This window comes from Mustela erminea, chromosome 13 (assembly GCF_009829155.1).
Source record: "Mustela erminea isolate mMusErm1 chromosome 13, mMusErm1.Pri, whole genome shotgun sequence".
In the NCBI taxonomy this organism is placed as follows: domain Eukaryota; kingdom Metazoa; phylum Chordata; class Mammalia; order Carnivora; family Mustelidae; genus Mustela; species Mustela erminea.
The window spans coordinates 42,730,920-42,803,008 of NC_045626.1; the positions used below are offsets into that span (position 1 = coordinate 42,730,920).

The window sequence follows — 72,089 nt, forward strand, 5'->3', positions numbered from 1 at the left end:
TTGAAGAAAATAAATCATGCCAGATTTATTTGCTTTTATTATATTTACTATTTTCATTGAAATATGAGTTCCTAAAGTAATGTCATCTCACTTTGCTATTTTGTTTGCTTTAATTTCAACCACCTTCAGTACTAATTGTGTATTTCACAAAATGACAGCTTTAAGAAAAAATAGACTTACATGATGATTTTTACCAACAATTAGGTCAAAAATGGCTTTAATTCTCAATATATCTTGCCTTTTCTATCCTGAAATATTATTCTTTCAAAAATGTTCTTTAACTGGGATGACAAAAAATATTAATAATGGAATATGAAAGACATAAATTTGAATTAATTTGAATTGCATTCTATGGTTTTACTAGTAATACCTTAAATTATTTTATGCCAATTCTTATTACTCAAACTGAATATATATATAACAGGTATGTATAATACATATAATATATAAAGCATATATATGATACTGATAACAGAAACATCAGCAAAACCAAGTAAGTTATGAATATAATTTGAAATCCCACAATCAGATAAAACTCCTATAAGCTTTCTCCAGGCAAAACTATGAGCCATTACACACAGAGCTCTAAAAACATGCAGAGCTATATTATTGCAACCTCTATAATCTCAGGACCAAGACAGAATTTGAAGTGGGGGGTCATCATATATGCTGAAATTTCTCTTCATCAAGTTTTCCCCATCCACTGACCTATCCTCAGTTGTTGATAACTTGGAGTTAAAAAGTATTTCATTAATAGCTCAGTGTGTTTTATATAGATACATAGATAGATAGATTGTTATACACATATATGTGTATTATAATGTATATAAGTACATATTATATCTGTATTATATGTATAATGCATATTTAAAAATAACATATTGGAACCCTTTTAAATTCGTCCCTAGATCAGGTGACAACTATAGTAAACTAGATCACTATTAAGAGAATACTGACTTCACCTACCCACCCTTCCTCATAGTCCTTTGCTTCTTGCCTTAAGATTGGGCTATGACAGTTGTTTCAGCCCATAAAATATTAGCAAAATTGAAATGACCTCACATGTTTGAGCCTGTATCCTTGCATTTTTGCCATCCCTGTTAAAAAAAAAATATATATATATATACTATATATATATATATGTATATATATATATATATATATAAATCTATTGCATAGCCGAAATGCCAAGCAGTCAAGGCCCAGCCAGATCTGCTGAATCATAGCGAACCTCCAGACTGGTGAGTGTGAAATAAATATTGTGTTCCATATACCACAGAGGCTTTTACCATTGTTTATTATGCAGCAATAGCTGTTTAATACAAAAAACATTTGGGAAAAGGTGACCGAATCATACATTTCAAAGGAGAAGAATATAGGCAAAAATTATTACCACTGATCTTCTAGGGTCAGAAATTTTCTTTCACGTTACCCATTATGAATGCTTTTGTTTCTCAGACGTGTCACTGCCTCTACAAAGCAGAGTAATGTCATTACATATGCTCTCTCTAATCCTCACAAAAATGCTTCACAGGAGATGGCATGACTTCCATTCTGTAGAGGCTCAGAAACATTAAAGGAATTGTCCTCGTCCATGCAGGTGGCACGACAACAGCAACCCAAAGGGATCGGAACTCAGGGGAAATGCATGTCAAGAAGTTAAAAAGAGAGCTCTAAGTAATTTAGGACTATCAAGAGAGAAGAGCACTTCCGGATAATAATTGTAAAACAGCGCAGACCAGACAAGCATTTGTAATCTGGCATTTATCGTTCAGTCTAAGATGACAAATGAGAATATTTGTTCAAACCTCTTTAGCGTTCATCACGCCATCATTGTTCATGATATTCTCCATATGATATGTCGGTTTCATGGAAATGAGAGTCCTGCCCTGTACAATGAGAAAAAATGAGATTATTGCAAAGATACATTAGGTGCAGAGAGCCATGAACACATAAGGCAGTTCTAGAATCCCCTATTCTCACGGTCTTGTTCTAAGTGTGCATCTGTCTTCTATCTGAAGTTTCAGTCCTTGTTCCCAAATAGGCCAATCCATCTTGAATTCTCTAGTTGGAATTATGGAAGAATGCATTCTGTTTGTTTAGTAAATTACTACAATTTTTGAGATCACAATTACTTATTATTATTTCAGTGATCAGAACTTCTGATGGACAGAATTATTATACTAAGCTATTTTAGAACAGGGTCCTAATGCATCATATCAGGTTAATTAATAGTGATCCTTGATCAAAGAATAACATAAGCAGTCTGTCTGAACCGGGAGGTGGGGCAAGGCAACCAAGCGGGCCTACTGGACACCACAGATACTGACTATCATGTCTAGTACGGGCAGTTACATTTTACTGATGAAAAGTAACTGACATTTATTCCCTTGTTCCTAAGTGTGTTCTGTTCTAAAGATCCTCTGGTAGATTTTGGCACGTTCTGTATTTCTACATACTGAAAGTATAGATTAAATCAGAAACTTGATTTCTTACTCCAGTTAATTATAAAAAGCTCATACCATGTGTATATCTTACTCTCATTAAAATTGGAATTTCTAGGGGTGCCCGGGTGGCTCAGTCGGTTAAGCATCTACCATCCTTTTGGGTCATGATCTTGGGGTCCTGGGAATGAACTCCATATAGGTTTCTCCGCTCTGAGAGGAGCCTGCTTGTCTCTCCCACTACTCTCCCCCAGCTCATGCCCTCTTTCTCTTTGTTTCCATCTCTCAAATAAAGAAATAAAATCTTTAAAAATAACAAAATAAAATAAAGTTGGAATTTCTAAACAACAACAACAAAAAATTGCTGCTCACTTCTGATTTTCAGCAGCTTCCAAAATGTGTATGTTTTTCCCAGAATCAGGATATTTTCCAACACTATACCAAACCAAATACCCTGATGGTCAGGATTAGCCATTTGAGAGGGAAGAGACTCTGCACGACAGTGGGAACAATGGTTCTACTGCCTGTTCCTTTAAGCTTTCCTCTGTTCGAAGATTAATTTGCCGTCAGAGCAACTGACAAGCATTCGTTTACCAAATAATGATTTTCTAAATTTATAATTTATCTTGTTATGTGATGTCACTAATTAGGTAAAACTATAATTTACAATGGTGGAAATTCCTTTCAGCTAATCATTACCCTTGGTTTGAGTAGTTAGAGGGGAAATGAATATTTCTATAAACAATGCATCCTAGAATTTAGAGACTGGACAAAAACAGAATCCAGGGTCACATCTGTCCTCCCCATCATCATATAAACTGCATTATGAAGGGCTTATCTATAAATATGAGGCTGTGGGGAATACTAAGGAAAATATAAATGTGACCCTTACAGGTATTAGGAGAGACTGCATAAAACTTTGTGAAGTATGCTCTAGGAAGGGAAGATACATAAGAACAAAAATAATCAAACAAAGGATGTTGTGAAAAGCCAATTCAGAAAAAGAATTAGAGTGGTATTTTATCTAAAAGAGCTTTAATATGTCCATAGCCCATGGTTCATCATATTCACAGTTCATCATATTCCTTTAAAACCAGAAGGAAAATGCAGTATGCATTTATAACCAGTGTTATAAAAGTAAATCTCAACCCAGACTCAGGGTGGCTTTTGCGTAGTCTGAACGTTTCAAGTTTTAGAAAGTTTTTTGTTGTTGTTGTTTTTGTTTTTTTTAATGTACTGGTTTTCAGAAAGAAGAAAGTCAAAAGATGCCATCCCCAAAGAATATACATTGAGCTTATCCTCTGGTCAAATGGGAGGAAATGATTATACTAGTACAGATGTTAGCTACCTTCATCAAACTGTAAAGCAATACTAAAATATGTTTGAAAGCATTTTAAAGATCACGTGGGAAATCTTGATTGGTGAGCTAACAAAAGGATCTTTCCTACTCATTTACATATACCAGTTTCCCTTGAGGAGGGTGAAAGATGACATATTTCCCCCAAATTGCTGGAAATTTTTCTTTAAACTGCTATGGAAGAAGAGGGTGAAAGATGACATATTTCCCCCAAATTGCTGGAAAATTTTTTTTAAACTGCTAGATTAAGATTTGTTTCTAGGGATGTTTCCTGAATAATAAACTCCAAATTAATTACATTCAGGTCAGTATATAGGTCAGGGCAAGTGGGGATTATTTAATTCAATCAAAATATCATATTGTCAAATTAACTTTATTCTTAAGGACCAGATTCTTGATATTCTTGGTGTCATTTTTTCATAGGAATAGTTGGTGATTTTGTTAATCAGTCCTGTTTTATGGGACCAAAAAAGATCTGAGCTTTATGCTGCTCTTTCTTACTTTTCTGCAGCCATGCCCCTTTCAGTATGTTTAATATAATTATAATACACATAGATTGAGAACTATATTATATGTCAATATATCAGACCTTCCCCAGCTTAAAACTATATGTTTATCACTTATATCACTAGCCTTCAGAAAATAGTACGTTTCCCAAATACCTGTCATTAATAAATTGTCCAAGCTGCACATACTGCTAATATTCTTTTTTTTTAAGATTTTATTTATTTATTTAACAGAGAATATCACAAGTAGGCAGAGAGGCAGGCAGAGAGAGAGAGAGAGAAGGAAGCAGGCTTCCTGCGAAGCAGAGAGCCCGATGAGGGACTCAGTCCCAGGACCCTGAGATCATGACCTGAGCCAAAGACAAGAGACGTAACACACTGAGCCACCCAGGCACCCCGATTGTTAATATTCTGATATCCTCCTATTTCCTCCAAGGAGAGAGTTCAACTTTAGAAATGAAAATCACTACTTAGAGCCACGTTTAATGTTAAAAGTTCATCTGACTGAGTAGAATTTATGCATACCACTTCTAGATTCTTAGACTACTTCTAAGTAAAATTATGTAACTTAGTGAATAAACTACACTCTGTTTCTGGGTGCACATATTGGCAAAGTTTATGAAGAAAACCAAACAATACAGGGAGATGCAACATCCATTAAATCCAGTGAGGAAGACCAGAAGACTGGGTAAATAATTATAACACAGTAAAATACAGTTTACAGAAGATACATATAAGGTATTTTTTTAGTTTTTTAAATTTTTTCCTTTAATATAATTTTTTAAAGTAATATGTTCAATTAGCCAGCATATAGTACATAATTGTAGGGTATTTTAGAGCCTGAAGTTGTGTGCCCTCAACTCTGCTAAAGTAGGAAGGAGAGCTTCTTGGGGAAGCTTTACAAGAAGATGATATTTTAACTGAGATGGGTAGTTGATTAGACAGATAAGATATAGAGAAAAAGTAATTCTGAGCAAAGAGAGCAGTCCATGAAAAACACAAAGGCTGAGGGGATAAAAGTGTAAGTTCTTTTTTAAAGATTTTATTTACTTATTTGACATAGAGAGAGAGAGAGATTACAAGTAGCCAGAAGAGAGAGGGGGAAGAAGGCTCCCTGCTGACCAGAGAGCCTGATGCGGGACTCGATCCAGTACCCTGAGATCATGACCTGAGCTGAAGCAGAGGCTTAACCCACTGAGCCACCGAGGTGCCCCAAAGTATAAGTTTAAGAGAAAAATGATTTGACTTTCATTCCAGTCTAATCCACTTATTCTTTGTGTCACTTTGGACGGCTATGTGGTTTCTCAAAGCCTCTGTATTTTTTTTTCCTTTTAAAATGGGAATAATAGGGGCACCTGGGTGGCTCAGAGGGTTAAGCCTCTGCCTTCGGCTCTGGTCATGATCTCAGGGTACTGGGATCGAGTCCCGCATCGGGCTCTCTGCTCAGCAGGGAGCCTGCTTCCTCCTCTCTCTCTCTGCCTGCCTCTCTCTCTGTCTGTCAAATAAATAAATAAAATCTTTTAAAAAAAATGGGAATAATGATTATATTTCCCTCTTAATGTTGAGCAAAGAGTAAATGAAATAAAAATGTAATATATTTTATACATCGCCTTTAATGATTCTGTCTTCCAAATACTTTTTCCATTCCATTAGGGGTACTGGAGCAGGGAATCTAAGCAGAAAGCTAGAGAAGAGGCCAGTGTACATAGGTACTGTGAGCTCATTCCAAATGAGCATTGGAGTAACAGGTATTTGGATGTTTGTGGTAACAGATAGGAACATCTATGCAAGACTTCAAGTAGAGAAGGGATGTGATCAGATTTTTTTTTCTAGAAATTTAACTTTTTCTGACAGCTTGCAAAGTAAACACATGAGAAAGGGGAATGAAAACAAGGACACCATGGAAATAAAGAGACACAAACGAAAGACATGCACATCAGATGGAGGTAGAATCTTCACAGGGCTTAGTGAATGATTGTCTGAGGAGAGAAAAGAGGAGGCTGAGGATGACAGGGAGCATGATGAGTCCAGAAACATTCCCAAATGTCCAGGTCTAGCTACTCAATAAAATAAGAAACAGATAATCATACAAAACTGAGTATCGTAAACTACAGACTGTTATATGGTTCTAAGTACCAAGTTATAAAATCCAGAGTTGGAAGTTGTTATTGGAACCCAAAGCAAGAAGAGGGATAGCCTCATAGAAGAAGATGATCCTGAGCTGTGTTGATATATGGATGAGATGCATGTTGGTGATCAGTGAAGTCGTCAGATAGATTCCAGCTTAAATGTGCAAGGCGGGACTGACACAGCAGTTCAGTAGAGTGCCATCAGATAGTCCTTTATGTTTTTATTTATTTATGTATTTACCTATGTTGTACTTGATTCCATGGAAAACTGGAGACAGTTAGTGGCTCCCATAAATGCCAAACCAGTCTATGGCCATACCACCCTGAATGCGCCCAATCTCATCTGATCTCAGAAGCTAAGCAGGGTTGGGCCTGGTATGTACTTGGATGGGAGATCTAGATACACCAAACCACAGAAAGAGTTGAGGGTAACCTAAAATACCATGAGGAAAGAATGCACTGAAACACAAGTTCATGTAATATAGCACAACAGCACAGAGTTGGTCTGTAGTGGGGAAGTAAATTACTTTGTACTGGTCATTTTGAGCAAAGATACTTGGCAAGTGGAAGGTAACCAAGCAGAGCTTCAAGTAGGCATCAAGTCTTAGAATAACAGGTTCACTCAGTCAATGAGTTCTATTATACTCAGATTATAATTATAGGTCTAGCCTTTGAAATAAAATTATCGACAGACACATTACTTTCCCAAGTGTTGTATTTAACATGACAGTGGACATTAAACCACTTTTTACAAAGAGTTCTATTTATTTTCTTTGCTCTTCTTTTGGGTTAAATCTAATTATACTGTCATTAATGGAGAGTTCATACATAAATATCATACTTATAAGAAGTTAAATGTTAAGTAATCAAATAAACAATCTAGCTAACAACCATAAAACGAATATGTCTATATCATCAAAACTAGAAGTGTGAACAACTCAAGCCATGTGACATGCTGGATGGTGAAAACACTAAAGGTATTACACTCAAGCAGAAAAGTTTACAAGGGGACATGGTAATTGCCCTCACATATTTGAAATGATTTAGTTAGAAGCTTGGATTATGTGCTTTATATGACCCCAGAGAGTGAAATAAGTTTGTGGTTGGAAGTTATAGATTGATTTGCTATAATAAAATACATAGAAGACTTTTTTAAGAAAATGGTCTCCAGAAATGAAATGATTTGCCTCAGATATTCATGTTCACATTTCTAAAAGCTCAAGGAAAGCTGAATGACCCCTTTTCTGAGTGTTGTCGAGGAAACGCATTCCAACCTCATCCAAGAAACTCCACCGCTCACCAGTGGGAACATTTAAAATGCATTATATTCCTTTTGAGCTTCTTATTCATGGTAAAATTGTAAAAATACCACATATCCTGCAGGGTCATTGTGAGGAATACGTATGATTAAACAATCAGAATGTGCCTAATGCATAATGGGCACTTGACAAATACTAGTGGAATATTAATCTGAAAGATTCAGTTGGGTTTATTATGCCAGGCATCAGTTAGAAGATAGCTGGAGGAAGGAAGCAGTCAGGTTTAAAAATATCTATTAAAACATTTGCAGATAAAGAAGTCTGTATAGACCTTTTTAATGTAAGCCTTTTTTATCTTTCATCAAGCTTTATAGTTTTCATATACATACATACACTAGCAGAGACTTTTTTTCCGCTAGTCTCAGTAGAAATCTAGAGGAGAAATAGTATAGTCTTAATAAGTGTTAAGTTCACCGCATGCAGAGACAACAACTAACAGTTAATAAAATAAGGTAGTAGTTTATTTCTCTCTTAGATAAAGGAAATGCCTACGAGACAGTTCATTAGTCTTGTTCATCAGGGTCCTGAGCTCCTTCTGTTCTAAGCACCTTTAGTGTACTGTCTCATGGTTCAAGATAAGTGCTCATTTTTCAGGTATAAATGTTGCATTTTAGTCAATAAGAAGGAAAAAGAGATCTAAGAATTAGATATTTTAGAAGTTGCACAGAATGCTTCCAATTACATCTCTGCCAAAACTTGGTCATTGGCTATATTTATCCTCAAGTGATCCTGAGAAATAAAATATTTTATCTGGTGGGCAAAATGCCCACTTAGAAATTGAGGTTCTTATTGGAATGAAGGGGGCAAAGAATACTGACATAGCACTTACGCCACAGGTGACTACACTCAAATAGGAAGTAACTTTGGACTTGCTTCAACACCTGAATAAATATAGTCTTAAATTCCCAGCATTTTATTTCAAAAAGTAATGGCCAAAATTATTTTTCCCTGAGAAGCTTTCAAACCAGGAGTGGTCAGTAATCCAAAGAGACACTCAAAAATGTCAAAAGATTCTCAGTTTATCTGATGCTCAGAAATATGATTTCTACTATACCCACCAAGATGAACTAGCTTCAAATATCACACTCTCACCTTGAAAACCAAATTAATTGACTTGTCACATGAAGTGATGAGACATAAATAATTTGGGGTTTTGAAAACTATCTGTTAATGATAATTGTGTTATTTTTAAAATAAGAAGATATTTTTCCCAGGCAATATGTAATAAATAGGATCAAATATTTATATGTAGTCCATTCTTTATTTTTTTACAAAACCATGTCATTGATTTACAGAAGATATTTCTTTTTATTTATTTGGTTGGACAATAGTTCATTTCAAAATGATTTTAATGAAAGTCGTTAAACTGTAGTAGAGGAAAAATAATTTCCCTCTACCCCTTTAATTTCTAAACTGGGAATCTTGTAACATAAGACAGATTGACAAGAGAAAAACAAACAGAATTTTATTAATATGTGTATTTCATGTATTCATGGGAAATACTCAAGAGAAAATGAAAATGGTCAGAGGTACCATAGAATTCAGCCTTAAATACTGTCTTCAACAAAAGAAAGAAGAGTGTGGGGGAGACCAGTTGTGGGGGGTAACCCGGAAAGGCATGGTAAACAAGAGTAAGGTTCATTATGCAAATTTCAAGTTGGTGTCTTCTCCATGAATAAGAATTTCTTGTGATTTAGTCATTCTTTTCTGCCTGATACAGAGAGGGAGACATCCTTACTGATGGAGATTTCCTTTATAAATGGAAATTTCCCTTACGAATAATTTCTACTCTATTCTCAGAGATTCTTTTGTGAATTCTTTCTCAAAATAATCAACTCAAAATAATCCTCATGCCAAAGAGACATATTTTGAGGATGGTGTGTTCTGCCACCGTTCACTCACATGAACAATGATCTGAAATATAGGACTGTTTTAAAAGGCTCAAGATAGCCATTTTGTCTATTTGGTTGATACTTCTTCTTCCCTAGGATGACTCTTCTGCTAGTATTTAAGTTGCAATTTACTTATACCCATGATTATCAAGAAAAAATAAAAAATAAATGTTAGTTTCTCTCTTCCAAAAGTAATGATTACGTAGCAAAAGAAAACATTTTAGTGTAACTGTTTTTTAAAAATTAACATTTTCAAGGACACCTGGATGACTCAGTTGGTTGGGTGTCGGACTCTAGATTTTGGCTGGGGTCATGGTCTCAAGGTGGTGAGATCAAGCCTGGTGTTGGACTATGCATCCAGGGCAGAGAGTCTGCTTCTCCCTCTCCCTCTGCTCCTCCTCTTGATCACATTCTCTGTCTCTCTATCAAATATATAGATATATATACATATATATAAATATATATTAATTTTAAAGATTATATATACACACGAATATAAGCTTTAAAAATTAACATTTTCAGTTAAGGGATTTTAAAATAATTTACTATAATTTAGAAGACATCAGTCATCTAAAAGTTTATTAATAGATGGGATTGGGAGGGAGACAAACCATAAGTGACTCTTAATCTCACAAAACAAACTGAGGGTTGCTGGGAGGAGGGAGGTTGGGAGAAAGGGGGTTGGGTTATGGACATTGGGGAGGGTATGTGCTTTGGTGAGTGCTGTGAAATGTGTAAACTGGACGATTCACATACCTGTACCCTGGGGCTTAAAAATATATGTTTATAAAAAAGAAAAAATTTTTAAAGAAATAAAAAAAATAAAAGTTTATTAATGAAGAAGCCATCAAGTCTTGATTTTTTTCTTTATATTTTATTCAGTTCATGAATTATTTTTCAAAATAAATGTATACTATAGTTTAAATTCTCCTGTCCAGTACATTTTAAGAAATATTTATAAAATATTAAAATATCTTATTTAAAATTAAAAAAAAATTTAACATCATTCAAACTAACAAGGTAAATCTGACTTTGAAAACCAACCTTCCCATACAGTGCAAAAAGAAATGAGCTATCAGACCATGAAAAGATTTGGAGGAGTCTTAAATGCATGTTACTCAGTGAAAGAAGACAATCTGAAAAGGCTATATATGGTATAAGCACAACACAGGACATTCTGGAAAAGACAAAATTATAGAAACAGTAAAAAATTATAGAAACAGTGATTGTCAGGGGTTGAGGGCCAGGAGAGAGGAGTAGAGAAAGCAGATAGTATTTTTAGGGCAGAAAAAAGACTATAAAAATGGATGCATGTTGTTATCCATTTGTCTAACTCCACAGAATATACAACAGCAAGCGTGAACTATAATGTAAACTCTAGACTTTGGGTGATAATGATGTGTCAGTGAAGGTTCAGCGGCGGTGACATATGTACCACTCTGGTACCAGACGTTGCTAATGAGACAGGCTATGCATGTGTGAGGGTGAGGTGAACATGGAAAATCTCTGCATCTTCTCTGCAATTTTGGTAGAAAAAGTAAAAAAAAAAATCTTAATTTTAAAAAAGTCCACATTGATGCCCAGTAATTTAGGGTTTTCTCCTTTATTTCATATCTATTTCAATTTATTTGGAATAGAAATTTTCATAGTGTAGCAAGATAACTTCAGAGAAGCTAGAAACATTCATTATCTGAGATATGAAAATGTCTGAGGACAAAAATATATTTTAATGCTTTAGAAACATGCTTAACATAAACGGATGTTAAATCCGTATTGAACTCAGTGGTATTAGCAAATGATAAACCTCTAAAATTAACTATATTGTCATCTGCTTAAAATGTGGAACTTCTAAGCTCTCAAAGTTTTCATTCTTTGACTTTAATGTAATACAGTGAGAACTTCATTATAATGTAATGTTCAAAACATTACTGAGATACAAAAATTATCCCCAAGTTAAAAAATGCAGTTTGCTGTTAAGCTGACATTACAGTTTATAAACAATTTCAGATGGGAGTTCTTGAAGTTTTTAACGGTATCCATCTTCAACACAGCTCCTGTTTATCTCACTGAAACTGTATTATGTTTCAAAATCTAAAATTAACCAATTAAAAACATTTACAATTAACAACATAAATACTTTTCCTTAAACAGAAGCTCATTATCTCTCAGGAGGACTTCAATAATAGCTCCTAATGGATTTCCTAACTCCCTGCAACTCACAACAAAAAGTACACTAATAGGACAAAATTTTGCAACATTTTAAGGTAATTTTTATCTGAATATGCCAAATTAGTCAAGACAATTTTATTTGTGTGTCTACTGTTGAAAAAGAAGTTTTTTCTTTTGTTTGTTTTTTTTTTTTTTTTCTGTATACATCTACCACAATGAAATTCTAAGCAGGGAAAATAACAATCACCATTATTTATTGAGCACCTACTGAATTCTGCTTTCAGTTTTAATCACTTTGCTACATTATCTCACTTCATCCTTACATTACTATAAGAAAGCCATTGCTCTTTTGAAACAGAATTCTACAGAAGCTCTTAAACTGGCCTGAACTTCCTTTGCTAATAATTAATGGCCAACCATCGTGGTTTGAAGCCAAATATATGATTCCAAATATTTATTTTTTAAAGGTTTTATCTATTTATTTGACAAACAGAAATCACAAGTAGGCAGAGAAGCAGGCAGAGAGAGAGGAGAAAGCAGGCTCCCTGCTGAGCAGAGAGCCTGATGCAGGATTCGATCCCAGGACCCTGAGATCATGACCTGAGCTGAAGACAAAGGCTTAACCCACTGAGCCATCCAGGCGCCACACCAAATGGTCTTTTTTTAAACCGTTATACTCTACTGTTTTACAGCTATTCTTGAAAAATATAAATATGAAAAACTAATCATTTAAAATCATTGAAATATATTTGCATATTTTGTTTTGTTAAAAAGATCCTTTTGTCTTTAGTTATATATTTAATATTTCTAACCATCAGGGACTTATAAGGTATAGGTGAAATGGAAATAAATTCAAACTTGTTTCCCTTGACGTGACTAAGCTTCACAGGCATAAGAGAGGATGGAAGAAGAAAGAAGCTCTTGACAATATATGAAAAAATATATGAAACAAAATTAAGATGATATAAATCTTGTGTGAATGATCAGAATTGTTCTCACTGCTTCATAGCTTCCTCTGACAGATACATCGTGCACCAGTCCTACACCAGAGAATATCATACCATATGTTGTTCTTCAAATATTGGAATATTGTAAAAACCGCTCAGATTTTACAGATTTGCCACTTCTAATGGAGATTGGAGTGGATTTACGATCCCCTGGGGTCTCACCAAACATTTTTGTTAATTATGGCCCTCACCTTTTTAAGCTTATGACAAGAGGTTGTACTTCTTCCTTTTGATTAAGTTTGAGATGACTTTCCCATCTATTTTTATTAATTTGGAAGGAAATCGGGTAAAAATGATCCTGTGCTTTGCTTTTATTTTACCACCCTTTACTAAGCAGTATGCTGATAGCATTTTAAACATGATTTACTGAGAAGGATTTGTGTCATATGTGACTACCAAAAGTGGGGAACGAAAGCCGTAGCCCAGCTAAGATCCCATTTCTGCATTTTCAGCTGTATCAAAGCAGTTTTATTTACCCGATTGAACATTATCCTGGGAGAAAGAAGGTTTGGGTTCCTGTTAGTCTGCTGTTAGTTGGTATGCATCCTATAATTAGAGGGTCAATTTTTTGGATAATAAATTTCTCATAATTTTATAATTTTTATAATTCTAATTATATTTTAATAATTTTATTATTTTATAATTCTAAATAAATAAATTGAACATTTAATTGTTTTCATAATTTTATAATGATATCATAGTTTTATAATTATATATAATAGAGTTTCATAGTTGATCTATAAGTTATCCTCATTTGGAAGTCATATTAATTTATTTTTTCTCATATTTCAGAACAAAATAAATATTTAGTGTACTATCCTTTATAGTTTGAGTTTCATTTCTATTCAATAAATACATACATGTTGATCACTGATCTCTTTACTAGGCATTATGCAGAAAACAAAGACAAGGAATTAGAGTTACTGAGGAAAGCAAAGAGAAGAATAAGACAAGTGTTTTAATAACTAAGTTGCAGGATAGAATATGGTAAGTATCATAAAGTACGTATTTACGAAGTGCATATGGAGGTTCAGATGATCTAAAGATCATTATTCCATTTTTTTCTCACAGAAATGATATTTGAGATAAGTCTTAAAGGAAGAGATCAAGATTTAAGGTAGAAGAGAAGCAGATAAACAGAAAAAGTAGAACTTGGTTTATGGATGTTTGGAAAATATTAATTAGTCCTCTGTTCTACACTCAAGGAATACTCTGAAAGCTTATATGAGATAAAGCCAGAAGCCTTCACAATTTTTTGAATGACAGTTTAACTTAAATTTTAGAAAGATCAACGTGACACCACAATGGACACTGAACTGAGAAGGGGGGGGGGGAGGTGGAATGTCAGCCAAGAGGAATGATCTGAGTAAGGAAAGAAATAAGGAAAATATGAATTAGGATTGGTTTGGTGCAACTCCAAGGAGCAGAGGACAAAATTGAAGAAATCCGCCAGAAAGTGCAAAAACACAAAAGATGAAGAAAATTGTAAGTAAAATAAATAATAAACAAATAGAGGATCAGCCTGGGGTTCAAAAGTTCCAAAACATGAGTTACAGAAAGAGAAAATGGAAGGGAGAAAATTGACATAGAACTACTTCATGAAATCTCATCAAGCTTAAGAATGTGGAATCTCAGAATGAAAAGTGTCCACTAAGAAGGCTACAAAATGAATGAAAAGAGACTCACAATTAGGTAACAGTATAACTTGATTTTAGAATCTCTGGAATAAAATAAAGATTTTAATGGCCTTAAGAGGTGAAGAGGGGATTTTGGTTTTTGCAGGACCAGCATGGGCCTCAGGCTATTGGAACATTGTAACCCAAAACATGGATATCAGACCAAATCCTACAATTGATATCAACAATATGAGTGACAAAATTTAAAAAGAAGAATTAAAAAGCTCCCTATATTCCCTGTTTTCTCAATGTGATCACATGGTAGATATTGTAGCTTTAAAGACAGTGAAGATGAGGGGACAAGCCTTTGTTATTTTTCAGGAACTGGGCTCACCCACAAATGCCTTCAAACAGTTACAAGGATTTCCATTTTATGGTAAACAAATGCAAATCCAGGATGCAAAAAGAGATTCTGTTATAATATCTAAAATCTGTATTACTTTTACTGACAAAGTGGAAGGAAAAGAGAAGCACAAACTTTGAAGAACTCTTTACAACAACTTCACACACTGTGCTCGCTTCGGCAGCACATATACAACAACTTCACACAAAAAGCCTGGTCTGTGAATACCACATGCAGCAAATACCCAAGGAGATTCAACACCAAACCCTCAGATCCCTGATTACCCTCCACACTGCACTTTATTCCTTTATTGTTTCTCAGAAGAGACTAATGGGATGATGTGATCCATGCTGTTTAATCAGTTTCCTGGTTTCAAGGAAGGATGTTTGGTACCTAGAGGCATGGCATTGCTTTCATGGAATTTGCAAATGACGGACAGGCTGGAGTTGCTGGGATGCTTTACAAGGATTTGAAAATCACACCGTCCCATGCCATGAAGCTCACCTATGCCAAGAAATTACATACGAGATAGCGGTCTTTATAGGACTTGGTGTTTTTTATAGTGTTTTGTTTTGGTAACATTTGGTCGGATCATTTTACTAGTGGGTATGAGGGGGAGTGAAGGTTAAATGTTTGTGAATGATTTTAAAACAATACCTAGCCTTTGTTTTGCAGTAGTGAACTATGAGATATAAAGACCTTAATTTTGTTCAATAAACTTTGATTTGTATTCTAAAAAAAAAAAAAAAAAGAAAGAAAGAAAAAAAAAGAAAAGAAAGAAAGAAAGTGAAGAGGGGAAATGGGTAACCAATAAAGTATCAGAATACAAAATTCACATGGGTGTTATGTCCAAATCACTGTTACGTATAGCAATGACATGATGCCTTTAAGATTGTAAGGGAAAATAATCTCAAATTAGAATTTCCCATTCAGACCACTAGTCAATTGTGAAGGATGAATAATGATGTTTTCTCATATGTAAGTCCTCAAAAAGTCTCTCTTCGATTCATTACCAGTAAAAAGTAACTGGAAGATTTACTACAGTCAAAATAATTAATTCACTACACTTAAAGTAACTCACTGACAACAGTTAAAATAATTAACCTAAGGAAGACATAGCACAAAAAGCACAGAATCCAATACAAAAGAAACACAAAGGAAACGAACAGAAACATGGCAAAGGCAAAAACCTAAGACAACCATTGCTAAACTGTTGTCCTAGAAGATAAACAATGCAGACAAGAGTTGGAGGGTGGTGACTTCCAGGAAGGATACTGCCAAGAAGTTAACGCTCATGATAGAGCAACTGAGGTATTTCAGTGTATTTTCTAGGTCATCAGTAAGGTCAAAGAGTTTGGTGATTCATAAATTATACAGAAACAGAGAAAAAAAATCAAAGTAGTCATTAATTCCAGGACAAATAAAACATTCCCTAAGAAAAGTCATTGTAATCACAGTACAATACTTCTTTTAGCTGTGAATAATATTTGCATTGTCATAAATTCATGAACATTAAAAATTAATTCAAAAAAGAGTGATATATAAACTACATTAGGAACATCAAAGGAGAGAAAGTATTTACCTCAAAGAGAAGCAAATATAGATCTTTCTTAATAGAAAGTTATTAAATAAAATCTAAAACAGAAAGGCCAAGGAATGGTAATATAAAAATGTGGCTTATAAAGGCATAGCATAGGGAATATTGTCAGTGATATGGTAATAGTGTCATATGGTGACAGATGGGAGCTACCCTTTTGCTGAGCACAGCATAATGTATAGAGACATTGGATCACTGTGTTGTACACCTGAAACTAATGTTAACACTGTGTGTCAGCTATACTCAAATCAAAAATTTTTTAAATGTGATTTATAGTACAGAGGCAACTGGCAGAAAAAAGAGCTCTCAGGTTAAATGTATGACCTCAGTGATTAAAAGAGGGCAATAGAAAGTCTTAAGCTTTCATTGTAAGCATAGTAAAGCTATTTGACTTTTAAAATTATTTACATAGTTGAAAGAAATAATTAAATAAGGAAAAGATTCTTCACATTTCCAGAAAGGACTAGTAGAAGAAAGGCTCAACTCTGCAACAGATTAAGAAAAGAAATAGTGAACTCCCATTTGCTTATGACCGAGTCAGGTATCTATTTAAGTAAACGTCAGACATTCTCAAACTCTCTCACCTTCAGGGAATTCACCACATATAAGGTCATCTTTTAAAAATATTAATTACATATTAGTTCATTAATTAAACAACTCTAACACAAAATGGAGCCCATCAAAAGCTCAATGTAATAAGAAAAAAATACAGAATTATTTTTATAGAACCGAATACAAATATTATAAAATTGGACAATTAACATATATAACAATTTTTAAAAATTGAGTTTTAAAAGGGAAGGTCGAGAATGTGTGTGTAAGTAGCAAATGCCTTTCAGCACCTGCCTAAAACAGAAAAACGTGTTTCAGGAAATAAAACACAATGATCTCAACCTTTTAGCCTTTCTCCTGTTTTTTTCTCTTAATTTATAGGTATCCACAGAAAATATTTATCAAAATGTTTGCAATTTCTCTAATTTCTTCATTTTTAGTAACCAAGTCAAAATAAGTAGACTAATCTTTTTGAATGAAGCTTCATAGTGCAATCCTGTTTAGGAACATTTTGTTTGTCTATCAGATGTCTTTTTATGTGTCTACTCTTAACTGTACATATAAAGAGACCAAGGTCTGAACATTATTAACCTAATAATAACCAAGGTTATTTTGAGGATTGTTTTTCTTTGTGTTCTAATTTGAGTTCTTTATAATGAGGCTGAATTATATAAGTCTAAACAAACAAATAAAAAAAAAGTAAAAGAAAAAGAAAACTAATATATTTTTTTTTCTCAAAGGAAAAGAAGAGAAGAAATATTAATGAAGAGAGCCCAGTCCAAGTTTTCTGTTTCACAGGTTGGCAGTTTCTCTAAGTATCTGAAATCCATGACTATATTCCGTGATGACTGTGAGCAAGAACCCGTCAGGTATTTATCTTAAATTTTATTCCCCTGTCCTCCCTCTGCTTACTCTATACAAGAGGGGGCTCTGCTTTAGTCCAAGAGAACATCATGTCTCTCTCTGTTCCCTTGAACTCCAACTTCTCAAGATGTGTTCAATTCTTTTTCCTTTCCTTGCTACATGGTTTATTCTATATGGTTTACTCTGACTGGGTATCCAGAACGTTCAGGAGCTTTCATTTTATGCACTTCTGCTATGGTCTCCAATGTTTATCTGGACTAGCTCAGCGTGCCCCTTCCATTCCACTGTCTTTGCTGTTGTCTTTTGTGCTTTGCTAGCAGTCTTCCACCCTGCATCTCACTCTTGTCATATTGACATCCAGGTCACCTTCTGATACTGTCCTAAGGGGCCTTCTGCTTTGATAAAAGGGTTAATCTAATCCCTAACATACACCATAGATTAGATTCTGATGTTCATCCTGTTTCTGTGTCCTGAAGAACCTGGATGGCTCCACCACCCTTGCTCACTGCTGCCCTTTGGTACAGGGCACCAAGAGCAATTCCTGGCAATTTTACATGCCAAATAAAGATTTTTTAAAAATATTTTATTTATTTATATGAGAGAGAGTATATGAGAGACATAGAATGTGAGAGACAGAGCACATGAGGAGGGGGTGGGTGGGGGGAGTACAGCAGGCAGAAGGAGAGGGAGAAGAAGGCTCCCTACTGAGCAGGGAGCCTGATGCAGAACTCGATCTCAGCACCTGGGATCATGACCTGAGTTGAAGGCAGATACTTAACCAACTGAGACATCCAGGAGCCCCCCAAATAAAGATTTTTAAAAATGTTATTCAAAGGGGTAATATTAGAGTTAATAACCAAAGGCAAAAGCAGTAGGCAAGTAAAGAAACTAAAGTAGGGGACCAGATGTAAAGACATTAAACTATCAGAGTGAAAAGGCTTAAGTAGAAGTTAGGAAAAGAGATCACTAACAAGGGAAATGGTCTCTACAGAGCCTAGTAACCCAGGTGGTTAAGAATCTAAATAGAAGGATTGTTTCAAATCTACAAGGGGTTAAATCCTGTACTTGTAGTAATGTAGAAGATTTCACATGTTTAGGACTCACTGTGTGAACCAGCTAAAGTATGTCTTCTTCAGCTCTGGGCCTTGCTTGAGGTGATGGAATCTTTATATATGACCAAGTCTGATATCTGATATAACATCTACTATGTACAAAATATCTGTTATGGAAAGTATATTGGATTAAGCATGGTGTTTAGCCTTTGGTCTTTGTTACACTGGATGAGATCTCAGAGTCTTTGTGTCATCCAAGATGGGTCAGTGGAGGATCTAATTCCAGCTTCTGTACTTTGTTCTTTTACGATGCACCAAGTACTGACAAGAGCACAAGGGGAAGAGAGAGGCCCCTCAGCTAGTGGGAAGTCCTTGCACCAATTCATCCACTAACACACTGAGAATCACCTGACCTCTACACAGTTTCCATCCCAGACCTCCTGATGAAGGGGAAGGACTTAAGGATCCCTACCTTGTCATGTATGATTGATGAAGTATACTGTACCCACTCAAAAAAAAAAAAAAAAAAAGATACACCATGTACTCATTTATGGAATTAAATTCTCCTATCTGGAGAAACACAGTATTCTTCTCTATGTTGTTCTTTAGATAGATCCATGTAAGTGAGGCTCTTCTAAAGACTAGCATATGTACCTCTAGTGTACCTCTAGTAGACTCTTTGGTTTTCCCACAGTTGGAACCCAACACTGAAAGCAACACACTCAAGCTTTTCTCTAATAGGAAGAGTTTTTCAACATCTACTACATGGTAAAGCTATAGTCAAGAAAGTAAGTGGGACTTCCCTCCACAGGATGATAATTTTTTGTCTTCCCTTGTCAGTTCTCCCAACTATCTCATAGATGCCACAAATAACAATACACTGGCATCTGGTTCTGAAATATATCTGTATTCTTCCACAGCACATCCCTCACAAGCATTGTTTGCATAGACAGTCTGCACCCTCTCCCCTTCCTTCCTGAGTCTCATCTAATCAGGCTTTGTCTCTGGAATTCCACAGATCACTTTCACTGAGGTTACCAACACCTGCATATTGGCAAATACAGAAATTGATGGATTCAACCATATTTACGAAACATTCAGAGGATTATTTTTTATATGAAATCTAATGTGATTAGTGCCCTCAGAATGCTTCCAACACAATGGCTCTGGTATAATCTTCTAGGACTTAATTTTAAAATCAATAGTAATCTGTTAAGTTTCATTGATATTTTTGCACATAGATAGGTATATTTATTTTGCTGTTGAATAATATTTAGTTGTCTGAATAGATTTGGTTATTCATTCTTTTGTTGACTATATTTTTTTCTTGTTTTTGTAGTAAAGATATCTCTGTTTGATAAAATATTCTTATACATCACTTCTGGTATATATGTGCAATATTTTGAGTCATTTGGCATGCAGATGTTCACCTCTGTAAGATAATGGCAAAATATTTTCCAAAGTGATTAATTATCACAATTTACAAGAAGTGTTTTTAAATCCATGTCCTATTCCAGCATGTTGTAGCATCAGCCTACTAATTTTTTGTGACTCAAATGGGTATAAAATGGGATTTATTTATGGTCTTGATTTTCCTTTCTCTGATCACAAATGTGGTAGAACATCTCTCCACATGTTTATTGGCCAAATGTAATTTACCTTCTGTGAAATGCATGTTCACATCTTTTGTCCATTTTCCTAGTGAGCTTGATACTTCCACTAACTTGAAGATTTTACTGGGGCGCCTGGGTGCCTCAGTGGGTTAAGCCGCTGCCTTCGGTTGAGGTCGTGATTTCAGTGTCCTTGGATCTAGCCCCGCATCAGGCTCTCTGCTCAGCAGGGAGCCTGCTTACCTCTCACTCTCTCTGCCTGCCTCTCTGCCTACTTGTGATCTCTCTCTGTCAAATAAATAAATAAAATCTTTAAAAAAAAAAAAAGGTTTTACTTAAATATTCCTGACATAAGGTTTAGTCAATAATGTAAGTCATAAATAAATTATCTCAGCTTGTAAATTACATTGTTAATTTCTTTAAGGTATTATAATAAATTATCCAAAACTTAGAAATAAGGCAAAAATATGGGCAGCATAACCTTCCAAGATCAATAGGGGCAAAGACCACTCAATAGTTTTATTTATATATATATATATATATATATATATATATATATATGAATGAGAATATATAGTAGCTAGCTAAACCTACTATTTACCATTATTTGAAGGTCTGAGATTTTGAGGAGTTTCATGTTAAAACTGTAGACATTGGTCTGGGGAGATGAAAATAATTATCAGTGAAACTGATAGCCACCCAAACTATACTTTATTGTCCTATTAATGTTAGGCATTAACCAGTTTTATACCCAATTCCGCAATCTTATCCTAACGTTTCTTTATTAAATTGCATCTTGGATTAGTAAGATTTAACCATAGAAACAGAACCAATTAGATAGATAGATAGACAGACAGACAAATATTTTTTATAGAATTCACCAATAATGGCATCTGGACATGGAGTTTACTTTTTAGGAAAGTTTCGATCATAAATTAAATTTCTTTAATAGGTATATGTTTTCTCATGTTATTTATTTCTTCTAGAGAGAGATGGGTTAGCTGTGTATGTCATGAGATTTGTTCATTTTATGTAAGTTTTCAAGTTTACTGGTATAAGGTTAATATGTCCTTTATTATCTTTTAATTTTTTTTAAGAAATTCACCAATTCTTTTATTTACAAAAGCCAAAGCATATTTTACTCAGTACTCCCTAGAAAGCTAAAATAAAAAACTTTTGCTACTATTTATGCATTAAAATGACTACTAAGCATACTTAGAAGAAAAGACATCCTTAAAAATTCAATTAAAAAAGATTTTCTTCTTTGAGAGCAATATTATTTTTTAATATCAGCTACATATGCTTGAGATGCAATGTATAATTCTTCACATATAGTCAATATTTTTAAATTTATATGAGAAGTTAAATGCTAAGCCTCTTCTCAGCCACATCCACCTCCATTCCTTCACTAGCATCTGTCCCAAAATCAGTGAAAAAAGCTTGTCACCCTGAAAATGAAGCTAATGTTTAAAAATAGCCATGTTTCATACAGCATAGCCCCTACTCACCAGCTAATTAATTGGTGATTGACTCTCCAGCAGGACTTTCAAGGGAATTGTCAAGAGGGTAGGGTAACTCTTAGTATTGCCATACTGGTCACCCTGATTTCTCTGAGATCCTATGGACACAGCTAAACAGACTCCTGCAGAAAATCTCTTCCTAGGGTAGCCATGTGTCTCCATGTTCCCACAGATCCATTTATGACAATTTCTGCACACCAAAAACCACTGGGAAAGAGGGAGTGCTGTTAAATGGACTGTCTGGTTGGGCTGATAAAGTTTCCTATTACATGTTGTATTCCAAGTCTGAACAGTTGTTGAGAATGCCCTTTTGATGCTTCACTTATCTATTCTCTGGTATTCTTCCCTTTATGTAGAGCAGAGTTTATGATGAGTATAATTTTCCTTCTCTCAGATGGACTTTTAAAATTTTTGCAAGTTAAGTCTAGAAGTAGTAAGTTTCCTGGAATTCCATTTTCTGAGGACAGTCTTTCTTTCTCTTTCCCATTTGAAAGATAAAGTAGCAGGACACAGAATTCTAGGTTGGTGGGGTTTTTTCTCTGAACATTTTAAAATATTTCTCTCCATTAGTTTCAAAAGATAGTTAACAATAATTCTTCCCCACTCTGTATGTGCATGAGACACCTGATATTAAATGGGACAGGTTGTTTACCCTTCCCTTGACTCAGGGCTGGCGTCAAAACTTGTTCTGGCAAGTAGAATGCAATGGGAGTGATTTTGGGGACATCCAAGACTTGGCCTTAAGAAAATAGGAAACTTCTACTTTCTGCTTTTTGGAACCAAGTCAGCAACTGCAAGAAGTTCAAGAGAAGGAGAAATAACAGGAGAAGGTTAAGCAAAGTGCCAATCAACAGTTCCCACAGAGCACCCAGCACCAACTGCAACTCATGTGAGGAGTCATCTGTGACCTTCTAAATCAGCTGATTCCCCAGATGACTTGGAGCAAAAAAAATCATCTGAGCTCAAACTACAGAATCAGAAGAGATAGGAAAATGCTGGTTAGCTTAAGCCACTTGAATGGTTAGAATTGCTATATAATAGTAAGAAACTAAATTATAGGCTCACTTTAATATATTATTTTAAATTTTCTTATCATCAGGATGGTTCATACAGAAATTCTAAAAATTCTGCTTCCTTTCCCCTATAAAAAAATTAAGTTAAAACTAAAAGCCCTCTTGAGATAATTTTTGAGAGAGAATATATGGAAAATTCTTTATGAGTTGGCTAGTATTTATTATAATTACCTGTGCATTGCCAGGACTGTAGGATAGAATATGAAAGAAAAGATTGGGAGAAAATAACTATGAGGTAACTCTTACTTACCATGAAGTAACTCTGAACTATTTCTTATTGCACAAAATATAGACATGTATATAGTAACAACATATATTTGGGGTTTGGCTTCTAGTACAATCATAACACTTATGAGTAGGATGACTCAGCTATATATCAAAATTCACAAATATCTAATCTATTTCAGGCACAGAAAAATGAGAATAGGAAACTAAAAAATCAGAATATGCTGGTAGGGGAGAATAAAAGCAAACAAATTCTTATTCAAAACTCTATTTATTTATATTTATCATTGTAACTGTGTTAGATGAGCAGCAGCAGAAGAAGTAATATGATAGGGAGCATAGAACATTTTGGAAAACAGGGAATTATAAAACAGGCCAACATTAACTAATTAGAACTGAAAACATCTATCTAATTCTAATAGACTGTGCATGACCATATAAAATAAAATGACTTTGAAAAATTGATTTTTGAAGGGAAAAAAAGAAAAATTGATTTTTGAGAGAGTCAGTATTAAATTGAGAAGTCCATAAAAAGGAAACTGTGTCAAATATGCCATAGCACCATTTTCTTTAGACTTTATGTAGACATTGTATTTACTTATTTGAACAATTCTGTCAATCTCATGTGTAAGTCATTTCTAACATTGACTGACAGCACATGGACATGAAACATCCCATTCTAAAATCTTTTGGCTCATAGTTCTGATGGAGAGGTAAGTGAAGGTTACCAAAGCAGTAAATTTTCATTGAGCTAGAGGGGATAGGATTCTAAACAAGAAAACATATTCATAGTGAGCATAGTGAAGTTTTATGGTGTAGATGAGATAGGTTGGAAAAAACAAACAATATGCCCATCCATTTGGACAGTATTACATTTAGAGAAAATTTTCAAAGAGCTTGTGAGAAACATTGGCAGGGTTGTACAAAGTGCCTTCAAACCACTATTCAGCCTTTGTTTAGTTCTATTAGTCAAAAATGTTTGAATGCACACACTCTTTGACCTATATATTGGATTTCAAGGAGTTTATCCTAAGAATATGCAGACAAAACCTTTTCAGGATGTCTGTATAAATATGTATAGTGCAACACTTTTTGTAATAGCATTAAAAATGAAAAAACAAAACATTCATCAATAAGGGGCTTTAAAAATAAATGGTGATATATAATACAATGGAATCATGTGGCAAAATAAAAAAAGGTGAAGTAGAGCTATGTGTACAGATACAGAATGTTAACTAAGATTAATTCTAAGGGAAAAGCAAAATGTAGGAATACAGATACATCCTTTTGTGGGGGACATATACAAATTTATTAATAGATATATACACGTGGGCATATGCATTTATTTTATAATGAAAAATGACAAAGAGATTCCTAATGGCAGTTGCCATTGGGGAGGAGGAATAAGTAGAATAGAGAAGAGAGATGGAGTAAGGAAAGTATCATTTTTCATTTTGCTTTTGTATATTGGTTCAACATTTTGAATTATTGGTTATATTAATTTTTAATCAATAAAATTATCTGGTGGGGAAACAGGGGATTACATTTCTCCTTTGAAATACCTATGTTAAAAATAATTTGTTAATTTAAATAGACAAATAACAATTATGTAAGTTCAAACACAGGCAAAATTAGCATGAAGTAACCAGACATAGAGAACGGGGGGTATAGCTCAGCGGTAGAGCATTTGACTGAAGTCAAAGAAAACAAAGCAGATCAAAACCAGAAAAAATGACACTTTTATTTTAAGGCAGGAATACATAGGTAGTAATACTATCAGAAAAACGAAAGGGATGAATAGCACAACATCCCCAGGTGTTGCAGGGAATTCTTGAGAAGGAAGTTAAAGTATTCAGTGGGGTAAGTCCATTCAAGAGGCTTCTCTCACACTGACAATGGCATATTTCTTAACATGGTTTGTGGGTGTACAGTTGTTCATTTTATTATTCTTGTTTAAATACTGTTTTTCAGATGCACATATTCTCTTATATACATTACATGTATAATATGTTATGTGCATGCTATATATGTTATATATGTATATATGTGTGTATGTGTGTATACATGTATACATATAAAATTATAAGATATGCATATAGGTACATATTTGTTTTGCTATAGTTCTCTTCAAAAACTGATAATTCATTTTCATGACTAAAGCCACATTGAGTACACATTGTTTCTTGGCATCATCTAAATTATCTCACTTCTAACCCATGTCACCGTGCGAGGTAGATACTATTAAAATCCTGTCATACAACAATGGTTAAATATGTTCTCTGCTATCTGGACTCTGACAAACTGTGGGGATCACCAATATTTAGGTGGAAAATATAATTTGTAATAAGTACGGATAGTAAGAATAAACAAGCATCAGTACTGATTTAAAAAAAAAAAATCCTGTCATATAAATAAAGTGAGACTAAAGAGTAGAAGCAACTTGCTCAAAGTCACTCAGTAAGTTGTTTGTATTTAAGTAAAAGTTGTTCTGACTTCAGTGTCCAATGCTTTAAACATAGGAGGGACTTCCCCTTAAAAAAACAAATGCACAAAATGATTCCAATTTGCTATTCTTAACTTATTGTTTGATGCCCTATGGATCCCACATCTGGATAATGCTATCATCTGTCATGAAAAATTACATGTAATTTTATCAATCACAAGTTGGCAGTTAACCATGATAACATTATGTAAATAGCAAACATTTAGCAATCAAAGTACTAAATAAAAAGTAAGAACCTAAAATAGAATTAAGAAAGCACATTTTAACTTATAAGGTAATGCTCTGGATCACAGAAATCTCAGATTATACTTCGATCTTTCAGTGAAGCAATTAAAAGAATATATCAAGGGATATTATTGGGACATATGCATAAAGTTATTTATCTCACTATTTGTAGGATTTCATACAGCAAAATTTATTTTCCTTCAGACTGTGTATCATCTTCTTTTTTTTTCCACCTTCTGAATGGGCCTTTATTCCACATTCTTTTGAAGAAAATTCCCATTCTTTTAGTTCATACCGTGAGTTTCCTCACTGCCAGAAATATCTTACGCATCAGAGTGGAAGTCAGATTTAGTCATTTGCACGATACTGTGCAGCACAGTTTTGCATGGAGGAAGCTACTTAACCAGCTGAATGACTTCAGGTGTTCACCTCGTAGTACCACTTGTGTTTATTTGGGTTCTCTCCAAATCCTGCTGTCCACCTGATTTTCTGCACCATCCAGGGTCCTGCCACAGGGCTAGACTTTGTATCCTCAAGCCTAGGACTGCTTGTGTCCTCAAGCCTAGGATTAGGGCATTCTATGCAAAAGACTAATTCACCTTCTGGGAAATTCACTTCTACATGTGAGTCCTGAGAACATTTATGGGATGCAAATATTTTAAAGGTGTCTATGTTTGTTTTCTCTTCCCATGTTAAAGCAAGTTACATGTTTGCTTTATAAAATTCTAAGTAAATTGTGAAATACTTCTACATTAACCAGTTAAGGGAAGAGCCAGACCAGAACTATGACCAAGAGACCTTCCTTGTATGCACAGTGTTGGAGGCCACGGCACGGTTGGAGTCGAGGACCAAACCAGGCCCTGACTTGTGTCTCCTTCAAAGTCCGGACACCTTGACAAGGTTAAGGATGGGAAAGTTGAGTGCACTGAGAAAGGGTCTGTGCTATGTGTCGTGCACTCACCTACGTGACTTCCCACACACTCTTCCTGCAGTAGGGAACAATGTGGCCAGAGTCCTTGTTGTTCTGTACCTCCCATGATCCACTCCCTGGTTGATTGTCTTGCTAATGGCTAATGGCGGAAACTACCTGGCGTCACGGGGTTTGCTTATAGTTAATGTAAACTTGTTATAGAAGCTTGTGGTCATCTGACTATGTACTGATGTATTACTCCTCCTATTCTGGTCTGCCTTATAAATGCTTGTAAGATGTGGAATGAAATTGGCACTGTTGGACATCATCTTCAGTGTCCCTCCTGCCCCCATCTCTTTGTCTCTTAATTTTTTTTCCTCATCCTCTTAGCCCTCACGGTTACCCTGGTCGATTCGTCGCACTGGCCGCGACAGCACAGATTTCTGTGTGGCCAAAATAGTTATTTTATCTACCTTAGCAAGTAGTCCAAAGATCGCTCATGATTGCTCCAGCCTTAGTGATTGTAATTGATTGAGAGTGCAGCTGACTTTTTTTAGTCGTTCTGCCTCCAACTTGGCTGATGACTTTACTGCAGCCATCAATGCCCTAGGTCCAGAAAGTTCACAAATAACCAACTGTTTCTCCAGTAGCAACTACTTATGGTGGTCAGAGAATGAGAACATCGAATGTCTCAGCACCCATGTTGTACAGAACACCAGCAGAGACAGTACTATGCAAACAAGTGAGAGAGATGGGGAGAAAAATCCAGGAAAGGCTCAGCCCCTATGCTTCAGACTCATACAGTGTCATCCCATCGACAATTGGCTGTATCGGGATATTTTGTCAAATGGCTTAGAAACTCTCTTTCTTTTTCATATTATACCCCATGATTCAACATGTTTCATCCATTACATGTATCTAGACAAACAAAAAATCGTGTCAATGACTGGAGTCTTTATACATATGTGTATTATGTATGTGTATATGTATGGTCTGTGTGTGTGTGTGTGTGTATTTCCGCAGTGGCTCACATGATCATTAATAATGGGTGGTTTTGCCATATTCATTTTCTCTAGTGTTTGAAAATTTCAGTTGATGAAAATTACAGTTCATAACACGATTGAGAAGTAGATTGACTCAAATGTGAATAATGACTACCTACTTAATGTTTTTATGTACTTATGTAGTCAACTTTTAAAAGGTCTGCTTTCACAAACTTTAGGGAGTCAAATTTAAATACCTACATAAAATAATAGAACTTAATTCACCTTCAATTAAAATTACTGTTTAGGGGGCACATGGGTGGCTCAGTCAGTTAAGCATGTGCCTTTGGCTCAGGTCATGATCCTGGGGTCTTGGGATCGAGCCCCACATCAGGCTCCTGGCTCAGCGGGGAGCCTGTTTCTCCCTCTTACCCATGCTTGTGCTCTCTCTCTGCTTTTTTCTCTTCCTCTCTCAAATGAATAAAATCTTTCAAAAAAAATTACTGATAAATTCTCTGAGAAAACATTAATAATAGCTATATAGCAAAGATCAGGTGAGAATGTTAGGTCTTACTAGTTTATTGACTCTTCGGTTGTGGCCACTAGGAGCTAAGAAAGTATAAAATAATAATTCATACATGGACAGAAACACCAGGTTCAGCAGATTGCATTTGGCTAAGTCTCACCTACTAAAAGCAAGTGGAGGCTTTACATACATTACTCAGGTTTCCTTAATTTAGCGACTGTATATTTCTGTTGAGATATATTTCTCCTATTTTAGTTTCAATTACAACTTTGTTAAAAAAAAAAAAAAGAGGAAAAAAGGTAAAGAAAAGAAAGGGGGGCAAAAAGGAGGGTATTCAAATTCAGCTTCTTCCATTGAGTCTACAGGAGAAGGGTGGGATAAATTAAAAGAATGTCACTTGCAATAATCTGTTTATTTACATTATCCATCCCATTATGCCAATTCTCCAACATTAGAGATAATAAGATATAAGTGTTATGCATCTCACTTCCATAGCTAGTCCCTCATACCTCCCCCGCCTTCTCACTGACACAGTAGATTGATTCTGTTAAGATGAGGTGACACTACTGCCCAGGGACTGCCTTTTTAGTTCCCTTTAGCTAATTCTGTTTCTGAGATCTTAGGGCCCAAAAGATACTAAGGATGCTACATAGTCTTACGATGTCTTATTGATTTTCTGCTTGCAAGGTCTGTCAATTACTGAGGGAAGGATGTTGAAGCCTCCAACTCTACCAGTGGATTCATCTATTTCTCCTCATATTTCTAATTCATATTCTTATTTCTAATCAATTTTTGCTTCATGTTTTTTGACATTCTATTATTAGTGGTATACATGTTAAGTATTGTTATATCTCCTTGAAGAATTAGGCCCTTAATTTTTATGTAATTTCCTCTTTATCCCTGATAATTTCCCTTAATCTGATATCTGCTGAAATAAATGAAGTTACTCCAGCTTTTATTTTTATTACAGCTAGCATGGTATGGCTTTTTTCATTAAAAGTGAGTTTCCTGTAAAAAACAAAAACAAACAAAAAAAACTTGGATCTTGTTTTTTGTTTTTTTGTTTTCTAACCACTTTTTATTGGTAGATTTAGATCCTTAACATTTAAAGTGGTTATTTATATAATTGGCTTAATTAGTTAATTGCAATTGCTTTGCATTTATTGCACTTATTCTTTTTTTTAAAGTTTACCCTTTTTTGCTTTCTTCTCTGATTTTAACTGAGCATTTTGTATGATTCCATTTTTTCTCCACTCTTAGCATATCAGTCATAATTTTTGTTTTTGTTTAGTGATTGCTTCGGAGTTTACAGTATGTATTTACAGCGAATGTAAGTGCTTTCAAATACCACTTCATGAGTAGTGGATGTACCTTATGAGAGTATTCCTAATTTCTCCCTCCCATCCCTTGGGACAGTACTGTCATTCATTTCACTTATCCATATGATATAATCACCCAGTAAAGGTTGCTGTTAGTGTTTTGAACAGTTATCCACTAGATTAGATAAAAATAAGAAAAATAAAATAAAGATTTTATTTTACCTTCATTTATTTCTTCTGTGATTCTTTTTCTTTCTCTACGTGGATCTTAGTCTCTGACCGATAGCATTTTATTTCTCTCAGAGGAAGTTATTTTAATATTTCTTGCAAGACAGTGAGTAGAGAAAGAGTGCAGGTATTGGCAGAGAGAGACAAGATGTCCCTGATGAGGTTCTGGGGATATTTTAGGTATGCAGACACTGAGACAAAATAAAGACAGAGATCAGGAAAATTTAGACCAACATATCCCAAAAACATTAAAATGTTTTTCTAATAATTACATTTTGAGCACAGAAACTAAAAATAGCCACAAAAACTGATCAGGCTCAGAGGAAAAGTTCACTATAAAGATTAACCAGACCTAGTAATGCATATCGATAGATCACAGATGTCCTATCTATAGATCATAGATCTCATAGAAATTTTCACAAGCTTCCTGTCTAGTTCAGCCACTGACCTAACAAATGGCAAGTTTCCTGGTAAAATCCCAATAAAAGGTCAGAGTTGAAAAGCCCTCAGTGGCAACCCAGGTGGGACCCCTCTCACTCCTGAAAGCTTTTCCTATATCTTTGCTTAATAAAACGTTGTCGCTTTGCTCACCATCCTTTGTCTTCATTCTTCAACTCCATGAGACAAGGACCTCGGTCTCCTGCTACAGCAGGCCCACTGACAACAAATTCCCTTAGTTTTTGTTGCCCAATAAAATCTTTATTTCTTCTTTGCTTTGAAGGAAAATTTTTATTAAATATAAAATTCTGGATTGGTGTGTTTCTTCTGTCAGCACTTTAAAAGTTTTACTCCAGTATCTTCTGTTTTCTTGGTTTCATGTAATTCTTATTTGTGTTCCTCTTTAGGTAAGGTGTTTTATCCTCTGGTTTCTTTGAAGAATTTCTCTTTGTTTAAATATGGTATGCCCAAATTCAGATTTTTGTTATTTATCCTGGCTGGTATCCTATGAGCTTCCTGGATTTGTGGTTTGGTTTCTATCATTAATCTTAGAAAACTCACAGCCATTATTAGTTTAAATATCTCTTCTGATCCTTTCTTTCTTCTATCTTCTTTTGATATCCCCATTATATGCATATTGTACCTTTTGTAATCATGCCACATTTCTTGGATGTATCGTTATCCTTATTTATTTATTTTTTGTCATTTGTATTTCTCTTTGCATTTCGGTGTTGGGACTTTGTATTGATATATTTTTGAGCTTATTGATTCTTTCCTTGGCTATGTCCAGTATACTGATGAGTCCATCAAAGGTATGCTTCATGTTTGTTGTAATATTTTTTATTTCTAGATTTTCCTTTTAATTCTTTATATTTTACTTATTTATTTGAGAAGGAGTGAGCAAGGGAGAGAGCACAAGCTGGGGGGAGGGACAGGGAGAGAAAGAGAAGCAGACTCCCTGCTGAGCAAGAAAGTTGATGTGGGGTTCGATCAATCCCAGCACCTTGGGATCATACCTGAGCCAAAGGCAGATGCTTAACCAACTGAGCCACCAAGGTGCCCCCTTTTAATTCTTTATTAGAGTTTCCATCTCTCTGCTTAAATTGCCCATCTACTCCTGCACAATGTCTACTTTTTCCACTACCACTTTTAGCATATTAATTATATTTGTTTTAAATGCTTTTTCTCTTCCATTTTTTTTTTTTACCTTTTATATGCCTTGTAATTTTTTGTTGGAAATTGGACATGTTGTATTGAGTAATAAGAATAAAGTAGCTAGGTTGTTAGTATGGGATTTGTGTTTATCTGTCTAGGAAGCAGGCGTGCTTCATGTTTTCCATAGCTGTGTCAGAAGCTTCAGTTTTTCTAGCATCCCTGTTTTTGTCTCCCTTGTTGGCTTTGGGTTTTTGTTTGAATTTCTCATTTTTAAATAGAATTTAACTCTTTCAGTTCACTGTTGCAACTCATTGTTATTATATGGGAGTCCTGTTGCTGTGTTAGGTTTCAGGGAAAGATTAAATCTCAGTATTTTAGTGGATGTGTGCTCCTGAACTATGACCTTCACAAGTGTTTCTCAGCTTTGCACTCCCCTTCCCTTGGGTGATCCAGAAAGACTTACAAGGGCTGAAGTTGAGTCATTTGCTTTCCTGCATGTCAGAGTTGGCTTTGGTGACATTTTTTGCTTTGTTGATTAGGTCTTTGTGGTGGAGAATGCTCTGAGCTTATTTCAAAATTGTTACTTTTCCCTCCTTCTGGCCTAGCATGAGGAGATTTTTCTCTAATATTACCTGGGAATCTATTGGAATTCCTGTAAGTAAAACCAGAAGTGCAGTTGTCCCCTTAGCCTAGGCATCTGGGCGATTATAGCTCTCAAGTTACTATACTCAGCCTCCAGCAATTCTTTGAAGTTACTGTTTGAGTAACTTTCCATTACAGGCTCCATCAACTTCTGCTTCTGATAATCTTGTTTGTACTCCCTGCATCTACTTATTTCTCCAGTTTTTGAGACGGTTATTTGTTCCATGACCTCAATTCTCTTAAGAATCTAAGAATAGTCATTGATTTTCAGTTTGTTCAACTTTGTTCTTGTTGTGAGGATGATAGTGATGGTTTCCCAGCTCTTCACATGTTTGAGTGGAAACTGGAAGTCATCTTATTGTGTCGTAAAATATCTTCTCCCTGGAGGCCATGTACTTTAGTTTTACTCCAATGATTTACCATAGGTTGAGAACATGAAATCAATTTCATAAATGGAGAATAATTTTTGCCTATTCCATCCATCATATTAACTCAAAATTGAATGACTGGGTTCTCACATGACATAAAGATCTGATTATATGTATATATATGTACATATATGTACACAGAATCATACACACAGCTTTAGACCCCTTTTCTTTCCAGAAAACAAGCAGGATACTGAAGACTACTGGGGTCAGTTAAAAAGTACTAGAGCCAACAGAAAGAGCTTACACTGGCCTAAATCAAAAGACTTAGAACTCAGAAGAAAATTATTGAAGTTGATTAAAACACATCAAACATATATTCAAAGCTCTGACTTCATCAATAAAAGAAGAAAGTGGGATGAAAGACATTGAGAAAGACAAAAGATAGAACGTAGATAAAAGAAATAAAGGAGAGGAAAGAGACAAGATGAGAACAGTTGAAGAGGAAAAGGTTGGGAACAGCTCTATTGGAGATTGCTAAAAGGCATTAACTCATTACCCTGAACACTTATAACAAAATGTTTAGATATAAGCATCAATTTTGCCTTTCCAGGATTAACAATATTTCAGGATAACAAATTAGCTTTAATACATAAAGAAAATTTCTTCTATGTAGAATATTTCAAGATGATAAATGAAGCATGCATAATGGATTAGAAAGGCATCATTTTGCAACTTCTAATGAAATAGTTGCTTGAAGGATTCAAGCAATGGTCATCGGTGGATGGTAAACCACTGAAGAAAAAGTGAGGCAAAACAAGAATATAAGCTACCATAAGCACAAAACCACATGAAACAATAATTTTGATGATTTTAAGTATAAAGATAAGATTGCTTCTACCTTGAGTATAAATTCTAGGGCACTAGGTTCTGATACTTCTGACCTAATTAAATTGTGCTGCTCTTATACAGCAAAGGTTTTTTTGTCACCTCACTATTCAGGAGCCATATAGCTCTTGAAGAATGACTGCATCATAATCCACATGCATTCACTTAATCTCCACCGTCTATGAATTTTTAAAAACCTGTTTCAGTCGATGTTCTTAGTCTACAGGATGTTTAGATATGAATCGAGTTGGTAGAATTTGTGGTTGATGAATACAACCACTGTACCTTCAAATTTTTGAGATACTTTCAACATAGTCTATGATCATGTTTAATAATACAGTTCTTGGTAAAAATAAAGTTAAGTGAGCAGATTTTTCATTGGTTTGCCAAGTTACCACTACTGTTCTGCTACTATAATGGTCCTTTTTCTAATCAGAAGCCCAATATTAGTTTGAGCATGTTAACAGAGATATTCCAAACTTTGCAGAGAGGAAATTTCTTTACCTAAAATTTTATAATTTAGTTTGCTGACAAGGGCTCATTGAGATTTGGGAGAAAAAAAAATAATGTTTATCCTCCTCTGAAGAAAACCTATTCTTAAAATATTAATTTACCAAATATTTACTGAGCACTCAGTAACCTTTTTTGTTGATGGTTATGATGAATAAAATATACGTGTAAATGACACACCAACCATTGACATACACCTGCTTCAGAAAAATATTGCTATGTTGCTCAAATAAATGATTACTTCCATCTCAATAAAAGTGTGTCAGAGTTTTCATAACATAGTTTTAGTTTGTAATTTAAAATGGCTAGGTTATCCTTAATCATAAATTCTATTTCTATTCCATTTCTATTCCAGGCCTCTACTACCTACACAAGCAAGCTTTCTTAGGAGCACATCAAACCCTATTAATCCCGATTTTCTTACACTAGGATTTGAGAACTCAGATAAGGGAGACAATGGTGTGGTAACAGGTAATCTTGCAGGTACAATTCCATTATTGGTTCTTCTTAATTTTGTTACCATTGCTGCCCAAGAGAAATAATTCTAGATATAAGTGCCATTCAAATTTAGGCATTAGTATTGGCAATTGATAAAGATAATATAAAAGGAAAGAAAGAAAGAAAGAAAGAAGAAAGAGAGAGAGAGAAAGAAAGAAAGAAAGAAAGAAAGAAAGGAAGGAAGGAAGGAAGGAAGGAAAAAAGGAAGAAAGAAATGGAGAGGAGAGGAGAGAAGGAAAGAAAGAAAGAAGAAACATCCTTCGGGACCCGCTTTGCAAACTTCACAAATATTTTTTCAACGATAGAGTAGTTTGTTTTACAGTATTCTAATTATTTTCAATCTGTATTATAGACAAATTATGTTTCTGGTGAATTCCAGAGAGGCATATTCACAACTGAGAACAAGCTACTCTGTGTCATTCTGGTGGATCTTATTGTTAATTGTTGTCATTTTAGTCACTCTAAGGAAGAATGAATCTCCTTTTAATATATAGTAAAATTTTTGAAAATTTTGTTATTTATATGGATAGCACAATTCATCAGAACTAGTTAAATGTAAATAGCTTAACTAGTTACTATAAAAAATATAAACTAATGTGGAAGAACAGAATATCCCCCAAAGAATGCCATAATATTTCCCTTTTCAACTTACAATGTGTACATCCAATTGATTAAGTGGCTAATAAGAACTGTTAATAGACAGTAAAATAATTAATGGAAGCTGCAGAAATTTCACAGTCACATATTTATACAATATTAGCATATAATGACTTAATGGTGCTCTATGAGCTGAGTATCAGACACCTATTTTTAAATGGTGTAATCACAGTTTTATATAATAGATTCTAATGATACTAATCAATTGTGTGCATGCTGTTTGGAACTATTTTAGGGATCTATTAAAATACACATATACTGGCAACTCACTGAAAGCAAGTGTGTTAACATGAAGGACCTAGAAAATCTCAAGCTATTATGAGGTAAGCTAAAAAAAAAACAAGCTTTTATGAGACAAGGCTAAAATTCTGGGTATTACTCCATTTTGCAACTCCTGTAGTATATAATTTTGAGTTGGTTTTATAGTGTCCTGAAGTAGTAAATATTTTTGTCCAATTACTTCTTTTCTGAAATATTTGCCATATCACTTACAACTTACATAGCTTCATATAAATATATATAATATGTATTTATATTTATGTATTATATATATCTCTATAGAAGCCATAGAGTAATATGTATGATAAATGCTTATCTAGATATATTTAAGATATCTATTAATATATTAATATCTATATTTATCCTAAATTGTCACAACTAAGTTTTTTTTAACTGAGATATAATTGGCATATAATATTATGCCATATATGCTGTATGATATACAGCATAATGATTCTATGTACATATTGCAAAATGATAACCACAATAAGCCTACTTAACATCCATTACCCTACATAGTAACAATATTTTCCTTGTGATGAGAACATTTAATATCTATTCTCTTAGCAACTTTCAAATACACAATACAGTATTATTAACTACAGTCACCATGCTGTGTGACTATATATTTAAAACCATATGCCTTCAATCAGACAGTTTACCAAATGCACTTGAGGCACAAATGGGAGTGTCTTACTGGCTAACAAATAATGGATTTATCAAATCTTCTTACTTCCTTTTATGGGGGAAATCCAAGAAATGAAAATTTGAGTTTAACCAATTTTTATACAATTTAGACAAAAAATTGAGCTCTTCTATTTGACTTTGGACATAAATCAAGTATAGTCTAAGGAATTTTAACCACGAAAATGGAGTAGGGAACCCATGCAATTCAATGAACTTAACCATTAATCAAGCACTTTTACTGGAAAATACCTCTGATAAGATAGTATAATAAATTTTCTCTTAGTTTTGTTTTTATAACCTTAAAATAATTCAATTCTGATCTATAAAGTAGTATAGAAAATCACCTGGTGGATAATACTCGGGTTTTAGAATAAGCAAACACAGTTTTTGATAATTTTTAGATGATCACATTGAGCAATAACAAATCTCTTTGTTTACCAGGCAACTGGAGTAAATAATATAATCTAGTTTATGTGGTTAACATGAGGATTATTTATATATTTACAGTGCATATGAAGTGCCTAGGCACCATGACTAGCACTTAGTAAGTCTTCAGTTTTCATTACTTACTAAATTATTTTGATGCAGGCAGGTTTAAATGCTCACTAAAGAGGCAGTTAAATAAAGTAGAAGTAATGTTGAGGCAAAATTCATAATGGAGTCTCTTTTAACAAGCATTATCTGGCTTATATAAAGATGGTTCAAGTGAGGAACTTCACAATTGAATCTTCACCTACTTAATTTCTAACGCCCACATGTAGGCTCTTTACTTCATCCTGTGGTGGTACCAGGCTGACAGAGGTCATGTCCGGGTTCCAAGAGGAGAAGAATGCATTGTAACCGTGAATTCTGACACACAACCCCTTGTGTACACCGACAGTACCTTTTATCTTTCCTCACAGTAAAAGTGCAGGTCACTTCTCAGTGCCAGTAGCATCTTCTCCTGAGGATCCTACTCATCATTCCTGGCCAAAACCTCGTCAGACTAGCCATGCTGTGGGAGAACGCTTAGAGGAAAGGAATTAATCCTACTCTCTTAGAGATTAATTAAAGTCTCTGCTGACTTTCAAAGAAGTGGGCGTATGGCATACTTTCAATAAGGATAGAAAGTCAAACAAAGATAATAGGTGGGGGAGAAAAACTCATGGAGGGTGATAATTTTGAGTAAAAGAAAGAGGGCAGTAATGTGTGCAGAAGGTGGAAAACTTCAGTGTAGCTGACGATTGGAAGTGATCGCAGAGTAGAGCACTGAAGTCCAGCAAAGCAAGTTTGAGGAAGGTTGAACCATACAGCAAGAAGAGCAACTGTATTTGATTGAAGATGAGCTACACTGGGACTCTCTGTATCAACATTTTACTTCTCAAATTGGGGGATGAAGGCTCCGTTTGCCTATTAAAGTTAAACAGACAATTCTGTTTAATCAAAAACCTTTCACGAACTAATAGCCAGTATTTGTGAGATTTGAACGCAAGTTGTGAATTGCCTCTGCTAAAAAATTTTACACATATTAGTTTACTTAGTCCTCACACTAATTCCATAAAGTAGATAATAATTTTATTCTATCTACAGCCAAATACTAAAGTTTAGGGAGGTAATGTGACTTTTCCCAAATCATCAGCTAATTGTGGCAAAATCGTAACTAAAACACCAGCTTATCCAAGGCCAGAGCCCATTAACACATTACTATCTACAATATGGTAGAGATTTTGTGTTTATGATTTGTTTATAAGTAAATCAAATAGTTTGATTTTAGAATTAATATCACTAAACGCTTATAAGAGCCATGAGTCTGATCTTTTTATCAATTGGCATTTGGTACCTAAGAATTGATTTATTATTATCCTGGTTCTTCTCTCTGTAGAGATACCATACAAGTCTAAGGCACATTGTTATAACTTTGACTTATGAGTATGTTTTTAAAAACTGCCTCCAAAAGGAATGACTAAGACAGATATATTATTTTATGATAAAAATGCATATTTCCCATTTAGAGAAAATAATAATTTTAGAAGCACAAAAAAATGACTGTCTTGAAAATGTAATCTCAGTTGGTTAAATTTAGGAAACCATGAGAAAGACTACCCTTCACTGCAAGCACATCTTCTAGGCCTGTAACTGTTTCACATGATTATGAATTAAATTAATTTCCATTCACTTTCTGTCGTTTTTTTGTCTCATATTCAAGTATTAATTAGTCATGTTAAGGTATGTGCCTCTTTGAAATAGTTCATTTCATTTGTTCTGCCACTTAAAATGCCTCATGTGCTGGAACATATTCTCAGTGATTTTTGGAAGGGACCTATTTATTTTCCTTTATGCCTTTGTTCCTTCAAATATTCATCTGGCTGTCTTCTCTGAATCTATCGCATCACATCCCTTTCTCATCTGTACAGGCTCTTTCTTCTTGCTGTGAATAGTACTTTAGGAGTCTTAGGGGTAGCTAATCATATCGCAAATGCACAAAGATTGAATATCACATCTAAAATAATTAATCATATAAACATTAAAAAATGCCAATGCCCTTTCAGAATTTCAATTAAAAATAACAAAATTATTTTTTCTAAAATGTATTTACTGCTAGTATAATTTTTCATATGCCTCCAACACTTTCTTTCTTGAACCTCAATAAATGTTCCTAAGCCCTACTATCCTCCTTGAGTTCAATGTGATGTAAGCAATATATCTTCTTTTTTAATAAATTAAATTTAGGAAATAAGTTAAAACAACAGAAAAGTTGAAAAGCACTACAAAGAACTCCCTTATTAAGTTTATCTGGATTTCCTTGCCTTAAACATTTCATTTCATTTTTTCTCTCTGTCTGTCTCTCCCTCACTCCCTTGCTGTTATTACTATTAGTGGAAATAATAGCAGCCTTTTTTTTAATCAAATGAGAGCAAGTCCTAGACAAGATACATTATCACTTCACCTAGGTATACTTCCGTAACATAAAAATACCCTTTTTAATCCTCATACAACTCTTCAAGTCAGAAAAACAACGCTTATTTCATCCAATCTCCATTCAAAGTTCAATAACTTTCAAGAAAATGTCTTTGTTTCCTTTCTGTTCTGGGATCTCATCCAATAAAATGCATATCATGTTGATTTTTTTTCCTCCTACTTGACAGATTTACAGTTTTCCCCCATCTTTCTTGTCCTTGATTGTTTTAAAAGACAGAGGCAACACACTTTGTAGGATGACCTTACTCTCCCTGATCATCCTGATAGCTCAGTGGTTCTCACTTGGGAGAAATTTTCTTCCCAGGGGTTCTTAGACTTGTCTGGAGATATTTCTGGAATATCAGAACTAGAGGATGGGGGACAGTGCTGCTGACATTTAGTGGGTAGAGGTGAAGGATGCTGCTAGGTATCTACAATGTTCAAAAGAGCCCCTTAACAACAGAGAATTGTCTGGTCCAAGTTGTCAGTAGTCCTAAGGTTGAGAAACTCTGCTTAGCATACTTTCATTGATAACCCTTCAAGGACAGTAAGAGAAAGAATAATCACAATAAATTTCACGATGAATATAGTATGTAAAATTTGAAATAAAACATTAGTAAAATAAATCCAAGAATAAATACAATTGTTAAGACTTCATGACCAGATTGGGTTTCTCCCAAGACAGCAAAGTTAATTTAACTTTAGGAAATTCACAATTTCAAAATTTATAAAGTATGCAAACTTTGGACAAGATGAAAAACCGATTAGACCTACCTAAGGAATATAGTAAAGAACTCTGAATAGAATTCAGTAGAAATTATCCAGAATTCAGCACACATAAAAAGAAAAGAAGAACTGGAAAATACTGAGATGTTAAGAGATATAGAATAAAATATGGAATGATAGGGTCTAACATATCAAATCCAAGTTTCAAAAGTATTTGAAAATGCAGTGGCTGAAAATATTCCAGAAATGATGAAAGACCCTCAGATTCAACAAACCAAACAAATCCAAAAAGGTTAAGTGAAAAGAAATTCACCACTGAATACTGCAGAATGCCAAAAAAAGTTCTGCAATAGCATGCTGAGAGGAAAAAGAAATATCTTTCAAGGAGCAACAATTTGATTGATTGCTAACTTCTCAGCAACAACAATGGGAGACAGATACTAAGACAAAATTATTGTCAACCAAGCACTCAATAGCCGGGGGAAAAAATCTTTTACATACAAGGGCAAAAGGGGGAAAGTTTCAATCAAACAAAAGAACTCAGAAGTATGTCATTTCACTGAAGAAGAAACTTAAATGGCAAATTAATTAATTAATTAATTAATTAATATAAAAACATATTCAGACTTGTTAGTATTAAGGAAAATATAAGCCAAGAACAAAATGAAAAACCATTGCCTATCTACCTGAGTGGAGTAAGTTTTTAAACATTGATGTAATAACAAAGGTTTAAAAAATTAACAGAACATTTATGCACATCTGGTTTAGGATTAAATGTACGCAAATATTTTGGAAAATACATCAGCATCGTTTTGTATATGTGAAGATGCACATACCATATCTTCCCACAATTCAACTCCCATGTTGGTAAAATAGAGAAAAGTTTTCAATTCGGCACAAGTGGGTATGTATAAATGTTCTTACAAAGGCTACTGGTAAGAACAAAAAGCTAGAACTATTCATATTGAACAAGAATAATGGAATGAATACGTAAACTCTGGGATATTCCTAATGAAATAAGCAACAGTGGTGAAAAGGAAGGAACTATAGCTACACACACAGCTGAATCTTAAAAAAATCTTATACAGGAAAGAAAACCATGTTGCAGAAAAATACGTTAAGTATGAATCTATTTAAATAAAGTTCAGAATTGGGGTGCCTGGGTGGCTCAGTGGGTTAAAGCCTTATCCTTTGGCTCAGATCATGATCTCAGGGTCCAGGGATTGAGCCCCGCATCGGGCTCTCTGTTCATTAGGGAGCCTGCTTCCCCCCCGACCCTTGCCTGCCTCTACCTACTTGTGACGTCTCTCTCTGTGTCAAATAAATAAATAAAATCTTTTAAAAAAATAAAAATAATAAAGTTCCTAATTATCTGAAACTACCCAACATATGACTAGGAATAGAAATACATGTGGGGGAAAGAAAAAACTACATTTTTTTAAAGCAAAGCGATAGCCAAGACAAAAATCAGGATAGTGTTTACTCTGAGCAGAATGGAGTAAGAAATGGGATCAGGAAAAGCCCAACCGGCAACTTCAAAAGGGCAGTCCTGTTCATTTCTCTTAGAGTTGCTATGAGTATGTGGGTATTCACAGGACTGACACTTTCTGCCAAGCAGATACATGGGAGCTCCAGACAAGGCATTACATATGCAGCATTCCACTTGATTTTCACAACTATCATTTTTCTCCCTTTTTAAAAAATTTTCTAGGCTGAAAGTTCTTTTATTTTTTTTTCTAATCTAGATAAATAAGAGAACTATCTTCTCAAATTTTACAAAAATTTTTTGGTTCACATTACAAATTGGATTTCATTGAGTAGACTGACTTGGCAAAATTTGTCATTCCAACAATGTTACGTTCTTATCTTTCTATTAGAAAAAGCCTGATTTCATTTTTCAATTCAAATACATGCATTGATTTGAGTCTCTTTGACAAGCTTTTCACTTCTGGGCTCTATTTCTAAAACAGATGGATAGAAAAGACATGGCACCCAGCCATGGTCATGTTGTTTGCACAAAAAAGGTGCTGCAAACTTAGTATTTCTAACTGAAATTCTCCTCTTTGCTCTCATTGAATGCTCACTTATGAGAGATAAGTTCTTTGATTCTGTTGGAGAATAAAAAAAAAAAAATAGTTTGAATTGCCACTTTACTCGTGGCCCCAAAGATTTTTCACCCTGGAGACAATCTCCGAGAGTAGGATTCAAGGTGAGAGAGTCCTGATTTCTAGACTCAACACAGTGTACTTGTCAGGGATTTTGCAAGCCAACCATTTAGTCCAGTTATATAAAAAATTAAATTAGATTAAGCTGAAGTTCAAAAAGCTATGCCTCAAGGAAAGGTAGTAATTATGCAAAAGTATCATTTTAAGTTGTTTCACTGCATTTCTCTGTATTCTATGCCTTTGAGATTATTTCTGCATGTTGTATCTATATAGTGGAAATGCTGTATAAAGGCATGATACTGTGCATCTCTTTCCAACTCAGAATTCAGTGATTTCACTCTCCTATCATTAATCATTTTTCAGTCCATTGGATCTATCAGATTTTGAGAGATGTGTCTTGAATTTCCCCAATACGACAATTATCACGTTTCCTCACATTATTCTCAGTCTTCATTTCATATATTTTGATGTTGTGTTGTTTTGTAGGGAGTGATTAATGATGGTTTAATCTTTTTGGTGAGTTGCAATTACTGGTGTGAAATAGAACTCTGTTCCTTATTTAATATTTTGTCTTACTTTTTACATTCTCTAATATTAACATTTCTATTCTGATATTTTAAAAATATTACAGAATTGATTTTGTATATTATAAACCACGTAGTAGCTATCTTCATTTTTTCTCAATCTGAGAATCCCCACCTTCTCATCAGACCCTGTAACACTTTTACCTGTCTTCTCATCCCTCATATGTTTGATCCAGTGTCTGCATCTATAATTTTGCTGTGATGCATTTTTGGATGATTATTTTGAAGTTCTTTTCAAGTTCCTTCTCCAGAACATGTTGTCAAACTAGGATAAGCTTCCTCATTATGCATTGATTATTATTGTGAACCATCATGAAGAAAAACACAGAGAGTTTCTCATCTTGAAAACACATCTTGACATAGAATGACAGTTTTAATTAGCAGAGCCCAAGTATCAATAATGCTCCAGAATCTCCTTCAGTCCCAACAATGATTACCCCCAAGAAAGTAACTGCTTAGGTTAGCACTAGTGTGTAGGTCAGTTCCAGAACTCTGACAGCCATCTGAAAGCTGACAATCTTGAAATCAAAGCGAATTCCCCGTAAGACCTCTTTCATCACTCATGCAAACCTTTCAGAAGTGCCATATTGAAAATAGTTTTCACAGCACCATTAAAGCAGCAATGTCCCTCATCATTTGAACTGCAGCAGCGCATCTGTTTTAAGGATATTGTCACTCTTCTGAGCTTTGCTGTAGCTTAATATGTAATCTATATTCTGAGTTTCAAAGACACATTTTTTTTCTATAAACATGAGGTTAATCTCACTGCTCTCTGCAGATGTATTATAACTGGAGGCATGAATTATATATTTAATCCTGTGACCCTGTAGTATTAATTAGCATTACATTTTAATTCACACATCAAGAAAATACCTGCACTGTGAAAAGCTTTTTTGCCTACCATGCAAAAGTCTATCCTTGACGATCTCGAACGAAAGCCACCTTACCACCGCAAGATTCTTCCCCCATATAATGCTATAAATTTGTTACTCTGCATATAGTTTCTTTCTTACTTAGAGTTTCTTACAGTGGCATTTCTTTCCATAGACCCCTTTGTGTGAGGGACTTACACAGTCCAATGATAAACTGGGCATCAGAAATCCTAGCACGTAGCCCCCACTTTAGTCCTGGAAAACAAAGTAACCTCAGAGAAATCACTCAAAGTGCCACACCCATACTCCAACATTTATGGATTCTTTAGGAAGATTTAGATTTTCATGGTTCAGTATGTTTTCTCTTCCTAAAACCTTTAGGTTTTAGGCACGCCTTTCTCTTCCTTCCTGGCCAAACCTCTACCCCCTTTCCAATCTGGATGACTACATGGTTGTTTTCAGCCTCAACTCATTTACCACCTTTCTGAAGCCCATCTATGTTCCACCAAGGAGTGATTGATTGATAGCCTGTTTCTTGTGAGAAACTGGAAAGTCCTTACGAGAAGGTACTGTGGGGGCACCTGGGTGGCTCAGTCGGTAAAATAGCCAGCTGATGTCAGGGTCGTGGGGTTGAGCCCCAAGGGGACTCTGTGTTCATCTGGGAGTATGCTTAAAGATTCTTTCTTACCCTCCCTCTCCCTCTGCCCCTCGCTTATTTCTCTCTCTTTCTCTCTCTCTTTTCCTCAAATAAATAAAGAAATCTTTAAAAAAAAAATAAAAGGATCAGATACTGTGGATTCCTAGTTTTACATCTCTGGGGTCTAGCCTAATGCTTAGAACACAGTGGACACTTAAAAGTATTTGGTGACAAATCAACAAATGCATGAAAATATATGTGTGCATGAACACCCTATAATTAGGAACATGTGATTTGGGAATCATGTTGGTTAAATCCATATTTATGTATATACAGAAAATATCACTCAGTGGGCAGTCAGGCTTCATCCTATATTGATGTACATTTGAGGGACGACATTTTTGTGATGCTTGCACACTAGCTTTGGTTTAACCAGCTGAGTGTGAAATCAGTGTTAATACAGAGGAAACATTCTAAACAGCATAAATAAACAAAAGACTGTGGGCCCAACACTTAGAAAAATGGAAATAAGACTAAGCTTGGATCCATGCATTCAGAGCTCCTTCTCTAGTCTTTTCATTACGGAAACTAGAATGAATGGCCAACATTTGCCAACCTCAAACTAAATTCTTTAGTGCTAAGAGATTAAGGTAAGTGCATTATTAAATGTATGATTTACATTTTAATTAGCAAAATGAAACAAAGCCTTCGGTATTAAAAGGAATGCCATGTTAATGGAGAAATGACAGCTACCAGGTTATTATTTTTTGTTAGGGAACTTGCCAGAAACACCCCAAAATTGAGTACGCTCTGTCTGGCGCAGTGCAAAGTGGCTTCCATCCCAGACACAGGTGGCCATTGTCTATATCCTAGGAACTCATCAGGGGAAAAAAAAGCCCAATGCATTATTTATAGTAATATGACATGTTGAACTACCTTGATGCCATCTTCATGACTATACCAAGTGATAAGGAGCCAAAGTAAAATAACGTGTTTTATCCAAACAAAACTCTCCTTAGTTTTGCTATTTTTACTATTGATATGATCTCTCTTAATGAGCTATAACACAAATGGATTATATACTTGCTAATTAAAATAATTTTATAAGTATCACTGTGATAATTTTCATTCAGTTCTTGTATGCAGAACAATTCTAATTAGTAGGGATGGATTCAACTTGCTTGATGTTTATAAGACATGTTAAAAGATAAAAGTGATATGTTGAGAGCATTTTTTGAATTTTTTTAAACCTTTTTGGATAATAAAGAAGTTAATTAAGTAAGTTTAATAACCGTAAATGTACACTAATGAAGACATTGATAAAATGAGAAAAATGTGTAACATGCAAAGAAAATGTATTATCAATGTTGACAGATCCAACATACTTAGATTATTCTAAGTATTTCAATAGCATTATACATTCTGATTGTTATTCAGAAGCATATTAATATTGTCATTAGGAATCACAATCTGACAGCCCCAGGAGAGGAGAAAATTATGCAGACTAACAATTGTAATAGAAAAAGCTATTGTCATGTTGATATCAATGCCAATATCAAATTAAAGTTACTTCTGGAATTTATGATTAACACATTGTTCACCTTTTTAGCAATTAGAATTCCAATTAACTAATGTTAATAATTTAATATTGAAACAATCAAAACAGTTTTTTAATTACAACCTGAGAACTCATACCTTTGATTGAGGGACCCATTAAGAGAAAAAAAAAAGTGACATTTTTTATAGGAAGGTATTATGTAGGAGTGTTCTTCCAAAATTTTTATTACTACCTTAAGAAATTTATCCTCAAATTTTATCAAAGTATTTGGGTAACAAGATAATAAGCAAGTTAAAGAATAAATAAGTGGTTTTCCATTTATCCTCTGAATATAGGGATAACGATTTTTTAATATTGTTTTTTACTTATTTTTGAGAAAGCATCTTTTTCTACAATGACCATATAATGTTTTATCATATGAGTAAAATATTTTAAGATTGTTTTCCGAAATCTTGAAAAGCTATATACTTTAGGAATTTTTGCCCTTAGTTTTATTGTGCCTGGTTCGATAGGGAGAATGCTCTTTTTGGCCACTTCCGGAATTGACGATCACATAAACAAAGGTTATCAGAAGCTACCATGGTTCTGGTTGACATCTCCGACACTCACTTCATCTTGCATTGTAATCACTATTGGTTTATAACTGTACTGATCTAGACATAGCCAATCCTTGTGGCTCAGCTGTTCAGAGTCCTATGATCAGACACCAAGTAAAACGGCAGACTTAATGTTGCTGTTTGTCCTAGTCAGTAGGCATTGACTTAACCAAGCCAGAAGTCTTGTTGTTGCTTTCATTTGCTCACAAGGAGGAACAGCAAAAATGAGGAGTCTAACCCTTTTCTGTCTAGACATTGGGCTGACCTAGCAGGAGTACTATTTTTATGCTCCAGGATAGGAGATAGCCTTAGAGGTCATGCTTTTGTAGCCCTAGGCTTTCAGAGGACAACTGCAAATCATAACCAAGTGACAAAGTCAAATATCGTGTCCACAGAGCAAAGAAAAGGAAGCCACCGTAATAAGATAAGGGCAAGAAGTTTTCAGGGAGAAAACAGGAAAAGACCGAAATCAAAGGGCAAGGGGAGAAAATCCAATACATCAGCTATAACATATGAGAGATCCTGGGAACTCTTTCTTGCTAACTAAATGCTGACCTTGTTACCTGGAGAGAGCACTTCATAGCCACATGTGCAGAATCAGGCAGAAAATAAATGGGTTAGCACAAATCCCTCTCCATTCCTAGAGCTGTCCATATCACTTTCAACAATGGTTTTTCTATTGGTACACAAAGCACAACACTTAAATATGTAAACTTTCAGATGGGTCCTTCAAAATCCTTTCAGTGATCTATTTATTTTTTAAAGGCTTTATTTTTAAATAACCTCTGTATACCATGCGGGGCTTGAACTTACAGCCTCAAGCTGTAGAGTCGCATCCTCTACCAACTGAGCCAGCCAGGTAACTCCCGATCTATTTATTTTTATGCAACCCCACTACATATGTAACATGCATTTAAGGACAGGCGTGAGAGTAAGAAATTAGGTATTGTTTAATGGACAATCTGTACCTATAAAATGGTACTATAATCCTTTAATCCACCCCATGCATAGCTCTTACAACTACCCAAGAATCTGCTACATGTTGGGGGAAGTGTCCTGGGTGAAAAAAGTTTTGAAGAATGAAAAACATATCCTGGAGGAAGCTTACTTTCAGAAAGAAAGAGTAGGAAAAGAAAAAAGCAGAATTGGGCATTGGTGTTTATACACAACATACGTGTCAATATCTGTATAAACAGTGTCAAATGTTGTGCACTGCTTTTGGCTTCTAGAAGGCAACCTTAGAGAAACAGCTCCATGCACGGAGGTGGGGTGCAGGGGTCCCGGACTGGTAATAGATGCTGTGTGTTATGCTCTCTTTTCTCTTCCACTGTAATTACTGCTCGCATTTTGGTGGCTCTTAGTCACAAAGATTATTTGTAGCAAGTGTAGATGTAACATTACGATGCAGGTGTACTGTCTTTATTGGCTGTGATTTCATTTGTTTGAGGGATAAAATAGATACAATTAAACTCTTGCTTCAAAGAGACACAGATTGCCACCGCACAGCACCAATTTTGGTGAGTCCTTCCTAAGCTTCAGCATAAATAAATAAAAATGTAATCTATTTTCATGCAATTTATTACTCACTAATATGATCACAAGAGGAATAAAATTCCTCAGCATTTCTCACACTGGGATTTTTTGAAGTTGCCATTTACTCAATTATAAGATTGAGACCCGAGCGGGATCAATCTCTGATATTCTTTTCTCAGAAGGGTTTTGTTTTCCTTCCCTCATCTTTGGTAATAACCTCTGATTCTATTTCATAATGGGATTGAAAGGAAGTAACTGTATAAGCTGAGAGCAAATGATTGTATTATTCTTTAAATGAGCCCATTGAAATGGCAAGGAAGGGACATTATAAATCTTTTTTACTGGGATATATATTGAGTTTTTATAGGCCCAAGTTTGTGAAATGCTACACCCTATTACCATTCTCAGGATCCCACCGAGGGCTACCACAGTAATAGTAATCACAATAATTATAGACGTGGAGAGCAACTATCTTCTAATCAGTCAGCTGTCTCTAAGCAACCAGCTTTAATAAAACTAACAACTGCCACCTAATATATTCATGTAAAAGTAAAACTCACAGAATTTAGTCATTACAGAACTAATGCCTTAAACCCTCTGACCTGTAATGGATTTGTCATTTATCTCCAATGTCTGAGATCTAAATTCGCTTTTCCAATGCATAGTGTTCATCATGAGTTTCCTTTGTGCCAAATACTTGATGGTTAATTCAAATGTAATTTTTGCTAAAAATCAGACGTGGGGCTTATCAAATTCATAACAAATTATTCTTCCCAAACATCAGATTTCTACCGGGAGTTAGAATGTATATAACCATATGCCATGGAATGGTTACCATATGACATGTCAACATGTCTTCCAATTTTAAGCTATGAAGACCTAGTCTTTATGCCATGTCTCATGTACACCTCCTTCAGCAGCTTCGACTGAATTTACCCGACAGGTAGCCAAAAATTTTTAAAGGATGCCATTTTAAACAAAGTCTGTGAGAAAGTTGTTAGCATATCGCTGACCAAGTAGCTTCTGTCCTTCAAAATCAGAGAGTAATAAACGCTAGAAACTATACGCATATTCTTTAATACCAGCAGTCCTTGCAGTATGATGTTTTACATTTTTTCCTAGGTTTTTCACATGTAATTACATTTGATTCTTAATCAGTCATCTGCATCAGCGAGGACAAAACCTTTTCTCTGAATTTGCAGGTAAGAAAAATGAGACACTGAAAGGTCATACAGTTTAACCAAGGTCAGCATGGCAGAGCCAGGGCAAGTACTCATGGGCCCCGATTCCCTCCCATTCCTCTTCTGGAAATATCACATTGATTTACTGCCTCTACAGTCAAGGGTCAGGTGTCAGGGAGGGGGGAGTGGAGTCTACGTCCTCTGAATTTACCAGGCGCTATTGCTTGTTTCTTCAGGGTTCACACACAACCTCACTTGGTCCCAAAAGCTGTATGTCAGATTGGAAAATTCATGTTTTTTTCCAGTGCTATGCCTGTGAGAGTCCTTCCTTTTGGCTACGTGTAATCCACCCAGGACCATATTAGGTGGTGTCTATGAAATCTTTCTTTGTTTAGTTAATTTGGACAGGTCTGCAGGGACCTTGCTTCTTATTACATGGCTCAGTCACTGGGAAACTATGTCTCTCCGATTGTGCAGCACTGTTCATGGTCTCCTTAAGTAATAGTGACATTTGGTCGAAGAAAAGCATCCCTTTGACCACCCTCCTCTCTGTCAATATGACTGTGCATTCACAAGGGAAGCCAAACTGGGATTTATGCTCTGCTTCTACTCTCCCTTTTTACTGTCGAAAAATCCTGAAGAGTAAACTTGGTAAGGGGTCATAAATGCAGTCATACTGCACATTTGTTGAGGTAATTAAATCTATATGAACTAGCTGCAGTAGAAACGCACTGAAGGTCAACTTTATGTTAGCAAATCTACAACAAGTCCCAGGCCAAGCATGACTGGGGGCAGGGGGCGTGGATTTTCTGTAGGATTTTTGTTGTTATTTTTCAGGTTCCTCGACTCTGCTTCAATATTCTTCACTCACAAACAGTGCCTTTGGATCTCTCCTAATCTATAATGGCAGATAGGATTTTTCACAGGGATTCACTAGATCTGCTAGTTTCACTAATTCTCACTGAATTCTTAATGATACCTCAGGAGAAATACTAGAGTCTTGATAGGAGTTTTGGAACTGGATCTGAAGACATGATTTCTAGTGGCAGAACTTTTGGTAATCTGTCATGGAGATGTCACATATTTTGGGGGACAGTTGAACGTTCATCTCTTTCATAATGTCATGGAGGTAGCTTCTTAATGCCCCTATGATTAGAATCATATTAAAGCTCTATATTTTACTGTAAAACAAAAGGTTCTCAAAGCATGGGAGAGAAGCACTTATGTTTTAGCAGAGTACCGAATCAGAAAATTATATAGAAACTATCTTTCCTCTGCTGGAGTATCTTTTAAAGTTTTAGACCTACTTCTTCATCTGTTTTTCTGATACAGAATTTTTGGTTCCAAAATTTTAGCAAAATTAACCTACCCTCTACTTTCCAATTCTTCCTTTATTTCTCTTTGATAGGCTTCAGTAGTTGAGGTGAGTTTCCTTTGAAAGGAGGCAGCTATTGTAGCCAAATGCCTCTAAAACATTATATGACTACCAAAGCATATTACATGTCCACACCCTATAGGACCCCTACATCAGGTTTGCTGTCCTTGAGTGTACAAGTTGTAGTAACAGAGAAGCAGCCCGAGCTTTCCTTTCAAACACAAAGGTTCACATATCTTCATCTTACTAGTTGAGTCCCGCCTTCAATCTTATTCCATCGTGTCTTCTGCAGGGTGGCGAATCCAACAACTGACCATTTAGTCAGTAACATTTGAGGTACTTTCATGTGGTAGGTCCTTCAGGTGTGAAGTATGTACACAATATATACCTTGTTTTGAATCTCTTTTATCATTTAGTATTCACACCAAGTGAAGGCACACAAATAAAAATATATATAATAAAATAGAAAAGTGAATTACACATCCCATTGTCCTAGATCATGGAGGAGGGGAACTTGGCATGGAAGAATATCTATAATTTTACCATAAGGAAAAAGTAAATGAGAAAAGCAGACAAAAAGAATAGGATAAGGGAATATAAGGGTATGGGGAAGTGTATTAAAAGTTCAATAGTCCCCAAACCTGGAATCCATTAAAAATGTCCAGAGAGCTTTTTAAAATTTGTATTTCTGAGTTCTACTCAAAAAGAAAAAAAAAAAAATCAGGAGGTTAGGAAGATGGGGCACCCGAAACCATATTTAATAGAAATTGTACCGCTAGTCTGACCAGCTTTTGGGAACCAATGATCTAGTTCATTGAGTACATTGAGTCTTTCAAAAATTATGTATTGCCTTCCTAATACATATCAGGTATGGTTTCAGATGTTTGGACAAAGTAGACACAGACCCTGTTATTGGGTAGCTTACTTTCTGGTGGTGGGAGACAGTGCAATATGTGGGTTAACTAAATTTTCTGTACTAAAACCTTCAAGTCTTCATTATCCATATGAAGAAAGCTAAGGCACATAGAGTTTAAATAATTAATCTAAAGTTATGTAACTAGTAGGAGGGGGACCTGGAATCCTCAAATGCGATCTCACTCCAGAGCACTGATGCATGGCTGGCTGCAGAATTTGCAGAGCCTTGCATAAAATGAAAACATAGAGCCACTTGTTCAAAAAGCAGGAAAAACTTCTGTTAAAAGTATTAAAATACAAAGTGTTTTCTTCCATGATCCCTTTTGCAACTTGGGATGTTTCTTATTCACTATATAATATCATTCTGAGAAAAACAAAATTAAATTGTAAATGGTGACATGACTGTTACCATTACCCTTACATTGTATAATACTAGTTTTCAATGCAAATATAAGAGCATTTAACTTATTATACACAGAATCACTGGAATTACACAACTTGTATTTCATAGCTTATAATTCTTACCAGAATGCCAGAAATGCTGCAGAAAACTAATTCAACTGTCTTTATTTCAGTTCTTTCTTTCTTTCTTTAGATTTTATGTATTTATTTATTCGACAGACAGAGATCACAAGTAGGCAGAGAGAGAGGGGAAAGCAGGCTCCCCGCTGAGCAGAGAGCCCAATATGGGGCTCGATCCCAGGATCCTGGGATCATGACCTGAGCCGAAGGCAAAGGCTTTAACCCACTGAACCACCAACGCGCCCCCTTTATTTCACTTCTTGATAGACACATGCATTCCACCAACACTCGTTATCTTCAACTTATGGATGAGTAAGGAATGAAAGAAAATGGAATTATGAACTGCTCTTTATTTCTCTTTCCCTCTATGTCATTGTTGTACATGTAAGCGGTTTGCTAGTGAGGGCAACTAATTCATATAAAAAAGAATATGCTGGGGGGCCCTTTGTCACTCATGTGTCTTAGAGTCATTGCTTTCTTTCTGTGTGTGAAAAACATTCTGGTTCAAATGGAAAGTGTGGCCTGCCTTAGCTGTCAGCACCCACACTTACTCAGTTGCAGACCTAAGCAATATGCTTCCCTTTACTCATTTGAGTCCGGATGAACTTGCAACACATTGTGGGACAACCGGGATTCTGTGCTCATGGTGCTTTATGAATGCTATGTAGGAAAGGTGTGGAGAGGAACAGTGCACATGTATATAATATGAACACCTTCTCTACTTACACACATGCTCTATTATCTCACAGGACTTCAACAAAGCACCAATTTAAAGATGAAATTGTGTACAGTTTCAAGATGGTCACAGTAGAGCTTTGAACCAAGCATGAGAGCCCTGAGCCCTTCTGTATATATGTGTATGTATATGCACAGGGCACATACCCATGATGTCAGCCCTACCTGTCTTAACCACCATTGCCTACTGCATCCTGTATGAAGTGATTTCACCTGGACAAACCAACTTTGTTATTCTTTTCTAGGTTAATGCTTGCTTAAAAATGTCCTTTTATAGCAGAGTTCCTGGTGTTCTCAGGACTCAAAGCATTATTATTTCCTTGTTTAGACACTCACACTAAATGCATGCTTAATTTCCTAATTTGGATAGCTGCAGTGTTTCATCTCATTCTCCTCCTTCTACGTTTATCCCCTCCACATCCCCTAATGCTACCAATATTACTATGTGCAGGTACTCTTTAAAGTACTTTATATCTTCCTTGAATCCTCACAGCAATGCCATGAACTACATAACATTTGTAGTTGGCAGGATAATGGCCTTCCCAAGATGCTCATGTCCTAATCCTCAGAACTGTAAAGATGTTACATTATATGACAAGGGCAAATTAATATTGCAGATGAAATTAAAGTTGCTAACCAGTTGATCTTTTTTTTTTTTCCTTTGGATTTGTCCTTTATTAAGAGTTTTTTTTTTTAATTTAAATTAATTTTTTATTTTTTATAAACATATATTTTTATCCCCAGGGGTACAGGTCTGTGAATCACCAGGTTTACACACTTCACAGCACTCACCAAAGCACATACCCTCCCCAATGTCCATAATCCCACCCCCTTCTCCCAAACCCCCTCCCCCCAGCAACCCTCAGTTTGTTTTGTGAGATTAAGAGTCACTTATGGTTTGTCTCCCTCCCAATCCCATCTTGTTTCATTTATTCTTCTCCTACCTTTTAGTATAACCAGTTGATCTTTAAAAAAAAAAAAAAAAAAAAAAGGAGAGGACTCAAGATTATCTGGGTGGACCCAGCGTAATTACAAGAGTCCTTAAAAGTGGAATAGGGGAACAGAGAGAAGGTTGGAATGACTCAATGTGAAGAAGATTCAACTCATTATAGCTAGCTTTGAAGATGGCAAATCTTTTAGTTTGTTGTGACATCACAGGTCAGCAAGAAACACGAAAGAAAACATGCTGCTCTAGCTTTGAAGATGAACTAAGAAATATGGGAAGTCTGTAGAAGTTAGAAAAGCAAGCACACGGATTCCCCTCTGAAGTCTCCAGTAAAGAATGCAGACCTGCCAACATCTGGATTTTAGCCCAGGGAAGCCTCCCTCAGACTCTGACCTATGAAACAAATGCCTTGGCATTGCTAGCTCTTCATACAGTTCTACTGGGCAGTGCTGATAAAGAACATCACTTTCTAAATGGTACCTTAATGAGTATTTTTAAGTAAATGATTACTTTCAGCAAGTACGAGTCTCTTCTGTGAGGCATCTGTAATGTAATGATCTCAACATTTAACACATACTTCTATATCTACTAACAAACACCGACTGGAGAACAAGATCCGAACTGTATTTTTTCTGTAACCTCAGGCAAGCAGTTTCCTGGACATTTTGCATTCCCCATCTGTTGGGTGGTGGTGGTTTTTGTTGTTTTTCAAATTATGCTCCCAGAAGATATTGCATTTATCACTCAAAATATGAAAACTATATGTCTCAGCTATTGTCAAGGGGATGTGTAAGTCTCGAAGATATTTGGCAGTATGCTGTACCTTATTGCCTTCCTGATGCATGGCTGGAAAAGGTTTTTAAAGAAAGACCATGGAGGACGTAGGCAAGGCTGTTTAGTACTCACAAAGAAAACATCAACTAAAAGCTGTTAACTTTGTTGTAGACCAAGCAATTAGCTGAAGTTGATAATTATTTATGAATCTTTTTATTATAACTGCCAATATGGTAGTCAGATTCCCAGGTTAAATGACATGGGTATCTTTCCCAAGCCTGGCTTTTAGCTTGCCTGCTTGGATTTTATAGTCTTGCAGTACTCTGTGCAATGCACACTATTTTGTTATGTCCCTTGTTCCTTTATCACATGTTCTTTCGTCCCTGTTAGCCCAGCCAGGGCCTGGGAGCGATAGGCAGTTTTCACTACAAAGAAGCTACCAATACAATATTCTCTGCATAATTTATACGTGCAGCAGAGGGAAATTACCAGCATAATTCCATTGTGCCACTTCCACAGTTATACTCAACTGCATTCCCTAAAGGCACCAGCATTTTCTTTCCAAGCATTGCCTTTTCTGCCTCTGTCTTTCATTCCCTGTTTGTACAGTGGGCTGTTTGCCCCTGTCCAGGAGGTCAGTCTGAAAGCCTATTTGACCTGGTCTCTGATCTTCAGTCTTTTAGTTTGTTGTGACATCACAGGTCAGCAAGAAACACGAAAGAAAACATGCTGCTCTTACATTCCATCTTTGTTTTTTATGATGAAACACAAAATATGCAAGCTCTAAACAGCATTCGGAAGATAATTTTTTAATCCACCTCTATCCCTTTGAATTTGGACAGTTTTTAACAATAAAGCTATCTTGGCGAATTACCATCTCATGCCTGAATTTAAATGCAATCTGATTTACATAACTGATCACGTTGATTTCGCCTGTTGAAATTCTCCCTATGTAAACACTGATGATAATCCCCAGACCAGGTCATCTCTCTTTCCTCTGCCTTCCTCTTGTCCTTTGGGTTTGCTTATACTATGTCCAACATAGCCACCAGCATTCAATGATTCATATACATGGAATAGTATTATTTCTTCCTGTAGTTCAACTGAACTTTTCTCTATCAAATTTCCCTTCCCATTAATTAATGGGTCTGTTAAATAAGTCCTTGCCAGATGCTGTACATTTGCAGTTAGTATCATGACTCACTATAGGCATATTTTGATACTTGATACTTAAGACTCAATTCTTTTATGTGATAAAAGCTTCCACCTCAAACATTGGTCCAGCTCATTTCTTCCTTCCGACGACAGAGGCTTATGCACTGACCGCCACTTCTTGTTAAAGAGGGAAGGACAGGGAATGGTCTGGCTCTGAGAACATTTCTCCTCTTTCTTTCTCCTGGACAGTAATACTTCCAGTGTTGGAGACTACAAGAAATGCACTTTCTTGAACTTGCTGAAGGAGGTTGTCCCTGGCCTAAGCCTCCTTTTGGCAAACTTAGTCTCATACTAGCTCTTCGTTCTAATGTGGAAGTCTATGGCAAGGTCTTCATGGGAAGGCAACCCGTACAGTTACCCATGGCTCTACTTAGAAGGGCCTTTCACTTAATTAGATCTTGCTATTACCATTTTGAAATTCTCCATTTTTGAGCAAGAAGAGGCCCATATTTTCATTTTCACTGAGCCCTGTGAACTATGTAACTGGTCTTTTCTCTGTGTAGGTGTTAGTCTTCCTTTTCTCTGAATGTTATTTCAACTTTATTGAAGAAATTATGTTACATTATGTTTGGTGCATATATTTTATTAAGGAAACCCCTAAAAGGGGAAACCTCATCCTTTGCCTATGCCAGCCATAATGCTCCGTTACTCTGAGCTGGGCATGCTCTTTCTCGCCTTAGGTAGTCATGAGGCCACTATCACCAAGAATTAGAATTCTTCTTCACATTAGCTACTGGAACAAAATGATATAATCTTCTATAACTTCTAAGGATCCCTAAGAACTTGGATAGATAGGGGTTGTCTCCATTCTCTTTCCAAACATCATGTAACATAATTTCCTCATTTTAGTAAGAAATAGGAAATTTAATCAACACAAATAAGTGTTTAGGGATAAAGATTTTTATTATGGCAATTTTAGCATATTATTTTAATTTCTTGCTTGTTGTATGTCAAAAATCATGCTAGTGCTCTATTAACCATAATTATTTAATAAGCTGTGAGATGGCAAATGGCTTAGTTCTTCTTTTATTTGAAAATGAAGAATCAAAACACTGTAACTCAGAAATATATATTTTAGCTGTTCGTTAGATTCATTCGCTTTTTGAACTTCCTCAAATATATTTCAATGTGTCCCTTTGTTTGATATCCCAGAGGAATTGGTACCAAAAGCAGTGTGTCATAGTAAGACACAGGGTAGCTTCAAGATATGCTTTTCTCTTGTAAACCTGGAAAAGGTAATTTGGTATACTGCTGAGTTAAATCACACTGTGCCATATAAAGCAAAAACTTAAATGGTAAGATGCTTCAGAAGATTCCATGACTCGTCGATTCAAGATGAAATTAATATTTCGTGACCATCTTTTACATCAAGACAGAGGGATTCCAAGATAAACAAGATACATTCCCTGCATTCCTAGGACTTATAGTTTAATGGTAGAAGTTCACTTTTTTAACCCAGACTTTCTATGTCACCATGAGTTTCAAAGGAAGGGTATGGAAAAACACTGTCTAAAACAATTGGTGTTGCAAAGTGGAGAGGCAGATGGATACAGAACACAATGAAAGTCCCCTTTGATTGTCACAGCACCTTAAAAAGTCACAGCACCCCTAAAATAGCACCTTAAAAATCACAAAAATAAAGTGATAGCACCTTCATAAACCTATGTGAGCATTTTATTTCTCATTCTCAATTTATAAATGATGGTACCCAGCTCAGACCTAAGGAAGATAAGTGGTTTTCCCAAGGTCCCCCCGTAAAACGGACTCTATTGTTTTTCCATACCCAGAATTCAGTTCTCCTCCATTTAGTAATGACACCCTAACTTTGCTTTGAAGAATTCATCCTCCCACGCTGACTATAATCTTGTGGTCACTGCTCTCCTCAGCTAAGCACAGGTAGACATCCCTAGCTAAGACAAGGCAGCCTCTTCCTATAATTGATAATGGTTGGAAATAACTCTTCTCTCTAGTTTTCCTAAGGCAACTCTGTTATTCTTGATATTTAAGTGTTCGGGCTAAGAGTGACATAAACTATTTACAGTTCCTCCAAATAAAAAGTAGCTCTTTTCCACTCTTTGAGTCTGGCTGCCTTGTGATTCGTTTTGACCCACAGAATGTGGCTGAAATGATGTTGTATAAGGTATAAACCTAGTCACCACAGAACTCAGTAGCTTCCAGTGTCACTGTTTTGGAATGCTATTGCCATATGAAGAAACGCAAGGTTTTGTCCTTGAGGATAAAAAAGTACATGTACAGAGAAGCCCAGCTGATAGCCACCACCAACTCCAGACATGTGACTGAGGCCATGTTTTACTTAATCTACTCAACAGTTAACTACAGTCATATAGGAGACCTCAGACAAGTCGAGGAAAAGCGAAAAATACTAATGAACAGCTAACACATCCATTTCCAAGTTGGGTTATTTCCAATTCTCACTTTCAACTAAATGAAAGAAGAAACTAATCAAGTTGTCATCTGATAGATCATTAAATATGGGTGGCCGATAGATCATTAGTATGATTTTTGGCATTTAATGAGAAAGGAATTTAAATAATTTGAGTGCAGCCCAAATTATGGACTGCTAGAATCGTGGACAAATAAAATGTTGTAAGTCACTGTGTTTTGGTACTGTTTCTCCATTTCCAAAATGTTCTCCAATTATTCTTTTCCCTCTATAATATGTTATACTTCTTCAATAAATTTCTTTTTTGGCTAGGAAGCCAGAGTCAGATTTTCTTGCTTACAATAAAATAACCCTTAAGGCACACTTGGATTAAAAGGAATAACCTCCTAGTTTTCCCAGCTGACAACCCAGGATTCTTTTTCACATATTTTCTGTTGAGTTCCAAAAAATTCACAAGTTTTGCAGAAATCAAGTACATATAACCTAAAGTGTTTGGGGGATAAAGTGAGAAGTCTGTCAGAATCAAAAGAAGAACAAATTAACATAACTTAGAGATATACTATGATAGTCCTATGTCAACGTGATCACTCTAGGACTCTTTAATTTTCCCTGGAGCTGGCACTCTAAGATTTTTTGAGGAATCCCATATGGAACAAATGTAGATGAAAATTTGATACCTAAGAGGGTTAATAAATTAGAAATACTATGCTGCTAACATATCTACAAAACAACTCTTACATGACTGTGCATCTTTTTTCCTACAACTGCAGGAAAATTTGGGTTATGCTATAAATGATCTTGCTACCTAGAAGTGAGAAGCCACTAGGCTATACAATCCTAAAGGGAGAGTAGAGTTTAATCAGCAGTGACTCTCTCTATACGACAAGTTCCATGTCAGCACAGAACATATCTCTTTCATGGATCACTTTCTGTCACATACCTTGCACAAGAGTGAGCACATAAAATGTATGTGTTGAATAAATGAGCTGACAAATTAATCATATACCTCATCTCAAATAACAGGCATACTGCTTGGTATAGTTGGAAAAATTCAATTTTTTACCGTAAATAAATGAAAGAAGAAATGAACGAGAATGAAGAAACAAAATTGTATGTCACTGGGGCAAGGGGAATTGGGGACGATGTAGAATGTAGAATAAGAAATTGTTCTCTCCTCTGGAAGAACTGAGGAGCCTCTGTGAACCATGGCAAGAAGGATATTTGACTTGGCATGCATAGTTTGCTAACAAGTTGGCCCTTACATTTGTGCAAAATAGCCTTTCCAGACATGATTAAGCAAACTATAGAACAAAATCCATGGGAAAAAATCTCCAAAGACAGAAAATCCAGGTTTCTGGTTAAGCAGAGAAAACAGCTGTACTCATTTTTCTCTACCAAAAAGCCACCACTAAATTTGTATTAACAGTTTTCTCACTGTCTTGCTGTAGCTTTTAATGGACTACGTAATAAGGAAAACACCTTAGGTGTTTGCACAGGAAGTGCAAGTGAAGAGAGGGGTTAGACTAGATTATTTAAATGGTTAAAGCTCCAGTATTTGAAGCTAAAATTGCTTATCTAAAGGGATATGGGGACTTAGAGCAACCAAGAGAATTTGGTGAGCTGTGCTCCTAAGATAATAAGCAATGTCTTTTTTTACAATTTTGCAAATTTCCAGCTCCTCCCTCTTTAAAGTGCTTTGCCAAATGCAAGACATAGTTAAAGTCCATAATGCAAATACTAATTGTGCATATTTATATCTCACATTCTTCATATGCATTTAGTCCCTCAATTTTTATGAATTACATTTTTTTTCCCCTAGTGAAATGCTGCAAAGCATAGGTGTCTTTTTGACTAAAAGCATAGGCTTTCATTTAAGGTGCTCATGGGCTAACTTTTCATTTTATACTGTTTTTCTAAGACTTTACCCTGAGACATTTCCCCAAGATATTATGTATTCCCCTAAGACATTATTTTTTGTTCATACATGCCCTTCACATCTAGCCCTTATGGTGAAATATATACATTCAAGTCCTGAGAAACCATGTACAAAATACAATTTAACACATAACTGATGTGCCCCAAACGGGATCTCTCTGGATCTGACACCATTGATAGCTGTATTTCATTTTAGTTTTTCAATCAATTACTCCTTCTTTGCAGCAGCTTGTCACACCTAGTCTCTCTTCTTCTAGGAACGAATTCAAAATGTCGTGGAGTCAAGGTAATAAAGAACATTTTAAGTTTTTTACTTAAATCTAGGAGACAGCTTTGGGTACAGTAAAATCTGTCAAAATACTATTTAAAATTATCCCCCCTATATCCTCAAATCTGTTGTAAAATTGGAAGCCGATATTTCGTAATCGTCTCAAAGATCCTCCAAATTTCAAATTCATCATGAGTGAGACCATCAAATTCCTACCAAGGAAAAAGAATAAAAATTGGAGTGAGTATAGCTGAAATATTTAGATAATCTAAACACAATATTTTTTAAATCTAGGCCTAGACATTTGTGGGTTTTTTTAGTTCTTAAACATTTCAAATATTCAAAAAAGTTATAGAGGGTTAAAAAAAATCTTTGAAAAGAACCACGAGTTTCATCAAACCTTAACATTTCTCAAAATTGCTTCAGATTTTTAAGAAGGTTATAAATATAACCCTCTCTGATCTCATGCTCCCTTCTCCCTCCCAATGAACACCATTCTCCTAAAATTTTATGTGAACAGTTACCTTTCTTTTGTTATACTCCTATTATTCAAAAGATAGTGCAAAAAATATTTCCTGAGTGCTTACGGAATGATGTTTTAGGTCCTAAGCAGTACATAAAACATATAGTTACCAATAAAAGTATATTTTAATATTTTTATTAGTATATTAGACATATAAATTTGTACCCTCCTGTTTTCATTAGCATATGCTTTTGAGATAAATGCATGTCGATACATACTCCTCTAGTTCATTTCTCTTGATCGCTGGTATTTGAATATAGGACTATTTATATATTCTCCTGTTGATAAACAGTTATCTCCAAAGTTTTGCTATTAATAGTGCTATAATAAAGACTTTTTTTACTTTACCTTTCTCCTTACACACATGTGCTTAAGAGGTTATATATCTTGAACCAGAATCTGTGGATAAAGAATATATATGCCTTAATATCTACTAGACACTGTCAATGTGCTCTCTTTAATAAATGTAAGAATTTATAATGTAAGCATGTAAGCATTCCTCAACAAAATTGAGTAGACTTTGAACTTTTTGACTGATTATAAAATGGTATCTAATTACTGTTTTAACTTGTGTTTTGCTCCTTACTAGCAAGAATGAACATAGGTGGGGCGCCTGGGTGGCTCAGTGGGTTAAGCCACTGCCTTCGGCTCAGGTCATGATCTCGGGGTCCTGGGATCGAGTCCCGCATCAGGCTCTCTGCTCAGCAGGGAGCCTGCTTCGTCCTCTCTGCCTGCCTCTCTGTCTGCTTGTGATCTCTCTCTGTCAAATAAATAAATAAAATCTTTAAAAAAAAAAAAAGAATGAACATAGGTTACACATAAAATATATTAAATTCTAAAAATATTTTATTTATTTATGTATTTGAGAGAGAGATTGAGAGAACAAGTAGGGGGAAGGCAGAGGGAGAAACAGACTCTGGGCAGAACAGGGATCCCGACATTGCACTCAATCCCAGGACCTTGGGATTATGACCTGAGCCGAAGGCAGACACTTAACTGACTGAGCCACCCAGGTGCCCCATAAAATATATTACTGCCTATTTAGTTTTCTTTGTCTGAAATGCCTTTGTGGCTACTTTGCCATTATCTTTAGATGTGTTGATTTTGGTTTTGTTTTTTTCTTCTTGATTTTAGGAATTCCTTATATAGTTTAAGTATAATTCCTTTATGTGCAGCATATGTGGAAAATATCTTCTCCTTATTTGATATTTGTATATTAATTTGATATTTATTAATTTTACTTACGGTGTCTGTTGAGTAGAAAATTTAATATTAATTTAGTCAAATCTATCGAATTTTTCTTTTTGCTTTCTGAAGTTTGTTAAATACATATTTTCATACCTAGGGCTTACTAAAACAGTATCTTAAATTGTCTCCTAAAGATTTTGACATTTAGAATTTGACATGTGGGCTTTTAATATATCTGAAATTTGATTTTGTGGAGGATGCTGACTCAGCATGATCTATTAAGTATTCCCTTTTTTCTTACCAATACTTAAGTATCCTTCTTACATTTCAAGTTTCCAGATATATAGGTATGTCATTTTCCATTTTCTGATCTCTCCAGTCTGTTTGTTTAATCTATATTTGTCTCTGCATCAATAGCATGTAGCCTTAATTAGATTCACTTTTTGATACCTCTTAATGTCTAGTAGGGTACATCTCATGGCTTTATTCACCAATGTTCTTTTTGGCAGCTTTCCCTTCCTTCTCGCATAGGAAATTTGGAATTGATTTGTACAAGTTACAAAATAACTGGTTGCAATAGGAGACTTTTTGAATTTATAAATTCACTTTGGAAATTTGATATACTGACAATATTGAGACTTCTTATTCATAAACATTATTTACCTCGTTTTTTGTTTAGCTCCTCCTTAATGTCTTGGAAAAGAGCTTTGTAATTTTCTTCATAAGGAGTTTGCATATGTATTACTAGAATTATTCTAGTAAATTTCCCAGTAAAAAAAAAAAAAATCCTATTTTGGGGGAAGAGTTTGCTTGCTTTTTTTGTTGTTGTTTTGTTTTGTTTTGTTTTTGCTATCATTGCTTTTGTTGCATTCACATACATGTATTAACTATCATTATCGTGGATCACTCATAGACAATCATGTCATCTGCATATAGAATTTTTTTCCTTTTTCCTTTTAATTCTTACAACTCTACTCCTTTTGCTTACCTAATTTTCCTGCCCAAGACTTCCAGAACATATAGAATGAAAGTAGTATCAGAAAGCATCCTTGTCTTTTTCTTGAATTTAATGAGAAAGCTTCTAATGTTCCTCCATGAATTTTATGTGTGCCTAATATTCTTTAAAATAGATACATAGATAATATTTATGAGTTTATAAAAGAGTCCTTCTTTCTTAATTCTCTAAGTCTTATTCTATTTTTGAAACTTTTTTTTTTAAAGATTTTATTTATTTATTTCACAGACAGAGATCACAAGTGGGCAGAGAGGCAGGCAGAGAGAGAGGAAGGGAAGCAGGCTCCCTGCTGAGCAGAGAGCCCGATGTGGGACTCCATCCCAGGACTCTGGGATCATGACCTGAGCCGAAGGCAGAGGCTTAACCCACTGAGCCACCCAGGCACCCGAAACTTCTGTTTTATCCATGCGTGTATCTATCTGTTACACCTCCGTTCTGTCATTAAATGTTGCATTAAGTGAACCATGAAAAGAACTCAATCCTGAATTTATCTATGAAAACCCCAATGCCAGGTATTATAATTACTGCTGGTATATCATAAAAAGAGGCGTAATCCTAGTTATTCATTGCCCACCACAATGGTAAGAATATGGCTAACTGACTTAAAGAAAGTGCCTGATAATCTGAAGACTTAAGTAAGTATGGTCCTTATCATTATTAGAACAGTTTTGTTATCTTCAGTATTATCCATACAGTTCTGTGATATATTTGCTTCCAGGAATGTCTCTTGCCTTATGTAGGAGCGTCTGTGAGGAATAGGCAAAGACTTTTTTTCTAGCTTAGAATTCGTGTCCAAATAAGAAAGCATTGAAACAGTAATGACTGAAAACTTAATTCACCAGGAAAACAATGATGCATCTGTGTTACTCAAAGGACTTAGAATTAGCAAGTTAGCATCAACCAATACCTATCCTTTATTATCTCAGTAATTCAAAGAATGTAACTATGGACATTATGAAAAACCTGGTAAAAACTGTCATTATAGAACTATTTCTTGTCTTCTTATAAACAATAGTAACAGCGCAGCAGTCTTTTTTCTTAGTCAAGCTAAGATGTTAACTTACATCTTATTAATAAAGGGGTAACTTTATTTCTTGAGTGAATAAAGGGATTCAATATTTCAGGTTAATGTCATTCTGCGATATTTCTTTTAGGAGACTCTGCACACTGCAGAAGAAGCTCATTTGAGTAAACCGGGTATGTGAATGCCCTACAGAGCCATCATGAAAAAAGAGGTAATTTCCCTTTGCCCTTTTCCACTATTCTTTTTATTATAGCTTTATGGAATGTTATAATATTCCTAAAGACAGAGAGAGATACTCTGAATAGCTTGAATTACTGAGCACATAAAGATTTAAAGGTTAGCCTTGAGGGACATTATTACACTTCAGGTCAATAATACCTACTAACCTTTCCCTTATCTACTGAGAATAAATAAAAGTTCTATAATACTGAATTTTGTTCAAACTAAAAGTTTCTAGAAAGTCTGTTTTGAGGTTAGGAGCCTGGGAAAGAGTTCCTGGGGGAATTTCATATAAGGAGACCAAGAACATATGGAAAGCTAGCTGTTTCCCATTCCATGTCTCTGGCTTTCATGCAGAAAAAAGGTCCTGATGGGGCTCTTCGCTCCAGGTGAAACTTTTCAAAATACATCAGCTGCCAGACTGATTCCTGTTGCCTTTTGAAGGGATCCATTTTAGAACTTGCTATTGATAAAAGAGCTCATTTTATGAGCTTTTTTGAAAAATAGGTTTAATAAAAAGGAATGTTATTATAGTGCTGATGAGCTACTTTTGCCTATATCCCAGAAGTTAGCAAACAAGCCATATCCTAACAACAGCATGACTTACCATATTAATCCTGAGGTCATGTCAGACCCAACAGGAGTGAGGAAAGACACACCAGAGGGAGGATCCTGATGCTGTCCAAAGGTGGCAGCCCTGAGCGGGAGAAGAGTTAGAAACTCTGTCCCCACTCCCTTTGACCACCAGCTGCAGACTATTCTAGTCCTCCATTTCCTCCTTGGTAGAGTACCTTTGCTGGATATCAAGCAGTGTGGAGACACTCGTCGTGCTGAATCTTGATTATGTGTCTGCACGAATGCAGTACTTGTTCAGGCTTTAGAATTCTCACATGTACCCCTGCTGTTAATAAAGTAGTTCCATATGTGGCTGGAATTGCATGGTACATAGGGGCCCATGGGACAAATCTGGCCCACAGTCTGTTTTTGTCCTGCCTGTAAGCTGGGAGTGGTTTTCACATCTTTAAAGATTTGCAAATATATATGCAAATATATACATATAAATATATATATATATAAAGTATTGCAAATATATATTATATTTAAGTATGTTTTATATTATATAAATATATTTAATATTTAAATATTATATCTAAATATTTAATATTAAATTTAAATTTAATATTAAAATTTAATATTTAATATTAAAATTTCATATTTAAATATATTTATATAATATAAAACATACTTAAATATTAAATATATTTATATAATATAAATATATATATGATATTAAATGAGAAAAAGTGTGTGACAGTTATCATATGTAGCCCACAAAGTGCTAAAATATTTACTATCTGGCCATCTACAAGAAAAGTTTGATGACTCCTGCTAGGTAAGAACAGCTCAGTTACTCTAATTTATCAACCTATCTCTTATCATTATTTGGCCAACTTGGAATAGTTAAGTTAAAAAAAAAAAAAGATAAATGGATATATCTTTGTACTCTGTGGTTTATCTGTTTTGCTCCCCTTTTCATGTCCCTTGGTTAGCATGTAATAGACTATATATGTTTATTTTCTTTGCACTTTTTGCTTTTTAGTCTCCATTAAGAAATGTTTTTGGCCTGAGGTAATAGAATTATTTTCCTAAATGGTTTTCTGAAAATTTTATATTTTGTTTTTCATGTCTAAGTCTTGAATCCACCTGGAAATGATACTCAGTTTTGGAATGAAGAAGGGCTTCGGATTCATTTTGGTCTTTTCTCTCTATGGTAACCAATTACCCTGAACCTTTTATTGCTCTGCAAAGCCATCACTCTCATAAATCAATTTCTTATGTTCACATAGATTAGTTTCTGGACTTTCTGTTCAATTAGTCTGTGTATCCAATGCCAATACCAGAGTCTTTTAAGTAGTATTGCTCTATGGGAATATAAACAGGTATGGATATGTTAGAACATAATTTGATATTATCTAGTATATTTGAAAATGTGCCTATCATAAAACACAGCAATTCCATTCAAGAAATGTATCCTAGGAAAATTCGTGTGTGTGTGTGTGTGTGCACATGTATATATAAATAAATATACGGATATAAATGAAGCTTAAATAGAAATATTATTTGTTAAGAGAAGAAATTGTAAACAACCTAAACCCTTATAACAGAAAAACAAATAATTTCTAAATAGTTGCATGCATCTTATATAAAGTATATTGAGCAAACTTTAGAAGAAAACATGGAGTATGCTTCTATTTATGTGACACATAGAAACACGCAAAACTAAATGATGCATTTTATGAAGATACATTGATAAGAGTCTTAAACAAAAATGAAGCCAAAAAAAATAAGACAAAAATGAAACCAAATGAACACATTCAGGATTATGGTTACCTCCGCAGATGAGACAGTGCTACAGGTTCAGAGAGAAAACACAGGAGATTCCAAAGGATTAGTAACATTCTATCGATTAGAAAATTTACATATATTTAAGAAGGACTCTAAGTAAATAAATAACCAAATAAATAGACAATAAATTATTTATAGGTGGACAGATATGAAAGGCCACCAACTCCAAACCCAATGTATTCACTTTTACATTAGATTGATTTTACTGGTATGTTAAAGTTTCATAAAGATTATTAAACTACCAAATATTTCTTTTTCAGAAAACCACTATAACATTATACTAAGTATCATCTCTTGTGTTGGTATCATATACCATGCACAATGGAAAAGGTTTCATAAACATCAACATTGATCTTAATATCAGATATGCAAAGCAAGTATTATTATTATTATTTTTAAAGATTTCTTTAACTTAGGGAAAGAGAGAGAGAGAGAAAGAAAGGGCATGCTTGAGTGGGGAAAGGGGACTGAGCGGAGAGAGAAAAAGAGAGAGAGACAGAAAATCTCAAGGAAATTCCCCGCTGAGCATGGAGCCCAGTATAAGGGCTCAATCACATGACCAATCACATGAGCCCAGTATAAGGGCTCAATCACATGACCCCGAGATAATGACCTGAGCTGAAACCAAGAGGCAGATGCTCAACCAACTGAGCCATGCAGGTGCTCTAAGACAGGGATTATTATATATATTTATATACATTATATATTCAGAAAAATTAAGAATTTGCTCCAGGTATCACAGCTAACAAATGACGTAATTGTCTTCTAAACCTAAATTTATCTGGTCCTCGATAATGTGCTCCACACATTTCAAATATCTAATTCTGATGCATTATATGACTCCAAGTGCAAGATGTACATAATATATAATATTTAATTTGAAATATCAACAACACTAGCCCATGGGCCAGGGGAATTTGAGAAAAAAAAATGGATTGAGATTAGAGTCCAGTCCTTGGCAATGTTTATTTTGATCTGGACTTGGTTTGTTCCTTATAAAAGAATCCTTAATTATCTCTACTAGCTCAAGTAGAAATAAACGCAATCTGAAATAATTACTGTTCGGTTGTAGACGATAACCTTGATTTGTAGTCATGTCAGCCTCTCTATGAATTCCTTCTAATTAACAACTTAAATCTTAACTTAAATGGAGCTGAAAAGTTCATCATTTCCATATTCCTGGTCTCCTTTGGCCACTCATGTTGATCGAAACCATGGTATAAACTTATCTTGAAATATAAAATCCATGAGGTTCTATATGGCTTCTTCTCAAGCTTTTCCTGGAGAAGTCTTGATGGTTGAGTTGTGGGCTCTAAATCCCATTCTCATAGAACATAATCCATGAGCAAAAGAAGGGAAAAGTGGGATGCCTGGGTGGCTCAGTTAAGTGTCCAACTCTTGGTTTCAGCTCAGGTCGTGATCTCAGGGTCCTGGGACCAATCTCCAGGATAGGCTCTGCACTCAGCAAGGCATCTGCTTAAGAGTCTCTCCCTCTGCCCCTCTCCTGACTCATGTTCTCTCTCTTTCAAATAAATAAATAAGTCTTTTAGTAAAAAAACAAAACAACAGCAACAACAAAAAAAGCAAGAAAGAAAGAGAATGGACCTATTTTCTTTTGATGCTCCTATGTATCAAGTAATCTACCCAGTCTTTCTCACTAGATACCTAACTTATCCCTCCCAACTCTGTAGGCCAACTAGAATCACCTTATTCTTACACTTGCAGGAAAAGACTCAGGGCAAACTATGGCCTGGTCATGTTGCAAGTGGTAGAGGCTGGTATCAACAGACCTTGCTTTATATCTTATGTTGTGTCATAACTAATTTTTTAGAGCATGCTCTACATCCAGTGTGAGTCCAACTCAGGACTTGAACTCATGACCCTGAGATTAAGACCTGAGCTGAGATCAAGTGTCAGACACTTAACCGACTGAGCTACCAAGGTGCCCGTGCCATAACTATTTTTAAACTATATAAACCTGTACGGCCAATCCCATAGTCACTAGCCCCTGGTGGCTCTCCAGCCCTGGAAAGGAAGCTAGACAAAACCCGAGGTGTGCTGGAAGTACTGAATGCACCCTGGAGTTCAGAGACCTCAAAAAAAAAAAAAAAAAAGTAAAATATCTCATTAATAATATTTTATATTCTTTACATGTTTAAATGATAGTTTTAAGCTATAGTAGATTAAGTAAATATATTAGGAAACTTGATTTCACTGATTTCCCTTTACTTTTTAAAATCCGATTACTAGAAAATTTTAAATTGCTTATGTAGTTTGTATTGTATTTCTTTTGGAGAGGAGATATAGAACTCTGCACAGGGAGCTGGAGAAATTTAGTTTGGGGAAACAGTTATGGTCCTTACTGGCTGAAATACTTTGAGCAAAATCTTAGTTTAATTGGGTAGTATATTTTCATCTAACAGATGTGGATAATAATTTATGCCCTGCAGGGCTGATGTTGGGACCAGAAGCAAAATGCATGAGGCTTTCTCCAAGTATCTGAAATATAGTGGGCACTTGGGAAAGGGTAACAGGATTATATTAGTGAATTTTATAGAATCTCAAAATCTCTAATATTTTAATAGCCTATATAAAACTTTAAATGTTATATTTGAAGCTTATTGGACTTCAAAAATGTATATTTTTTCACTTATCATATACTTTCCATGGAAAAAAAATGACTGATAGTACTTTCAGCATTATGAGACTCAAGAGGAAAGGGAAAGATGAGGATATTAGTATTCCAAATGAGCAAATAATTTTGCAATGTGAGTCCTCAAAACTGAAAGATTACAATAAAGAAAACTTGGACATTGCTTTGAGGTTGTATGAATTGTTGACAATGAACTTGTCATCACATTTATCATAGATAATCTGTCCACAGATAGTCACTATTTAACATTTTCCCACATCCATTTTATTTACTTAATTACATGCAAAAATCACCCAAGTGGTAGGTCTTACCAGTTGCTAACAAAAAGTATACCCCTATGTTACACACCAATTCAAAGCCCACTTAGGCAGAACTTCACAAAAATCTTGCTTGTAAGAGCCAGTTGGAGCTATCACTATTCTTGTGGTGGAGGTCTTTGAAGTTCAAGATTCATTGTATATTTTTTAATTCCTTCTTTTCTTTTTTAAGAGAAAGAGAGTGTGTGTGCATGTGAGGTGGGGAGGGTCAGAGGGAACAGGAGAGAGAGAATCTTAAGCGGGCTCCATATTCAATGCTAAGCCAGAAGCAGGGCTTGATCTCCACAACCCTGAGATCATGACCCGAGCTGAAATCAAGAGTCTGATGCTTAACCGACGGAGCCACCCAGACACCCCTAGATTCCTTTCTTTCTTTCTTTCTTTTTTTTTTTTTAAAGATTTTATTTATTTATTTGACAGAGAAAGATCACAAGTAAGCAGAGAGGCAGGCAGAGAGAGGAGGAAGCAGGTTCCCCGCGGAGCAGAGAGCCTGATGCGGAGCTCGATCCCAGAACCCTGGGATCATGACCTGATCCGAAGGCAGAGAATTAACCCACTGAGCCACCCAGGCGCCCCCCCCCCCCAGATTCCTTTCTTATGAGGATGACTATATGTAGATTTTGGCATACACCATTACTGTAAGGAAATTAGAAAATTTATACCATGGCTTCTGATATTAATCCACAATTATTCTCCTCAAGAGCTCCATAATAAGGTTAAATCAGTGTAGCTGAGAAAATACTTCCGTTCTTTCCTAGACTTTCTTTTGCAACCCCGCGTTATTCTCTTTCTGTGGAAAATTCTTACTTAGGATTCTATTAACTGCAGGCAATCTGTACATTCAAACAGCAATTATGAAGGACAAGTCCTCATCAGTTGTGGCTGTTACAAAAGCCTTTTCTTCCCACCAATAAACCCCACCTAGTGCTATTTACCTGATTTTCCTATTATGCAAACTCACAGTGTGGTTCTCCAAGATGCTTTCTCTAATTGAGGCACTCTTCATCTGCCTTCTTTCAGAGGAGAAGCAAGTATGTGGTGCTGCTGTGATGATCAGAGAGATATTTTAAGCAATTTTTGGCATGGAAAGTTATTTCTGGATTCAAATCTGAGCTGAAAGGGATCTGCCATTGAAGAAAGGAGGCCCCGATGACATGTTCCTGCGCTACATCATAAAGGATCTCCTCTAAAGCTGCTGGGAGACATTAATATCTAATTACTCTCTGCCCAACCCTGTGAACGTTACCTTTGTGAACAGCTCTTTCCCTAGAGATAATAATGATGCTTTGTATCCAAAATCTTCTCTGCTTCTCTTATTACATCTGGACTTATTTTGAGAGGATCGTCCTTTGTACCTTGAACAATGCTCTGTTAGTAGACAAAAGTGCCAAATACAGGAATGAAAGTTGGAGGAACCAGCACCAAATCTGACATTTGGCCTGGGAACCCCCAGATTTGTTTTTTCTAAAAATGGGTAGGTAATATATACATATATTGCCCGAAGGCAAGTTCAACCTCTAAGAAACTCTCGTGACAGCGCACACCTCAGCTGTTTTGGCTGCATGCTCTCTCCGCCCTCAATAGAAAGCAGGGATGTTTCTCTGTGATTTGGCATGAATTCACAAGACTAACACCACTGCGTGCCTGATTCCTGCCTGTGGATACAAGGTTCCGTTGCAGAGCGCCAAGGGCTTAACAATAGTTAATCTCTTAAAAGAAGCAGGTGGCCCTGGCCACCACTACTTCTATTACTGTCTAGGTTCCCCTCGAGTCTCTGCTAATTGCTCACCTGTCAGATTTGGCAGAAGCCCAGAATTTGACTGACTTTGTTTTTATTCCTTTATAATCCTTTTTAGTGTCCATCTTTTTACATGTTTTTTTTTTTTTTTTAATTGCTGGTGTCCAAAAAATGCTTGAATGTAGCTTCAAATTTGAAAAACATATGTCTCATGGTTTTTGTTTTTTTTTTTTAACTAGAAGTACTCCCAATTTGGCGCCCGTATCCTCTGTCTTTCATGTACACCTGGAAAGCTAGCCCAAGAAGCAGGCCAGCATCAACCCTGAATCTACCTTCTGATATCCACCTTCTGATGTATTTTTATCTACATGTGAAGCCAATAAAACAGAATGATCGTGCCATATAAAATGCATTTTTTTACTTGAGTTGGTAAAGATATTATGATAAAAACAGGTATTCAATTTCCCATTTTAAGGAATTGTCTATTCGTGTGATTATTTTAAAAAATGCATATTCCAAAAATAGATGATATGAGCTTGTTTCATCCAACATTCCCTGACTATTGTAAAGAGTGGCAAAATTGGCATTTAGTCTTTCTGTTTCGGCTCTTGATAATACAGCCTACCTAAATACCTATAATCATAATCTATAGCTTTCTTCCAGAGCTTATTATAAACAGGCAGCACAACATGGACTGTAATTTTCTATAAGAAAAATGCACTGTAGGAGACACACCTCATTTTCATCTAACTTCAAAAACATCAGGAAATTTCCCAAGACCCTGCAGAAATTGATTCACTACTTTGTGGGTAACTACAAATTGAATGGATCATTTCATATGCATGCATTTATTCCTCTGATATCTCAAAAGGCTTTGGAATGGCAGAACCAAGTAAAAGGAGAGAGATTTGACTGGAGAGTGTGAATTCTACTACTGACCATCCTTGATGGTCCTTGGGCTTGCTGAACAATAGAAA

General features: G+C 35.3%; 1 pseudogene; it reads left to right on the forward strand.

Annotated features, from left to right (window-relative positions):
* Positions 1-14,649: 14,649 nt before the first annotated feature.
* On the forward strand, positions 14,650-15,374 carry LOC116571487 (annotated as a pseudogene).
* The last annotated feature ends 56,715 nt before the right edge of the window (positions 15,375-72,089 follow it).